The sequence below is a fragment of the Ammospiza nelsoni genome, chromosome 1, assembly GCF_027579445.1.
Source record: "Ammospiza nelsoni isolate bAmmNel1 chromosome 1, bAmmNel1.pri, whole genome shotgun sequence".
Taxonomy (NCBI): domain Eukaryota; kingdom Metazoa; phylum Chordata; class Aves; order Passeriformes; family Passerellidae; genus Ammospiza; species Ammospiza nelsoni.
In genome coordinates, this window is record NC_080633.1 from 118482189 (window position 1) to 118554277 (window position 72089).

The 72089-nt window shown below is 38.9% G+C and overlaps 1 long non-coding RNA gene across 1 annotated transcript; it reads left to right on the forward strand.

Annotated features, from left to right (window-relative positions):
* The first annotated feature begins 32789 nt into the window (after positions 1-32789).
* LOC132082513 (uncharacterized) lies at positions 32790-35387 on the forward strand. The gene is made up of 3 exons (XR_009419815.1): positions 32790-32818; positions 33241-33405; positions 33708-35387. It is a non-coding gene; the product is annotated as an uncharacterized LOC132082513 (long non-coding RNA).
* The last annotated feature ends 36702 nt before the right edge of the window (positions 35388-72089 follow it).

Here is a 72089-nt window from a genome sequence, read left to right on the forward strand (position 1 = left end):
TGGTAAAAGAAGTTCTAGGAATGAATGTCCTTCATTTCAATTTGAAAAACAATTTGCTAGTTGTGAGAGTTCAGCCCAGGCAACCTCTTTTTCTGCACTTCCTGTGGAAAGAGACACATGCAACAATTTTCTGCTTACATCCTTTGAGCATCAGTCACAAATTTGCTTCCATTGCCAGTCTGCCACTCAGATCACCTAGGCTTTGATAGACACTGAGAAGTACTAAGTGTAAAAAAGGAATAGGAGAAATCCTGGTAGGCTACAATGAACTCAGCTCTTCAGCTACATTGCCAGACAAGCACAGCTTACTGATGTCTGTTTTCCTAATGTAAACCTCATGATGTTCAACAAGGTCAATTGCAAGGTCCTGCACCTAGGCTGGGGCAATCCTCAACACCAGCGCAGATTAGGGGTTGAAATGACTGAGTTCTGCTGAAAAATTTGGGTACCTGGTGAATTAAAAACTGGACATTAGCTGGAAAGTAGCACCTGCAGAAAGTCAACCTAGGCTGCATCAAAAGAAGCATGGCCAGCAGTTAGAGGGGTTCTGCCCTTCTACTCCACTCTGGGGACATCTCACCTGGAGTACTGCATCCAGACCTGGGGGAAACCAGTGTAAGACATGGAGCTGCTGGGGCAGGTCCACAGGAGACCCACTAGAAGGGTCAGAGGGATAGAGCACCTCTCCTGTGAAGAGAGTCTGAGAGAGCTAGGACTGTTCAGCCTGGAGAAAAAAAGGCTCTGAAAAGAAATTAATGTGGCCTTTCAATATACAAAGGGTCCTATAAAAACAAGGAGAGAGATTTTACCAAGGCCTATAATGACAGGACAGAGAGCAATGGTTTTAAAGTGAGATTGGACATCAGGGTGCATTTTTTACGGTGCTCCAGTGTTGAGGCACTGGAACAGGTTGCCCAGAGAAGCTGTGGATGCACATGGCAGGAGGCTGGACCAGATGATCTTTAGAGGTCCTTTCCAATCCAAGACCTTCTGTTATTCTTTGGCAAAGAATATTTTTCCTTTTCCTGTGCTGCCATTCAGTCTGCAAGCAAAGATGAAAATAATATCACCTTGGCAGAGATGATGACAAAGACATGTTTTTAGAGCTGTTCTCAGGTTGGTTCCCTTTTTTTCCTTTACCTCTAGAGCAGCACAGTGGAAGGAAAGAGTATAAACAAGGAAGACAATCTGGGCAGGTACCAGAATAAGCGTCTACTTAATGGTTGCAATCATTGTCGTGAGCCCAGGCCATAAAAGATTGAAGCTTCCTAAAAGCTTTGCTCCCAAACTTCAGCCCATGCTGAAGGGCTGTTGTTTCAGCTTTTGTGTTGTTCAGCTGGTGTCACACATTTTCATGCCTGTCACATAAGACAGCAGCTTCAGAGAGGTCACGAGCATAGGACAGTTCAGAGGATTAGTACCTCCATGTTAATATTCAAGACCACCAAGACTTACACTTTAAGAATCTGATTTTGAGCCAACACACTTAAAAACTAACATATTCATAGTTGAAATAGAGAAATTAAAATATTTAATACCTCTAGAAAGACTGCAGGTCTTCAGTTTAGAAAAAGCAACATTTTGCATATTGATTCCATCTAACAAACTGTCATTCCAGCAAGTCATACTGGAATCAGCAAGGGAGGAATAAGAGAGTTACAGATTCTTTGGTATGCTTTATTTCTTTGTTTATACACCTGCTAGCATGTTGGTGAATCACCAGTGCTGCCACACTGCAGATAATAAATAACATTAGCAGAAGAACTCATATTTGAATTCACTTGTGTGCTTATCACAAACCCATTTAAAGATGTTTCCAACTCTCCCAACTCTGAATACACTAAAAATTATTTCAAACAGAAAGTCTTCTTAAAAGAATGCAAAAAGAATCCAGTTTCAAATACTGGAAGCATAGTGGATTAAGCACAGAACAAGCACAGACCCCAGTACACTGACTCAATAAGGTACATTCAAAGAGTAGCAAAATTATGCCTTTTCAAGTCACTCAGGCTTTGGAGGACAAAATTTTAGTTTTTTTCTTATTGCATGTCACAATTTTTTGCATTAGGGCAGTATCAAGTGAGAGAAGCCTGTATTTATGATGTTTTTATGTGACAGAGCATATCTGTTAACTAAATCTAATTTACATTTGTAACATAGCTGTTCAGGTGTTATCTGGGACACAAGAGGCATTTTCAGCGCTTAAAGAAAGCAAGTTTTACCTTACTGACAGAAAATTCAACAAGTGTTGTAACTGAAGTGCAGGAAAACTTTCTGACAGATCAAAGTGACTGAGCATGCTAGTCAAGAAAAATGAAGTCTTTTGCCATACATGTATACATCACCATGACTTTGTCTCTGATGTTTCATAATTAGATGACTGTTTCTAGTAAAATAAATAGCAAAGTATGTGGAGCCAAGACAGAAGAAGAGCCTAGTAAAGATACCAAGAACTTGTAACTTTTTATTCTGCTTAAATAATCCATGTGTAATTGGGACATTTTCTGACTTATTTGTTTTTTGTTGTTATTCATCAGCTCATGTGGGCCATTATTTTTTTCTCAGTGGATCAATCCTGTACAGACTAAAAGCATTATGTAGTTTCTAGTCAGCTGACACTGGTTCACTGCAGTCATTCTAACCAGGGTTCTCTTTTGGTTTTCCTGTTCAATCAGGCAACAGCCATGTGCAGCCCCCTGAACTGCCTTCTGCAAGAAAAGATGTTCACTTACTAGTTCTAATTTTGCTTCATACAGAAATTCAAGCCAGTGAAAACTCACAGTGATGATATATAAAACAAGAGGAAAATCAGGGCTAAAATCCTTCCAGCTCATGTTCCTCAGTGTACTTCCCCAGCTATTTCCCAGACATATGAGCAATTATAGCTGTTTGTATTCCCCTGGTTTATATGTCACCACAAAAGCTACAGACTAATAAACCGAGTAACCTCGTCAGGAGAAAATCTCCTTTCTCCCTTCTGTGGAAGGGCAGAGGGCAGGAAATGTGCTGCCAGAGGGGCTGAGGAAGGTCCCTGGGCATCCCAGGGGGACGCTACAGCACCAAGTCATCTGAGCAAGGACTCAGTGGAAGAGAGAAAGGGAGTGGGGCAGCAGGGAGAGAACCCAAGCACACAGAACATCTCCTCTGCTGGCAAGTTAAGGGGCATTACAGCAACCAGAGAAATGGAGGCAGCTCTCTGGCTGCTATTCTTCTCCTTAGGGAGACAAGCCTGCTCAGGAAGCAAACATCCTGGAAGCATAGCTGCAGGTGTGTGCCAGGAAAAGGAGGGGAGCCTTATCATGGAAAAGGAGCTTTGCAAGAGTGTGCACAATCACAGCAATCTCATTGCACACAAAGGAGCTTTAGTCACCTCTCAACTGTAGGCCCATCATAAATTTGGATCCCTAACCTTCAAGCCAGGCAGCCCACAAAACACAGTGAGAGGAGGAAGGTTGAGCTGGACAAGGTGGCCTTTGCACAGGCACAATTTAATTATTTTGAAGTAAGTATGTAACTCAAAATTAACTCAAAATTACATCTCTTCTCTCAGTGACTTATGAACTTGGTTCTTTGCATTTTCTCCTGAAAAAGGACTTGGAGGAAGAAGCTAATTCAGACCCATTGCTTGTGTAACAGAAGCTGGAGTGATATGATTCAAGGGGGCTGCACTTGCAGCACTGTGTGTTTTAACAGTCAAACCAATAAATTTAGATGAGTTTTAATACCTACCACTGATATGCTTGTTGGTACTCTACAGAGAGATGTAATAGCACAACTACTCAGAAGCTAACAACATCATCCAGTTAGGTAACCATTTCAAACTTCCACCCTGTGGGGTTTTCTGGGGGGGAAGGGAAGAAAATTAATATTCTTTTTACATGGAACTTAAAACAAAGTGTAATTTAAGAAGATTAACTGACAATTTAATGGATTGATCCAAAGAATGTTTTAATTTGCAAATAATCTCCTAAATGTCATGAAATCTCCAAAGCAACATGCAAACTATTCTGAGTCCAAAAATAATGAGTTATTGATTCTTTTGTTATGAAATCACTCTGTAGGTTGGCAGTATACCTTTAGGCCACAATCTATTACATGAGCAAATTACAGTACCTGATGCTGACAATGAAAAAATGACAGCAAAATTTTTCTCATTCAAATATAGGCTAGAAAAACATGTCAAAACTAAATGTTTTCCCTCCACCAAATAAATAAATAAATAAATAAATAAATAAAATAAGCACTATTCTTTCACATAATGTATTTCTGAACAGATAGAATCAGATAGAATCTTATCAAATGTGTTACCCAAAATTCCCAGAATTTATTCCCTACTGAATCTCTACTGTCTACATCTGTAGACTAGAAATCTGTGTTTATCTATGCACAGAGATGTGGTTTTAAGGAGTTAAACAAATGTCTAAACCCATTTCAGAAGCAAAAACTGTCAAAACCAAGTAGCACATAAGTGAATTGAGCACCTGAATGGACAGGTGACAACATCACTGAGGACTGAAAGCACTCATTTATTTCTAGGAATAAAATGAGTTCATCCCCCCAAAATGGTAAGAAAAACTTGAATATATGAGATCCATCCAGTTCAGACATCAACAGAACATCAAAATCCCTCAGCTCATGGTCTTTAGCTTTTCATAGACCACCTTTATATCAACAATTAATATAGGTTAAGTACAAAGCAAAGCAAAATGAAAACTTGAACCCAGAGCATTCTACAAAGCCTAAAATTTAAATTGGAGTCACACAATACAAACATTCTGACACTTTCTGCTAGGAACTCAGAAGCAGACACAAGTTGAAGAAAAGCACACAGCATCAGTCTCCAAAAGGACCTAAGTTTGAGTCCAAGCCTGAGGTCAAAGAAAAAAATGAAATACCATGTACCTGTATTTTGATCTTTACCGGCCTACTGTTTTAATGCCTGTTTCACCAGCCAAAATTATAACCATGTGAGCCTGTGACAGCTGTTCCTGTTCCTTTAGGCAAAGCACACTCTGGAGATAGAAACAATGATATCCAGTAACTCAGCCCTCAGCCCAGCCTGTCCCACAGCCCAGTTTCTCCCTCTTTTGTCCAGTTTACCACAGAGGGTAGTTGCTCTTTTTTCACATCTGAGTTTCTCATGAGATGGTGCTACTCAGCCTCCCCCAGTGTTCCACCACAGCTCCCATCAAATACTTGCACTTCTCAAGAAATGTTGGTTTTGCAAGGATGCAGGATGAGAACAGAGGAAGAACAAGGATACTATCACACAAAAAAAGGGTCTGGATGGAGATCTAGAGACTTTGCCTGTGGGGGGAGAGGTTGCTTGATTTTTTTTTTATTCCCCAGAGGCTGAATTTCTGCTTCAGTCTCTGCTATATGGTGGCTCTAGCCCTCGGCAGCTGCAAGGCTGTAAAGGACTGAAACTTGTCCATCAGGTGCTCCTACTGATGTCAAGCATGAGTTAGGCACAACCATGTTTGTCCCTGGATTCACAGATAATGTTTTCCATTTGAAAAATTGAATTTGAGGATTTTGAAGAATTCTATCTTTTGAATACAGCTAAGAGAATATAAAAATGCTAGATCAAAAAATTGTAGAGGTGGCAAAGGGGAACAGAATATATTCCCTGAATATAGATTAAAAAATGTTCCAGGTTTCCTTTTGATTAATTGCTTTATTTTCTTGTGTTTTTTAAGAGTTTTACTTCCATTGTGGAATTATCTTATAAACTGTCTTTCTTCACTAAACAACTAAAGGTTAGTTACTACAAATATAATGTGAAATCTATTTTATTCATCCATTGTTTATACTTCTTGCAAAATAGTATAAAGTCTTAATACATAAAGACAAATCTTTAAAACTGCTTCAGGCTCCAAATTAAAAATTATTCCCTTTTGTGTTGATTACCAAGAGATATTAAGAGAATCCCCTCTGATCACAAAATATTTCCATATTGCCTGTCACTTTAAGGTGAAAAATTTGCAAGGACATTCTCACCATCTGTCATCAACTCGCTTTAGGTGACACAGAGGACTGGTTTAAAATGGCCAATAGGCCTCATGCATAACAAAGCCCTTGCACTTTCGCATTGTTTGTATTTTGACCTGGGCAGATAATTCTTCAGAAAGGGGGCTGTGTTTTGCTACTTCTTTTTTCCTCACACAGTGACCATTTCAGTGCTGTCTTTTAAAGAGAAATCATCCATCCATCTAGAAAGTAAATTTAGAGAGCTGTCTCTCTCGTACTCTTCAGCCTAAACAACTACATTGCAGACTGAAGGCATTTTATTAACACCACGTTTCATGAAAGCTAGTGAAAAACTTGCCTTTCTAAACTAAGGGGCTTTTTTGAGTGACATAATCACTTCATTTAAACTGTAAATCTAGGTGGTTGTGAATGTTTAATACACTCTCAAGGTTTGTTGCTAACAGTCTCTGATTAAATTGATAATTTAAGAGCAGACAGCAATCTAGAAAGGAAAAAAATAGCATCTTTCTGCAGCTTGACAAAACCATGTTAGCCTGTTTGTATAGTCACTCATTTAACAAGGACCATTTCTCATAGCAGAAGTCAAAGAAAAACTGTTCTTTCCACTGTGTCAAGCACCACTTAAGACTTGCAAATACCATTTCCTCATACAATAGAGGCCTCTCCAGCCTATCAAGCTTGTAGCTGACACACTTAGAGCCCTGGTTAAAGGAATGAAGAAAAAAAGTTGGAAAAGTAAACTTTTGGAAAATATTTTTATTCTGTCAGTTTTCTATCTCAATGACTGGAAAATAAAAGACTAATAGAACATTCATCCCAGGGCTTTTTGTGCGTCAAAGTCCAACAGCAAAGAAAATTTTTAGGAACAGCCATTGTTAGAAACAAGTGAATGGATGAAGGGAAGAATGATTATAGGATGGGGACATCCCTTCCATCAGAGGAACCAGGTACTAACAGGATCCTCTAGGTTTTATGTCATCTTCAACACATACAATATTTGCATCTATAGAAGCAAGTCTATATTCAAGGCACAGGCAAGCCTTCAAATGATGCATTCTCTCTTTAGACTTATTTCTGTTGTTATTGGGGAACATTTGTTATTCTTCAGTCCACCCTTGTATTTTAGTAATAAACCAGACCTTTTAATTACAAATGAAGTCAACTCCTTCCTCTATGAAGCAGGCTCCACTGATACTAAAGGGAATTACACTGAATTCTGAAGCATAAATAAACCCCTTGAGGTCCACTCCTTCTCTCCCTGCATCACACAAGATATATCAGAAACACAGAGTTACTTAAGCATGGGAGGGATTCCTCCTAGCTCCCCTCTTAGTTCTGTATTTCACTCAGCATGGCTATCCATAAACAAACAGCTATTTATTATTCTGTTACTGTGTTAGATTCTGAAGGAATTACCTTTTAATCAACTTTCTATGCAGAAAATGGGATCTGTAAAACCGTGGGCTAGACAGACTGAGTCTAGTCTAAAATCCTGGTGATGTGTGAACTCCAGGGTTTCTGCTTTCTCCTGGGTTTAGGATCTAGGAATAGGCAAAAAATTTCTTCTGACATAGATTCCCTCCTCTGTCAGAGAAAATTCTTGAGATGTATAAAAACAAGTCTCCCTGAAAACTAGGTTCCATAAATTCCAGGAGAATTTCCATAAAGCTTTCAGCTCTGTAGAGATACGGTGTCACTACAGATGCTGAAAACTCTCACTGGCTTCCCCCTGCAGTATGAAATTAGCACTTTTACTTGTTGAAAGTACAGCCATGCTTTTTATAAGTATTTGACTTTCAAAACAACATGGCATGCACAAGAGAACAAATAAAAAGTTGCCTACATTCAAATTAAATTTTATCTCAACAACTTTGCTGTGTTGTAGATGGCCTCTTTCAAGAACAGATGTGCATCACACATGTGGCTCAGAAGTTCCTAGACATCTTTTCCTGCATGATATTAATGATCTGAAAGTCATCTTTGTATATTTTTGAGCTCTAAATAAAACCTTATGTGTTCCAGTCAAGCTAGAACTAAATTATTCAAGCTCTTAGGATACTACAGCTTTATAGTAAATATTTGGAGGCAGTTTCTGGTGATAAACTTAAAAAGTAAAAGATTCTACTTCCTGGTGCGCTTCTGTGAAAACAAATAACAGAAGGAATTCAGGAACAGTTGCAGAGCTACCCAGTAACCTCTGTGACAAACACTGGGGACTGCAGGGTTCGTGGAAATGTGGCTATTTGTGATAGAGGGTTTGCAGCAGTCCACCTCAGCCACAAAAGCTCAGTGATGCTAATTCTGAGAGAAGTGCAGATATTCTGTCAAAACATGGCTTGCAGAAGCTGCACTGGCTTCTGATTCTGTGCACATCCCTTGGTACTCCCTAAGGATTGGATGAAGTTGTACTCCATGACTTTGCCTGGTGTTCTCTTAGCCTCCCCTCAAGGTGTTCGGCATTCTTGGGACATCCTGCTCAGGCTAACTCCCTGCAGAAGGCCTCCCATCTCCCTGTGGACCTCCAGAGTAAAGACCCAAATGTCCAGGAAGAGGCAAAGAGGGAGAGGAAAAGAGGGAGAGGAGAGAGAAGAGGGAGGAGAGGAGAGGAGAGGAGAGGAGAGGAGAGGAGAGGAGAGGAGAGGAGAGGAGAGGAGAGGAGAGGAGAGGAGAGGAGAGGAGAGGAGAGGAGAGGAGAGGAGAGGAGAGGAGAGGAGAGGAGAGGAGAGGAGAGGAGAGGAGAGGAGAGGAGAGGAGAGGAGAGGAGAGGAGAGGAGAGGAGAGGAGAGGAGAGGAGAGGAGAGGAGAGGAGAGGAGAGGAGAGGAGAGGAGAGGAGAGGAGAGGAGAGGAGAGGAGAGGAGAGGAGAGGAGAGAGAAGAGAAGAGAAGAGAAGAGAAGAGAGAGAAGAGAAGAGAAGAGAAGAGAAGAGAAGAGAAGAGAAGAGAAGAGAAGAGAAGAGAAGAGAAGAGAAGAGAAGAGAAGAGAAAAGAGAAGAGAAGAGAAGAGAAGAGAAGAGAAGAGAAGACAGAAGAGAAGAGAAGAGAAGAGAAGAGAAGAGAAGAGAAGAGAAGAGAAGAGAAGAGAAGAGAAGAGAAGAGAAGAGAAGAGAAGAGAAGAGAAGAGAAGAGAAGAGAAGAGAAGAGAAGAGAAGAGAAGAGACGAGACCCATTCTGTTTTGAGGAAAGGCATGTAGAGTTCAGAAAACAGATACGTACAGAAAAGAGTATCTGAAAGCTACACATATCATACAGAGCTTGATCTCCAAACAAGAAATTTATGGAAAAACTGCAAGGCATAATTTAGTAGGTGTGTCAGTATCCCCACAGCAGGCAGAAATCTGCTGTTTGATTTAATAATTTCTTTCTTCCAAGGGCAGTACTTATCCAAAGAAGTTTTTCCTTTACATTTTATAAATGAACATTAAAAAGTATTTCTGAAAGCACAGTGAGAATCTGACAAGCACCCTTGAAGCTCAAAGTAGAGAGAGCACTTCAAAAGTAAACTTTTACTTGGAGTTGGAATAAAAATTTATAGAAGTAATTTAAAATATATTAAATATGTTTCCTCTTACAATCATCTCTCTTGTTCACAGATTTAATATTTTTATGACCATGTCTTGAGGAAGTATTTTTATTTATGATATCTAGACATACCATTTAAATTCCTTCCAAAATGCATTAAATAAAAATGTGAACACTATGGAGAAGCTAAGAAATGCGTGTTTCCATGCTTCCTTAAACACATGAAAATGCCAGATTTTAGAAGCTAATCTTCCAATAAAAATATGTTGTATTTAACTGTGATGCAATCTAAAAAAAACCTAGATAACAATGTTCCAATATATCAAGATTCAATTCAGTAGGTGTAAAAAGTATCTTTCTAGTGTTACAAGTGCTGGAATGGCATATCACATTAACACTTCTGACATCTGAAGCTATTATTTCCATGCTTTAAAAAAAATAATAGGATTTATTTTGGTTGCTATCTGCATTAAGTATAGGGCTTGCTTTCACTCTGCCTCACACATGTAAACACAAACAGTCCTATCACAAAACAATTGGCAGTTTTCATTGTCTTGTTAATCTTGCAGCCACATTTGTCTGTAACTTAACAGACCCTGCCATTTGGAATTCATTATAATTTGCATTGCTAATTAAAGTTGTTTCTGATGGATTATTTCTGTATTAAAGATTATTTCTGTATGAAAGACTTTTTTTTCTAAAGCTTCTTAGTGAAATATTTCTTAATCAACATTAGAACTGTCTGGTAAAGAAGAACATACCTTTACTTCATGGGCAAGCTCATACAGTAGCATCTATATAAAATCTGTAAAGATATTAAAAATGCAAACTAACTCTGTAGAGTACTTTTTATTAAAATTACAAATAAAGGCCTCTGACTAATACAAATTTTAGAACTGCTACTCCTTTCTGGAAAAAATAACAGAAAGGGCTTTCATAAGCATAAAATAAAATCTATAGCCTATAGTACTACTAAGAAATGGTGGGAGGTAGGAAATGGTGAGGAAAAAGTACAGTATAAGAGAGATTGAAGAAATATGTAATGTTTTTAATGATTCAAACTCATATAGTTGTTGGAACCTATGAGAAATCACTGTAAAAGTGGTTGCTTTATTTACTAGCCACTTGCTGCCACTATTTGATTGCATCACAGCCTTTCTCAGCAATCCTAGGAATTTTGTGGCTAAAAAGGTTTGAGTGTTTATGACAAGCCATTCTTTCTTAAGTACTCAGCAAGGACTAACAATTTTCTTTTGTGGTTTAAGCAAAGATAGACCTCCCATTTAACCTTTGAATCTGAGCTAAAACCTCTTGTGACATTATGCATGACTTCATGACCAGCAGTCAGAAGTGAAAATGCAGTTCTTGGCCCTGCCTCCACAGAAGTAAAAGGAAGCTTTACCCTGGGAATAGGGCTGGGCTCTCATTGCCAAATCAGCATTTTGACCAGGGGCTGAATCCCACTTTCTGAATCCACTCAAATCAAAGAGAGACGTGCAGCATTTGGTCCTCACTCTGCTCAACATGTGGGGGACCACAGCTGCAGAGACACAGAGAGAGGGTTGGATATACAGCTGGACTCCCAAGGGCTCCATTCTGGGAAAATATATACTTGTACAAATATTGTGCTCACCAAAGAACACAGTACACTTTGGTATGGTTACCCAGGTACTTTTTTTTAATTCCCTGAGAAAGAATGAAAGCAACAAAACCAGCAGGATTTTGGAACCCTCCCTCCATGCACTGAATGATAAACTCCACTTGTGGTGCATTTGTTGAACATACGAAAATACTTACAATCTGTTATTCACACTTTCAGTCAATTAAGCTATTTAAATTATTTGTTTTAATTTCAGTCCCAAGTCTTCCAAATTCTGTCATCTCATGTTTGATCCAAATAGAGACACTTACTTTATTTGTCAAATATCTTTCTTGTTCTCTAAACAGGACAAATGGTACCTTGTTCACATTTATTTGTAGCAAGAGGTGAAATGGAGGATTCTTCCAAGTAAAAAGTAAATAAGTAGATTCTAGTATTTCAGTATGTCATTGAATAAAACCTTAGCAATTTTCTTTCTTTGAAGTGGACTTTTTTTGCTAAATTAATATTTTATATTTATTTCCACCTTAGAATATCAACTGAGCTATAACTTCCTGAAACTCTCAATGAAATAAGGTACTATTTTTAAGTTTTATCTCATACTGAATTATTAAAAGAAATTGTGGGGTTTTTTTAATTATTTATTATTATCTTTTTAAGCTTTTCCTGAAATTAAATAGCAACAATTTTTTTCTGCTTTGTCATATGGAATGGTGGCAAACCTTCTAAAAGGCATTTTAATAGATGGAAGACATTGTAACCATAATTTCAGGTACTAATGTTAGAATAAGCTCATTTCTAAATGCTGAATTTCTAAGTAATTTTTAAGCACCAACATTATCTGTGCCAGAGAGAAACATTGCCTTGTCACTCCTGTGGAGTCTCCCCTGCCTGTATCCTACAGAAAGGATGACTTGTGTATTGAAGGTTAATATCATGCAAAAACATTCCTAAGATAATAGCACACTGCTGGATTCTGATATACTGGTTTTTAGGACCTGCCTGTTATGGTTCATCACATTTATGCACTCTGCCTGCACTTGCTTAGCCTTATCCAATCCCACCTGAGTATTGTGGTTGGTACAATGACAATTCTACATACATCATTTCAAAAATGAAACAGTAATAGAACTCAGGCTCATGTAAAATCAAACTTGGTCGTACCACAGAGAAGCATTCCATTAATATTTTGAACATTAAGTAAAGAAATTAAAATGCCAAGCAAACATCGCAGGCTGTCTCCCTAGGACTATCAACACTTTGTAAACATGGATTTTCTTATAGAATGGGAAGGGAGCAATTACCAGGGCATGGCTGAAGGAGTAGATACATGCATCAGGAAGGACAGATGGAACTAGATCTTGCCTCAAGGCTGAGAGAGCATTCAGAGAAAGGGGAGCATAAGGAGAGCTCCCCAGGAGAAGATCATCATGGTGCTTTATTGGACTGATCAGATTTCATCTCCTTCCAGAGCTGCTACCATGCACCCAAATCCTGAAAAGGAGCCCTGGAAATGAAAGAAGGTCCAGAGCCTGGAGAAGCTTAATGTTGAATCTGATAAAACAATTAGGTCTTTTCTTCATCACTTTAAACCTTACAAAGTGTGTTGCAATGGGATTTTCGTAGTTATTTCTATTCCTTACTAATCTGCTTCTGTGGGAACTCACATGGTTAAATTTTCACAATACTTACTACTCTTGGTAAAAATCCAGCCCAACATCCAAAGATCCAGAATAACCAAGGTTCTCAGATATGGCTACATCAGTTATTCAAGGGCCTCAGTACAGGTTCCAGGCACAATCCACAGTTTTCTGTAGTGTTTGGTTGTTATTGCTCTCCCACTTACAGGGGACCACTGCAAGTTTGGTTGCAATTGCCACATTATTTGGAGACTTGAGTGCCTGGATTCTAAAATATCCTGTGAAATCCTATGTAAAGGACAGAAGCATGCAACAAAAATCTCCTTTCTTGGGACATAATATTCATTGTGAAGAGTGAAAAGCAAAGCAACTCTCACTTCTTGCATCAACTGAGTCTTTCCTCATGCATCCAAATTAAAAATCTCATTCTACAGGTGTTTGCATGCCTCAGAAAGCAACAAAAATTTTGAAGTAAATTATTGTTGGGAAGTGAAAAAGAGCACAGCAGTCCATCTGATGTAGTATCTAACGTCTTCTGTCTAGTGGACAAAGGAAAAACTGTAAGAGAAAAGGGAACCATATTTTGGAGAGCTGCAGAGTGAAGTCTGTAACTCTTTGCCTTTCCTTCCAAGGCAAGAACCAACCTGTGTTATACTTGCACTGAGGCTTTCAACACAGAAGCCACATGAAGGAGGAAAATCCCTGCCATGAGACTGTACCAACCTCTCTTCCTCCTGCACTGGACTCCTCACACCAGACTGTCCAGCAATTGTCTGTGGACAGCGTTTCTCTTTCAGCAAACCCCTGCCCCTCTCAGCCCTGCTGTTCCTCTCAGCCCTGCTGTTCCCCTCTCAGCCCTGCTGGGCCCCTCTCAGCCCTGCTGGGCCCCTCTCAGCCCTGCTGTTCCCCTCTCAGCCCTGCTGTTCCCCTCTCAGCCCTGCTGTTCCCCTCTCAGCCCTGCTGTTCCCCTCTCAGCCCTGCTGGGCCCCTCTCAGCCCTGCTGGGCCCCTCTCAGCCCTGCTGGGCCCCTCTCAGCCCTGCTGTTCCCCTCTCAGCCCTGCTGGGCCCCTCTCAGCCCTGCTGGGCCCCTCTCAGCCCTGCTGTTCCCCTCTCAGCCCTGCTGTTCCCCTCTCAGCCCTGCTGTTCCCCTCTCAGCCCTGCTGTTCCCCTCTCAGCCCTGCTGGGCCCCTCTCAGCCCTGCTGGGCCCCTCTCAGCCCTGCTGTTCCCCTCTCAGCCCTGCTGTTCCCCTCTCAGCCCTGCTGTTCCCCTCTCAGCCCTGCTGTTCCCCTCTCAGCCCTGCTGTTCCCCTCTCAGCCCTGCTGTTCCTCTCAGCCCTGCTGTTCCCCTCTCAGCCCTGCTGTTCCCCTCTCAGCCCTGCTGTTCCCCTCTCAGCCCTGCTGGGCCCCGTGCCACCAGACTGCTGCATCCTGGTTGTCACAGAAGTTGCTCTCCTGGGCTGTGACAGGCAGAGAAGCTGGCAGGCACCTGCCTGACAGGTGCTTTTCAGGACCAGAGGGTTGAGAGCTGGTGACTCCATGCCCTGCCCTAAAGGCAGGAGAATAACTGCTGGAGCTTGCCCAGAAGGTCTGTGGGGTTCCCTCTCCTTGTGTTTGCCCTGTAGAAGAAAGTTTCCCAATGAAAGGAAGGTGAATAAGGCATCTTTATCTCTCTCTTATGCAGCTACTAAAGATTATTACTTTACATTTTCAAGATCCAAACACAATGGTAGCAGACTGTAGTCTGAATTAGATAAAACATTCACCTCTTAATCAAAACAGGAATATGTGCCTTGACTTCACTAGAAAGCCTAACAATGTGAACAAAAGAACGCCAAGGCAGAGATTGAGTTATTCTTCATACAAAGCAAAACAGTTGCATCTAGTTGCATAAGAGACAATTAAATACAGCCCTCTCACGTCATGACAGCTAACTGTCTGGTCCAGAAAAGCTTTAAGTTACTGTTATTTTCAGTAACATCCCACAATTCCGTGTCCCGGGATTTTATTACTTGAATAGAGGAAAGACTCAGGCACTCTAATGTAATTCTCTTGTTATTTTATTACTTTCACATGTAAAATTGGGGGATGTAACAGGAGTATGGCCATTATGTAGAGTAGGGTTATTCATTCCTACATGTTTTTACTCCTTAAAACTGGGTAAGTCCTTTCCAAAAATTGGTTCCTAAGCAAAAAATGCCTTGAGCAGCTTTAATTTCAGAAAAGAGCAATAAATCACTTTAATACAAGAGCCAATATTTGATTACTCTGCATTACCCAGTAGCCACTTTACTATTATAATCCTTTACACTCTTATCAATGAATATATCACTCCTAACTCTAACCCCTCAATCACCTTCTCCCTCATCCATGCTCCTACTATTTGGCAACAAGCCTCCTACAATCATTTAATATTAAATTATATAGTGCATATGTGATGGTGATAGTCATGTGATAAATTGCATTTATCATGCATCTTTTAATGCAGCTGCATTAATCAAGTCTCTCTTTCACCTTGCCTGCTAATCCATCTCTGTCCAGGACTGCTCAGTCCCATCCAAATCTTTAAGGAGCTTTGAACATGCACCAATAGAAATGGTGCCCTTTTCCCAAACATGGAGTTTCATCACAGAAATCACACTGTCCCAAAGTTTGGCACAAATAACTTTGAGTCTGTGAAAGATTTGAGAATGAACCATGAGACTCCTTGGGGCAAAAAAAAAATAGAGACTTACATTTTCTGTTGTTACAAGGCTCTCCATTTCTAGCCTGAGGTTATTATCCTTGATCCTGGGCCTTAAAATGGAAGCATTTGATGTTTGTAAAATAGGTGTTTCTAAGGGTCTTTAATATGTGTCAGCTGCTGTTTTAGTCCGTCCTAGACATCTAAAGCTGGGCTTCTAACAGACAATTAAAAAATATGAACTTTACAAGCCACAGGACTGCAAAAAAAGGTAACCGAAAAGTATTTTAGAACTCTTCAGAAAATTTAGAATTATGATATCTATGAATTATTTGTCCTGTATGCTGTGCTGTCTCTCCAATGGTACAGGGCAGCAGATGCATTTTTTAGCATCCATTGGAGATAAGCTGTCAGATCCCTACTGATCTACCTATGCTGACTTTATTCCATACCACTAAAATCTCTTTTTTTTCCTTAAATCCAATTCTTGAACATTTACTTAGAACTCAAACTCATTTTTAAAACATTTTATAGCCTTTTAAAAAAGAATTACTGAGGTTGCAAGTGTTTCATGCATCTACACCAGAATCACACAACTGGTTTGGGATGAATTGTATAGGACAGCAAAGAGAAAGAGCTGAGCAAGAACCAGAAAAAAGTGTTGAAAACTTTGCTCTGAAATAATAAAATGTTTCAGCTTGCCAAATTAAAAAAATTTGCGTTAGAAAACTCTGCTCATATATGTATGTTTAAATCACAAAATTGCTGTATTAAAAAAACACGTTTATGACACAAATATCATTGATGAACACCAAATCATTTTCCATATTTTTGGGACACTTAGACACTTAGAATGTGATTACTCACAGCAGATGGGAGTGCTTATGCCATTAGAACTAAACATATGGGCAAGTGTTTAGTTGGATCAGGATTTATACATTTTGTGGATGTGTAAAGTTAAACTATTGGTCTAGGCATTCATACAGCCATAGCTGAAAAGCTTTTCTTGAAATCTTGTCTGTAATAGAATCAACAGAATACTGCACTCTTGTGTGCACCTGGGTTTTTTTGCCCCAAACTTATTGCTGATGGGGCAGAAAATGTGATAGGCACTCTGAACGCTCACTGATTTGTTCCCACTTGCTTTTCTCTCCTCTTCCTCCTCCTTCTCCCTAATTTCTCTTCCTCTCCTTTTCTGCTCTCCCCCTCTGGCTTTTTCCTGAGAGTGCCCAGTGAGGTGTTTATCATTGCATGGTGGGCTTGAAAAGCAGACACTGGTCAGCTACTAGAGCACCTTTGCATCATCCTCATTCTTTCTCTCACCATTATAAATTAAAGACAAGATGTTATTAACCCTTTTGGGTGTAGGCTCATAGGGAAGAAGGGATTAAGGGAGCTGTAACCAGCCATTGGTACTCCCTCACAGCCACACCCAGAGCAATTGCATCTGTCCTGTGCCCTCCTCTTTGTCCTCCTGACACTTTCTCTTGACGTCATTGGAACTCAGTGTTTGGAAAAACTTCCTCTTTCCAAGTTTTGGGATTTTTTCAATGTAGTCAGGACAATTTTCCTAATTTTTGATAAAGGACAAGGAATTCAAGAGATACCTTAGTTGCATAAAATGGGGCAGGAGTTTAGAAAGTTTGCTGTTATTTCTCTCCTGTGGCTTTACAGTCTTCACTCTATGATATTTCAATTTTTCCTTTCACTGAGGCAAAAAATCCTTGAAGTTTTACAGACATCCTTTTTAATCCCTGACTACTTCCACATTTTACCATATTTTCCTCCTTGCTCTACCAAACAATGACTATGGATTCTGCACTGAAAAAATGCTCACTCCAAGGCAATGTCAGTCAACCACAGCAAGCAAACCCTCAGGTCAAAGAAACTTTTCCTTAGGGGATCCCCATGTCTCAGGAAGACACTTGGGAGATCATGGAGAAAGGGTTAACTTGAACACCACTCCTTCCAAGCTCTGAAATCCATGCTAAACCCATCTGCAACTAACTTAGAGCAATGCAGCTAATGCCTGTGGTTATTAATTCTCCAGCAACTCAAAGTTCTGCAATGTGGTTCATCAAGGACTCACAGTGAAAGGAGGTAGAAAATGAAAAAAAAAATTTAAAATTTAAAATAAAAACCCCCAGAAAACATTGCTAAATCAGAGGTCCTCTTTTCTAAAGCACAACAGAACTTGCTGTTGTCCTGATACATTATGACCACTTACAGCCTTAATCATGCAAAATCTCTTTAAAAAGAATTAACAGATTTAACTAACCAAAAAAAAAGCTTCAAAGCTTTACCAACAGCAGGAGACCTTTTTTTTAATTGGGACCATGTATCTGAGCAAAACTAAAAATATTCAATAAAAGCAGATTTTGAAGCTGCATAAATATCAAAATGATTGAACTATGTTTAATATTCATATTTTCATTGTTTTGAGGCTGAAATACCCAGTCAAACTTTATACTTCTTTCATTGTTGCTATATATTTTGACTGAAGAGGTGCCTAGGCTCCCACAAAACCAGATCCTTCCTGTTTCAACAGCAAAAATATCTCTGTCCCAAAAATCTTGCAGTGTAAGCCAGGAGACAACAAGTAGATAAAGGCAGAGAAATGAGAGAGCATATGGAAACAGTCAGCATGACAAGTGGTAGTCTCAGTTTTGGCTCTGCTTTCACCATATGCAAACCCTTTTCATCTACCAGCCTATCTCTGTAGCAATAATAGGAGGTATTATGAACAGGTTAGCATCCCTTACCTGCTTGAATTTATCCTACTGGGATGAGAAAGATAATGCCAGTAAATTCCTCATGCCATTGTCTTTGTCAAAAAAAAAAAAAAAAAAAAAAGTCGATAATTCCCAAGATAGAAGCTATGACCAGAGGTAAAAAAAAAAAATGGAGATCAGTTTTTAAGAGAAATAGAAGACTGATTCTTGCAGTTACAAGTGTGAACTTCATTGACAGAACATTCCAGGTAAATATATTTTAAATAGTCTCTAATGCAAAGGGTAAACTAACACATAAATGAAAGCAATTGCATTGCACTTAAATAAATATATTTTACTTCATCCTTTAAGTCAACTGGATTTCAAGGTATCTTTGGGAGCTTGGATTTAGGAACCACCAATGTTTTAGAGCTATAGGCTTACCTAGTTACACTAGAGCAAAGCAAATGAATGAAAATGCACATGGATAAATTCTCATGAGAATCCAATAAAAATACAGGATTTTTCAAGCAACACAACCTCAACCCCCATGATATTAAACATTCTTTTTTCTATGTGAAATGTACTACAAGAAAATAAACCATTAGAAAACTAAAGACTCGTTCTCTGTAACAATCACAATGAAACCCATTTAATGAGATTTCACAGCACGAAAAAGTTGCCCCATTCCAGTTCAGTCAAAACATGCCAGCCAATCATGAAAAGCTATTAGAGAAGGTGAAGCCAGTGTCTTTTTATCCCACTACATCTCTGAAAGCTGGCATGCCTTTCTCTTCCATTTTAGGAAAAAGAAAGAAAAATTAGAGGTACCTAACTCTGCATAAAAATGATTTGAAAATTATATCTTCCTTAAAAAGAATGAAAACCTTAGAAATTTCTGAGAAGGTGAAAGAAAAATAGAAATTAGGTAAATACTCTTGTGATTATGTTATTGTTAGCAGCACTGTTAATCATAGTTTTATTAATATATTAACAATGTGGCTTTCAGTTTCCAAAGTGAGAGCATTCTAACTTCCCCTTCAGGCAACTATTGAGGAAAAATAATTAAATGTAAATAAATTACTAATGTAAAAGTGTTTTGTCTTGCACTTAAGTAAGGATGCTGTGAACATTTCTGTCTTATTCCTAATGAAGGGTTCCTATCTCCTTTAAGAGTAAGTTTTACCTAACCTAAGCACAAGTAGCACCACTGAATATAGCTGGGACTGAAGTGGGTGGCACTATACGTGTGTTTGAAATTAAAAATACCATTAGCTTTTTCAATCAGGCTGGCTGTGTTGTGACTATCTATACCAGTATCCTTATTTTGTGCTGTTACTAACCACCTGCATTCTTTCAGTAATGGTGGAGTAAAATACACAATCCCCAGCTCAGCTAAGTGCAATTGCTTTTGTTCTCTATAGTTCTAGAAAAAGCGTGAGACCCTGTGACATGAGAAATCAAAGGCACCACTTTAGAGGCAGGTTTAACATCTGGATCTGGGTACCAAGGGAAGTGGGAGGAGGTAGCAGTCAGCTGTCTGCAGGCATGACCTCCCAAGCCCTGCCTTTCACCTGTGGTATCTACTTCCACATGTGGCCCTATCAGGACAGGGGGTGAGTCAGTCGAACACAAAAGGACAGAACCAAGGACAAACACAAAAGGACAGAACCAAGGACAAACACAAAAGGACAGAACCAAGGACAAACTATCACTTTGCTCCTGCTCACCCCCTGCAGCCACACAGGACTGGCACATCATGGCCAGAGAAGTGAGGGCAACCTCTCAAGGGACACCTCCAAGGACTGTCACAGTCCTGCCACTGGCCTCTGTGGCACAGTTTAGTTTTCCCCCTCACTTTTAAATGCTACTCTGACCTTTGGAGAAGAGTGAATGAATCTTTGTGGCTGTTAGAGGGGTTTGGAAATCTAAATTATCCACACTTGAAAAAAATCCTTTGTTTCAAGCACAGGTTGTTTCTGGTTATGCTTCTGAGATGCCTGTGTGAGAGCAGTTTATTGCACAACACAGATAAATGACATTTTCAGACTGGTTCCAGGCAAGGAACATATTCCTTGTGTTCAGCTCTGCACTGTGAGCAGTGCCTCCTGTCTTAACCTTGCTTCATCTTTACCACCACATAAAAATATAACACATCAGCTGTGCAGCTGTAACCAGGCATCCTAAGTGACAGCCCAGCAGGAAGAACAGCCTTTATTTGTCACCTAAAGTTAATGGAGTAAATTCAGAGACCCCCTCCTTCCTGCCTTTCTCCTACAAAGAAGACTCAAGGCCCTGATTAATATGCAGCCCTATTAACTCTAGTGGCTCTAAGGAGGTGGTGACTGAATGGGAAAATTAATGACCTCCTGTCCAGGACTTGCCCCTTATTTCAGAGGTAGAATAAAAACTGCATTCAGAAGGGAATCAGAATTATTAAATCTTTAATTGTAAACTGCTGCAGTAAACACTTGCCAGAAATGGCAGATTTGATAAAATTCTTTTTCACTCCTCTTGCTTAATTCATCTTTATTTGGTAATGTCTCAGCCAAGTTGATGGTACTTTTACTCTCATTGCTCAAACCTCAAGCATAGAAAATATACATTTCCTTTACCCATGCTCTAGAGAACTGGGGGCTTCTTTGGTAATGTCACATCAACCAGGAAATAGAAGAGACCCTAGCTGAATAATACCTAAGGCTGAATAATATCCTAAAAAGCAGTCCAAAAGAGAAGCCTCCAAAGAAAAAAGAAACAAAAGAACAGTACCCATCTCATCTTCTAAACCACATACTGCAGGCCATACAAACACAACAACCACATCCAATCCACTTGTTACAAAGGAAGGAGCCATGAAAAAGAACCTTGACTCCTGGGTTTTTTCAGGAACCCTCCTATTGTCCTGCAACAATGTAGGTACCTGCGCATGTAAACAGAGAGCTCCAAAAAAAAAAAAAAAGGAAACATTGCCATTTTAACCAGTATTGTGAGTGGTGGCTAGGTGGCTAGGATGGCAAGCACATGCTACTGTGACTACTTCACAGGATTCTTAAAACAACATATAGTTAGCATCTTTAGCTTTATTCTTAATGCTTTTCTCTAGCTCTCAGGCAAAGCGTAGAGGCCAAATAAACCTCCCATCTGCAGCAGCCACAGATTCAGAATTTTCTTTATTGATTAATGACAAACATAAACTTACCTAATTTTCTTCTAGTCTGTCCCTGTCTGAGAGCTGCAAACTCAATGAGTGAAAGAAATTTGTATGGAATATTTAATTACTAAGTGGCTGTTCTTCTTTAAACTGCAGTATTAAACCCTTAGCTATGCTCAACATTTTGATTGTCTGACAGCCTGAAACACTGATTACCCATTCCCATATAGAAGGATGTCAGAAATAACCTCACAAAAATTCAAGCAAGATTTACATCCCCTTACTCATTTCTCTCCTGGTATTATGATGCAAAGCAAAATCAGATTTTTCCTCCATTAAAGTTAAATCTCTCCTCTTTTCCCACACTTAGTTCTGTACATCTTGTTTGTTTCACTTTTACACATTTCACAATTCTTCATTAAACTGTATTTTTCACTTTTGCTCTGTAGTCCACAGGTTACATTTATTTACCATCTTTCACTTTTCAAGTCTCACATCCTGCATTTTCGTGGAAGTAGTGTCTATAGGCTATTCATTCACTTCTTTGCTTGACAAAACACATTGCTTTCCTACTTTCATAACAATACAGTTCACATAGCTCTTTTGGGTATAATAAACATCTAAAGTAGAACATCCCCAGTTTTGTAAGGATTCTTCCCACAATAATTGATTAATTTGCAATAATTAGCACTTATGAAAGGTAGAATAGACATTTCTTCTATAAACTTCTCTGGGAATAAATCACTGTCACTTACAACATAGCCTCAATAACCTTTACATGCAACTAAACAAACTCTAGCTACCAGCAAGTAATTGACTTGCAAGAGAAAACTAATATACACCTGCAGTAAAAACAGCAGCACAAGCTCTCCTCAACTTACCTCAACTCCACCTCACACCAGGCTTCAGCTGTGTGGGATATTGACAAATCATTTCCACTTCCACATTACAGCTGTGTTTGGAAAATGCTTTGCATTTACTGTTAATTCACTTTTCAATGTCACAGCAAACACAAAGCAGCATTATTGGGATGTATAATCATGAATTATCTTTGGTTTAGGCCAGCCTACTTTAGTTTTTTTCTTGGAACCTCAATTTATTTTTCTTTAGCCTAAAATAATGCAATGAAGAAAGAAGTAATAATTCAGAGATTCTCAATGGTGCTAAGCTTTAAAACTATCAAATACAAAATGCATAGTAAAATAATTGTTTTGATTCAAAAAGGGATTTTGGGACTAACTTCAGATAAGACTTCCATGGTCACTCTTCATCTAAGTGTATGGGCTCTGGGGCAATACTAAAGCAACTTAAATAAGATGATGTATGTAGCTCTACTGATATTGATTGCCATGGTGCATTTTAAGGAACTGCAACATAAGTTGCTAAATCCTCGAATTTTCTTCCAGCCCTTTTAAAAAGCAGGGAAATGTAAAAGTTCAACACAAGAAGATAGATACCTTGTTCTTCTTACAGCCATGTAACATCCCATTTCCATAATGAACATTTACTTTTCTCTCTCCTGCCTTAGCTAACAAGATATGCTGGTGAGATGAGTTCTCTCCATCAGTTTCACAGTGGCAAAACTCCTTGAGTTGTGGTGTAAGAAAAACCTGCTTTGGCAAGTCTTGATGCTACACATAAAGGGAAAGATCTGAGAGAGAGACGAAAGCAAAGAGCTGCATTCATTTCTCATCCACGTTTTGTTATATAGTTTAAACATTTAAATGCAAACAAATCCAAACTGCTCTTTGTTTGCCAGGAGAAGAGCTTGTGAACACTGTGGACTCTCCAGAGCAGAAATGCCTTTTCTGGGGCTGCTGGGGACCACAAAGATCTGAATGATCTGAATGATCAGCTGATCTGAATGATCAGCTGTTTCTGGCTCTTAACTGGATAATTTACAGGGAACACAAAAATTATTCAAATACTCTGACACCTAAGAGAGAGTCAAAATTAGTTCTGCTTTTAAAATTAACTTCTTCTTAAAGTCAAAATTTTCCTTAGCCTTCCTCCTGTTCAGGAAAATTTTATTCAGGTTCAGAAAGAGAGCTCTCAGTGAAAACCTATTCCCTGTTCTTTTACTGTGATACAGTTAAGCAACCATCTGCCTATCCTCTATTACTCATTTAATTTATACAGCACAGTACATTTACTTATATCTTTTCTGTCTGAACAGTTTTCATTTTAATGTCATTATAACCTTATTTTTGCCAGTCATGAATTCAGTCTCAGCTGGAAAGAATGTGCTTTCCTCTCCTGTTGCCTGTTATTTTCCTCATTTCACTCTTCTGTCAATGTTATTTTACTAACACACAGAACAGGATATATGATTAGAATTAAATAGCAACATTTTAACATTTGTTTCGCTATTACATAAATGTTAGGTACATCCTAGAATTCAGCTGGCAATATACATCACCTGCAGAGCCACACATTTTCTAAATATTTAAAGGAGAAAGTATTACTTGCCTTTTAAAACATTTTTTTACCTGTGTGATTTACACTCTATATAATTATTGTTTTTTGGTTTGTATTTTTTTAAATCTGGTGGCTTTTCCTTTCCTTTTAATACAAATATCTCCATGTCACTCTACTTAGCAGCTGTATTCAGTCATAAAAGGGCCACTTGGTATCAGAAAACTCATACATATTTGCCTAATAATGCCTTTTAAGTAATCTGCCCCTTTGTTAATGGCTTTTTTTTTTAACCAGCCATACACTAGGAATCAAAATTAGCATCTAAATGAGGATGTTTTAAACGCATGCCTAGGGGTTGCAGTTTTCACCTTATTTTTTTTAATAGTTTGCCATGTTAAATTATGTAAAATAGAAATGGTTTTTTAGTTTTTAATGAGCTAATGTAGACCTATCAACCCTCTCTCCCTCCTCCCCCCACTTTTCTGCTTAAAGAGTCCGCAAACTGTTTTGCAGGTATGAAAAATGGCCATGAAAGAGAAAACCCAGTGTCAGCAGGCAAAACAGATCTCTTCCTCACCAGCAGCAGCAGCAGCACTGCATGAAGGAACATTTGTTTGAAGTCCTTACTGAAATGGCCCCGTTCCCTATTAATCGCTTGCAATACATAAAAAGAAGCAACTATTTTTTTATTTAATTTCAGGAGAAGAAATTTCATTACAGCTCCTTTTAAATTGGCTTTTCATTTAATTATGGAGCAAGATTAAAGAGAACTAACAATGTGTGCTGTGGCATGGCCAAATGATGATTGGAAGGGGGAAGGAGACATGCTCACCATCTGTGAGTGTAATGTTGGCACGGAGTAAACAGCAAAGTGGGAGGAATTACAGGGCAATAATCTGGATTTACCAGGTGAGATAACTCATGGGAAGAGGGGAGAGGGTTAGTGTCTGGCCTGGAGGGGATGCATCTCCCCCAGGGAGGCCTACAGGTGTCACCAGCCACCTCAGAGGGTGGATTGATTCTGAAGGGCAAAGAGGTTCAAATGCAGTGTATGAGAAGCAGGAGAGTATCTGAAAAGGATATGGACCTGTTAGCCAGACAACCCAGAAATAGGAGAGCTGGAATCCAACATTAAACAAAACTCTAAAATTCACAGAAATTGCTGGTATTGGGGGTACATATTTAAACTTTTGTGTAGCACTGCTGCATTCAACTATTCTTGTCTTCCCCTTGTCTACTCAAAAGCCTTCAGTGGCGTCACATGTGTAACAAAAACAAATTCCTCAAAACTGAGTCAGCAACAAAATGTCTCTCTGGTGGTGTTTTTGTTCTTGTAATTGTTGTTGTTGTTTTTATCCATATCAAGATGATTTGACAGAAGAATCACTTCCCCTGGTATCATGTCTCCTAATGCAGCCCAGAAAACCATTATCCAATTTTGCTTCAATGGACACATGGGAGCATGTCTGGCTCACATTCAGCTTGGTATTCGCCATGAGCTTCAAGACCTCTCCTGCAAAATTCTTTTGTGGATGGGGGACCCCTAGCATGTGCTGGTGCTCAGGATGGTTGTTCCCCAGATGCAGGACTTTCCCCTTTAATTCCATGCTATTTCTGTCATTGCACTTCTCCAGCTCGTTGAGGTCCTTCCGGATGGTTGCATGAGCCTCTTGTATATCAGCCACTCTTCTCGCTTTTGTGCTATCAGTGAACTTGCTTACGGCTCACTCTGTCCCTTCACCCAGACCATAAATGAAGGCACTGATTGCAATGCCTAAAATTCATCATTTTATCTCTGATTATAAAACCACAGAATGATTCAGGCTGGAAAGAACCTGAATGATCATCTAGTTCCAACCTCCCTGCCACAGGCATGGATTCATTCCACTCAACCAGGTTGCTCAAATACCATCCAACCTGGCCCAGGGATGGGGTATCCACAACTTCTCTGGGCAACCTGTTGGGGTGTTTTACCACCCTAATTTTGTATTGATATCCAACCTAAACCTACCCTCCTTCACCTTAAAGCCATTTCCCATTATCCTATCACTACAAGAGACTACAAGTCTCTCTCCAGCTCTCTTGTAGTTCCCTGCATGTCCTGAAAGGCCACAACAACATCACCCTGGAGCCTTTTCTCCTCTAGAGTGAAAAATCGTAACTCTTTCACCCTTTCCTCATAGGAGAGGTGTTCCACCTAATCATGAAGATTTTATGGGAGACAATGTCAAAAGCCTCACTGAAGACAGACAACACCCACTTCTCTCTCCTCAGCTATCAATCCAGATATTCCATGGTAAAATTTTGTCAGCTTTGTCAAATGTGACTTTGCCTTGATGAGTCAACGTTGACTGCTCCTGACTGATGACTTCCATGTCCTTCATGTGACTGAAAATGGTTTCCAGGATTTTGAAGAGGCTAACAGGCCTGTTGTTGCCTGGGTTCTCCTTCTTGCCCTTGTCCTGTTTTCCTGAAGATAAGTGAGACGTTTGCCTTTCTCAAGATCCTCAAGCACTTTTCTATGAATTCACACAACAATCGAGAGTGATCTAGCAATGACATTAGCCAGCTCCCTCCGTGTTCCTGTATATCTTCCACTAGGATCCATGGAGTTACATGGTTTGCTGAAGTATTTGCCATCCTGATTCTCTTCCACGAAGGGTACAATATTTGTAATTACCTATTAATAGCACAAACATTTTACCACACAAAAAAATAGATGAAAAGGTGTATCTGTTCCCTATGTTCCCTTGGAATTCCATGAGCTTTTCTTATATACACTGATTCCTAAATTACTATTCCCAACCTGCCATAAGACTTGTGGTCATATGATTACCTGCAACAAGCTGCTGGTTTACTTTTCTCTACTTTTTGTAGTCCCTTTGAACAATCACATGGACTTCGGTGTTATTTTCATCAATTTTTTGCTTCTTTGTTCTGTGTTTGGCAGCTCTGATTTGATCCTAAATGTTTTCAAACCCAGGGAAAGTGATCTAGCTCTGACATCAACAAAGACCCTGCTATCCCTGAAAAGGACTTGGGACCCATCCAAGAGCTACAGCCATGTTTTCAATCAAAATGAAAGCAAACCTTGAGATTCATTTAATGACCTTCGAATAGAAAGTAGAGATCTTAGGGAAGCATCTGGTGATGTAGGAACATAAGTATTTCCATTTATAAATCAGTCAAGGACTAGGAGAGCAGAAAGAGAGTAAAGGATCAAGACTTCTCTAAGTCCTTGGCTCAACAGAGCCAAGGGGCCACTAGTTTATAGTCATTTCATTTGTAGAAATGGCATTTACATTATAAATAGAATATAAAAATATAACTAAACCAACCCTTTTGAGTTGTGATTGAATCAGACATATTCAGGAGACATCATATGGATCCATATTTTCCTCTCTGTCCTTGATTTTTCTGCACTTGTCAAAATGTACATGTTATATGAAGGGTATAATGGTGTAAGATGCAAATATTTGTGATATCCCTTTATGTACTGTTAACACAGGTAGAAGGGTTTCTGTCTTCCTTCATTAAGAAAACCAGTGGAAGAGCAATCTCTGATGTGGAAATTAGGGCCTGTCTGTCTCCAAGAGAACAGAAGTGGAACAACAGAGTTCTATAATTTTTCTTTCATCCAGGGTTAAATTTTGCTGAGATATTTAGGGAAGAAGGGGTGAGAAAAGCTTTAACTGTTCAATTTTACTTTTATAATTAACGTCAAAAATACCTAACCTTTGAGGTGGGACATTCTTCTTAATGTGGCAGAAAAACAAATAAGTCACTATATCAGAAGATGGCAACAAAATATAATTAGGTCATTAGTAAAACCAGCTGTATAAATGAAAATATTTTGATATGTGGTGAGATTTTAATATGCAGGATATCTCCAGAAGCTCTTGAGAGAGGAGCACAAGGACGGCAGGTCCTCACTGCTATTTAAAATTCATTTTTACTTAGATTTGAAGAGAGTAAATGGGCTTCCAGGTGTTATTCAGTGCATCTGAATTATGGAGGAGTTGGATGTTGTGTGTAATATGTGTCTGAAACAAAACTGGTGGACAGGCTATCGGGCAGGCAGTAACCACTAGGAACACTGGCTGTGCAAGGAGTTTATTGGGGAATCTCCCAGTCCCCATGGTAAATCCTCCTGTTAGCTGACTGTTCTCAACAGCTACAAAAATAGCTAGATACTTTTTTTGCAGTGTTCACTAGGTCTACATGGCTCTATTTTATTTTTATTGACCTTTCCTATTTTATCGTCTTATGAGTAGAATAAATCAAGTAGGGTATCGCAGGACTAACCAAGAGGAACTGAAGTTTAACTCAGGAATAATCCCATTTAATTAGAGACATAATCACCTTAAGTATATGCCCTTCATTATTATAGTATCAAACAAGGCAGAATATTCCCTCAGAATTTACAACTTGTGTTGATAATCCTTTAAACTGATTAAAATTTTAAATAATTGCTAATAGCTAAGTCCGAAATTTTAAACTTTTCATTTAGATTCTTACCATATGTCTATTTTTAATTTCCTTTGGGTTTTCCTCTGAATTTTTTTCTTATTATCTGTCACATTTTAGAAATTGTGCCTACTTATTCCTTATGCTAAGCTTTTACTTCATTTTAAGTATTTCTAATATCTATTTTATGGTTAGTTTTTAATCATTCCATTCTCTTTTTTCAAATCTCTGTTCTCTACATTTTTCTAGAAGCAAATCCACTTTTCTTCTCTGTTCATTCCCTCAATTATATTTCTTTTGATTATTTTCTTTTCCATTTTTTTCATTTTGTATCTGATATCTCATTCCATGTTTTATATGCATATGACAAAGTAAATGTAGATTCATGGGAACTATTTTACTTATATCCATCCTCATACACCAGCCACATGCTATCTCCATTACATGAAAAGTGTAAAGATGCAAACCATAATAACCTCTGTATTTTCAAAGTTACTCACTTCACTAGTAATTCAGCTTTAGGGATGTGTAAAACATTAACTAGATGTGCAGTGTGGCACAGTAACAAAGCCTTTGTTATTTGCCCAGCACAGATAATTGTACTTTTGAAGGACTGCTTTTTGACTGCTGGTGTTACTCTACATTTTTCAAGGGGGGAAAAAACCCCTTTCTGAAGCTGCTCTTTTTTTGCTTAAATATGTCATAGCATCCACATTTTTATATTGAAAATGGAAAAAAACCCCCACAAATACTGCAACACTTTTTAAAAACATGATCTAGAGAAAAGTTTGCTTTGATCCATTTAAAACTCTACAGAATGAAAAAAACTGCCATTCTGAAAACACACCTTCATATCTCTTTTTTATACCTTAAATCTATTTTCAAACAGTCTGTTAAGTATAATTTCAGATACAAACTTGCAGCTTTTTGGCACTAAGTCATGTCCTCATATTTGAGCTGCTGACCCTAGAGCTGCCATATTTCTGCCTAGCATTTAGAAAAACTATGCAACTAAGCATTTAGAAAAACTATGCAACTTAGAAAAACTATGCAACTACTATCCAGATCCAAATGTACATAGGGAAAGACAAGTACATCTAGGAAAACCCAGAGAGATGGTAACGCTGGTGATAACTCACCATACTGTATCCCCTCAGCCCACTCCAACTGAGGAGTAAAACATGTCAGTTTAAGCCACTTCCATCAAGGTTTAGATATGAGGGAAGCAGATGGAACTTCAGGATATCAGCAGACTTGTTTATTGCCAGGCCCAGCTCCACCAGTCCATTAAGCATACACTGAGCTTCAGGCACAAGCACACGAGGGTTCCATGGATCACAGTGGGTCTGTGTGTCCAGCTAAGTTAAGCATATACTGAAATAGGATAGAAATATTGCTCTGTTTAAAGCTGCAGTGCGTGCAAACTTCCTAGTGGAGCTGAAGCCTCTGGCTCAGTACCTGTTTCACTTAAGTATTTAAAAATATTTATGTAGTCTCATTGATATCAGTCATTCCATTCATACAATCTACTGCTAAGAAAGTGTGGAAATGGTTTGCTCAGCTGGCACTAGCCCCTAATCCAACCCACAGTGCATCACCAGTAAGCACTGTCATCTCAGTTTACCTGCTCAGAGCTAAGTGCTCACAGAAGTACTTTAAAATTCATGTCTATGAGTAAATAAAATTTTAAAAAAATTAAAAGAAAAACACATTGAGGAGTCTTCCAAACACAAGGAAATCTGTCTGATGCCAGAACCTCTTTGGTCAGTGGTTCTGTGTCCATCTGTTCAAGGCAATGTATAGATCTTTTCATTAGCACAACTAACACTGTGAACACATCTGATCCACAACACACCAGCTCTGTGGATGTGCTGGCTGCGGTCAGAAAGTAATATCTGATCGTCCATAAAGGTGAACATGAAATCAGTGCCTATCCACAGTTCTTAATCCAAAAAACGGACTCGTCTTTTTCGTTTCCAGGATAACATCAGAGAAGATGCAAGAGTTTAAATAAAAAAACTTTTTTTTTGGTCCAAAGGCTGGTGAACTATAAGCACTAATAGTCTATCTGAACTCTTTATGCTCTTATTCAATTCCTAACTTAGTGCATAATGTCAGATACTGCGCTACTTAATACTGAGATTTTTGTCATGGTGAGTGGTCCTGGAAGTACATGCCTGAGGCTATTTCTTCTAAAATAAGAGAAATAAAAAACTAAGTTAGGCACAATGTCAGTAAGATATACATATTCCGGATTTCACCTATATGTGCTCATGTTATTTCAACATTATATCTTAAATTCTGCCATCTGCCTATAGTCCTCTAAAGCATTCTAAGTCAACCATTTAATGTATTAATGATTCTTTAATAGGTAGAAGGTGGCATCATTTTTTTTTCAAGTAAAACTTGAAGCATAGTGGGAAAAAACATGGTAAGTCCAAGATTATATCCCAATTTTGCTTCTTAGCACAGGCCATTAGTCAGTCTTCTGGTTTAGCCATTAGATTTCTGCCCTTCAAAGACTTTCCTTCAACATTAATTAGAGGCAGAACACGTGACCTTCTTTATTCTTTTGCGCTTTTTTTTGCACTAACACCTCATTTCCAGCCTTTCCTGCTCACCCCCACCGTGTCTTATTGTTTGGGGAATAATTTATATTGATTAATACAAGTTTTCTTCATGCAATATACAGTACAAGGAAATCAAACTTACATTGAAGCTCCACAATATAGTGTTAATAACCCTACTGGCTGGAAGTTAGCCAACTATCTAATCATTACTGCATGAGCATAGGCACCTCACAGCATGTCATATCATTGAGGTAATAAACAATAGATTTGTTAATCTAGTATGAAAGCATTATCAGTTCTCTTTGCTTTGCAACCACTTCAAAATCTTCTCCAAGCTTTTCTACTGAAACCTCACATTGCAGATACATTTAGTCAGTTGTGATTTACAAAACAAGAAAGTCTGAAAATACTGGTGCAGGAATTAATGCTATTTTGCAGTATATTGTGTACCATTTCATTATTTTTTTCACTGGTCTTCCTCTGTTATTCTTTCAAGTGGAAAAGCAAAGAGTTATGGTTTGGAGTTTTTTCTTCCCATTTGATTCCAAAATGTCTCTCCTATTTATGTAGGAAATGCTATTTAATATTTTTTTTGTAAATTGGAGTTTCCAGTTGGTCATCAATCACACTAAATAACAATTACTTGTATTTAACTATAAAAATATCTGTTAACAATAAAACAACTTCTCTTGCCAGCATAGTAAATGACATGATAAAACTACTTTAATATTCATTTTTGTTTTCAGTCATGATAAGCTAAGAACAGTCCATTTGTATCTAGGAGAAAAATTCAGAGCAATCTGAAAAATATATATAATTTAAAACATATAATGATTTGAGTCTTTCTGATAGTAAAATTAGATGAAAGCATATTTTATAGAATTTGCAAACCAGTCATCAGTGGCATTTTTCTACCTCTGTGGGAGAGAAGGAATAATTAACACTTTTGTTGCAGAAAGCAATGTTCATTATACCGCTGCTTTATATTACTAATGGTAGATTTGGAAAAAAAAACCCAGGGAGGTGACTGAGATCTGTTCTTCTGATAAAGTTCCCTTTGCTGCTCTGCTCACTCTATTTGAATTTATTCCCAAAAGTGTTTTTCATTATGTTCCATTGCAGTCAGTCAAAGTTGACGTTTTGATAAAACGGTGCACATATCTGTGACTGTTCATGAAGTTCAGGATAGGGTAGATTTTTACCCTGGAGGGAGGCCTCTTCCCTGAGAATCTTGGACTTTAAAGTGAGGGAGACAGACTGGGAGCATTGAAACCTGAACTCCATGGAAGCAGAAGTAGCAATGCTTTGGACAGCAAAGCTTTTTGCAGTGATGCCCCCCCCTTGGCCACTGCAGCTCTTTGCCAGGCCACCTGGGCTGCAGGGAACGTTCATCCTGCTCTGAGTGGCATCTTCTGCTCCGTGGCGTGTACCTTCAAGCAGTCCTGATGTGTGTCCCCTGTCCTTGGCATCCCACACAATGTGGATCCACAGGAGTGGGATTTTGTCTTTATCTCTCCTTACTTGGAATTCTGTCTCTACAAAATAGACTCTACAAAACACTTCTGCATTTTAATTCCTACTCTTCCATTTTAATTTTTGAAACCAGAAAATTTTATTATTTTCTTTAATGCCAAATGCCCTACCTGCCCTTAAATTCCTGCCTCTTTCCAGATTTTCAGGTCTTCTCATTTAATGGGTTGTTTTCTGCAGCTATGGAACTCACAGATTTCCTAAGTTTATGTCAATGTGCTTTTTCCCACTTGTGTTCCTTATTTCAGCCACACATTTTGCCTTATTATTTCTTTCTCTTCAAAATTCCAAACTTAGGTCCTACTACAGAGGGTGTGCGTGTGCTGTTTCCCACCCTTCTATTGCGCAAAGACATTAAATGAGAATAAACCCTCGTATTAGCCTATCTTTTGCATGAGCAACTCTACCACGTGCAAGTGTTTTAGAGACAATTCAGGCTGATAATTTTAAGGCTGTAGTATCCAATGAGAGGTTCGTGAGGAATCCAGACCACCTGGCTCCTGTGGGTTTTGGGTGGATCCTGAACTAAGTCACATGGAAGGTAAACAAATAAGGAAAGAACATTTAGTGTTAATATTAGGATAAAGATCTCAATCAGAAATCTTATCACAGTGCAAGGCTCTGACCAAAGCTTTGAATTGCCTGGTTTCCAAAATGTTTTTCAGAATTGGAGCTACTTCAGCTTTCCTAGGAAATTTCTCAGTCAACTTGGAAAGCAAGTCTGTACTGTCTCTATTGTACTCCCTTAGCTTGGTAAGCCATAAATCCATGGTGAAGTTTTTGAGGAATGATGTCTCTGCAGTCTCACTTTGTATTTAATGCCTTGGTATGCTACCTTAGTTAACCAGGAATTATCTCCATGTTCCAAGAGTAGTCTTTCCAGAGGAATGATTTAGGAAGCAAGTGACAATATGTGAAGAGTAGGAGGATGTAGTCCTTTTATTAAGGGTTTCTGTCTGACAGGTGCTTTCCAAAGTGGAAAAAGTGAAGAATTTTAGTCCACATTTATGTAACAGGACATGACTGCATAGAAAGATGTAAGATCAATATCTCAGAGGCAGATGAACCTTGGATTTCCTCATGCAACACGGCTTTGTGTTTTCTCTCCTTTATCCTTGCACCTTGAAGGTAAGATTCTTATTTTGCCAAGGATGAGGTATCCCTTGATTTGTTGCTTATATGTTTAACCATAGATGAACTACTACCAAAAAAATAAGATCCTTCATGCAGATAGAATCACTTAATACTGGAGGTGCTAATTCTATGTTAGGTTAAAAAGCAGGGGTGCTGGTTCTGTAATTCCTCCTTTTTCATATGGATCTGTGGAGAGTGTGGTGTTCCGAGACAACATTTAATTCTCTTTGCTTATCTAGCACAAATACCTCTAACAATGAAATGCAGAGTCAGATTCTTTTTCTTGTTCTGCTCAGGTTTCATCTTGAACCTGGGAAACCTTCTGTGATGGAAAGCAGAATCCAAACTCTCAAACTGCTCTGAGAAAATTTGAGTTTGATTGACAAGACTTTTCCAATGGATTTTCTATTTGTGGGGATGTTTTTAATAACACCTGAGAAGTTTGCTCCGTCTATGACAAAATGTTTTTGAATCTCCTAGAGGCAAAGGAATAGACAAGAAGGCAGGATCATGGCAGCAATTACCTTGCAACCCTACCTCTGTCAGAGATGCACTCAGCCAATGGAGCTGCAGAGGCAAAATCAGGACAGGTTTTTTTAAGAGTCTCAGCAAGAAAGAGAAGTCAGGTTGACTTTCAAAGACTTGGAGAAGTCTGCAAGGCTTGCAAGTAGAAAAGTCATGTCTAAACTTGAACGTGATGACAAGACTGAATGAATAAAAACTGAACCATCATCCTCCTTTTGGGCTGTTTTTAGAATCTTCTTTCAAAGTAAAGCAACCATTCTTCAGAGCAATCTAAAATAAAATGGCAGCGTTCCACAGACTGTCCCACCAGCATGAGTCTTACTGAGAATCCCCCCAATAGGCCATTTTAAAAGGAATTATAAAACACAATGAGTAACAAAAAGGCCTGCTTCAAACAGATTCCAATCACGATGAGGTGCTGATTTGTTACTGTAATTTAATTCCTCCAAGTAATTAGTTCAGCAAAGACAGGAGGGACAGAGTGTCAATCCTGGGGGCAGGCAGAGGTCTTTCTGGCAAAATACCAGCCATTCAAGCATTTTTGGCAGGAATCACTATGTTTCTTTAGAAGATGCACAGGATATGTAAAATTAACGTCTAATCTAAAAGAAAAAAAAAAAACTAGAAGAATATAAACCAGTCACCAATTAACTAGTTTTAGAGCTACAATCTATAGTTCTTTTATTTTGCCCTCAGCATCTTTCAGACTGGTATTTAGAAGATCCTGAGGAGCCACTGAGCTTCACTGCATTTGTTAACCTGCCCATAGCTGTACTAACTGATAGCACACCTAACTGAAAGCCCACCAAAGCATACCTCCCACTTGCCAAGCTCTGTTGCAACAAACTATTGGAGTTGTGTTTGTTCAGTTATTTCTAAATAAATTTTAAAACCCTATGAAACAAGCAAACAAACAAACAAAAAAACCCACCAAAAACCAGAAACAAAATCAAACAAACAAGCAAACAAAAAAACCCTTAAAAAGAAATAAAAACCCCAACAAAATAAAAAAATAAAAATTGAAAAAACACAAATAGCCCACTAGTTTCATTGGCAGTGCTGGATAAATCTTACAGAAGGTACACATGTTGCTGGGATGATGCTCTCTCTGCTATAGAATTTGATTTGCTATAATGTTATATTTATAGAGTACTGGCTGCCTATTGGAGCCTGGAGTGATCCCCAGTATAATTTCTCTGAAGTCACCAAATTTACTTCAGAATTTGAAACAGAACCTAGCAAAACTTTGCTATTCCTGTCTTTGACATTCAAGCCAGTGTTTTCATGTAGAGTGCTTTTCAACCCAAATAACTGGTTGCGTGAATGACTTTATAGAAAAGCTCTCTTTACAACTCAAAAAATACACAGGCTCTGCAATTTCCAGATTCCATTAATAAACAGGCATAATGCCATTTTCTTTCAAGGTTGTTTCCAAAACAACTGCAAAAATAGCAAATGACAAATCTTTCAGGCCAATCTAGCATTTTTGGTGACTAATCTGCTACTGTGATAGACACCTCCATTTTTCAGGGGAAACGTGGAAAATGAAACTGAGAAATCAGATTGCACAATGAAATTTTCTTTCCCTTGCCTCAGAATAGTAAAACTCTCTAACAGCAGTGGTATGGAAGAAGTGTGGATCATGGGGAACTCTGGCACTAGTCAGCCAGGATTTGTTGATGTCATTGTTCTAAGTGCTGCTCCTCTTAATAGCTGGGAACAGTATTTTTTTCTTAGATCTCATTATTATTTCATGCCATCTTTGTATCTGTACACTATTAATTTTTTTGTATTTGTTCCTTCGTTACAGTCTTTGTGTGTTTACTATGAGCTTTTATAGAGAGAATAGTTACTATGAAGTCAAGATTTCTTGTCTCAGATGAATTCTGGTAAAAAATATTTTAATTCAGTGGTAATCTGCTCTTCTGTCTGTCAGTCAGGTGAAGTAGAAAGACATAAATAAATGGTTTGTTTTCCATTTCAACAAATTTATGGCAAAAGGGATATTTTTTTTCCTGCACCTGGCTATAGTCAAAGGTTTCAAAGCATGTCCCTGTATGGACACTAAATGGCAATTGTGCCAGTTTGTATACTGGATGTTGGACTACTAAATAAAAAAAGTCCATGCTTTCTACAGAGCCAAAACCACATTCTTCTCCCATGAAATGAGCTGCAAGAAATATACAAATAATAGATAAATAAATAAATAAATAAATAAATAAATAAAAGGCAAATAATTTATTCAGGTGCCTCATTAAAGGTAGTTGCCTATCTTTGAACTTTCATGTGTGATTATCTGGCCATTAAAGCGTGATAGACTGGGTTTTTTAGGAGCCTTTGATGAAGCACTTGGAGACATCTATGCAGACTGTTTCCATCAAATCAGCTTTGCGTGCAAACCCAGTGACTCCTTTGAGAAACTGGAACAGATTAGAGAGAGATAACTCTGTTCTTTAAAAGTTGATGCTGCTTCTTTTCTGGTATTTCTCCTGTAAATAAAGTTTTTGTTTTACCTTGGCTGCCTCCCCCGTTCCCAGTGAACAAAGAAGCACAGAATTCATTTTGCTTCTCTATGTGTCTTTGTTTCCTTTGAGCTTTCTTTTACTATATCCATCATCTATTGGCCCTACAGACTATCTCACAAGTCCTGCCTCTGATGTGTTTGAAGAGAATTCACTTTTAGTTATTATGCCTTTAACAACCTCCTCTTCAGAACCCTTCTTTGGCTTGCCTTATTGTGTTTAACACCTACTTGCCAAAGCTTTTCTCTTTTTTCTTTTTTTTTAATTTTCTTCGCTTGAACAGAACTTCAATTTGGAAGTCAAAATTCTTACATTTAATAATGTCCTTCATCTCATTGTTAATATCCTACTGCCTAAAATCCATCAGCCTGGGAGGAAGGAATTGTCTTACTGAAGATTGTTTTGATAGTTAGCATATATTTGCTGAATCCGTAGCAGTATTTTTAAACACTCTTTTTTTCTATTCACAAGTATTTTGACAGTGTTTTGCCATTTGAATCCCTCTTGAATTTCTTTTTATTATGCTTCACCATTTCTACCATAATCCTTCATTTTGAAAATACGCTGTACCAAAGTTCATGTCTCTGCCTTCTGACTCTCTTTGGTCTTCTTCAAGCTTGAGAGTAAGTCCAGAACAGGAACTGGACAGTGCATTGGGTTTGCTTGGCAATGTTTTGGTAGCAAGGAAAGATAGAAAGGTGTTAATTCTGTCATAAGCTACCAGAAGCTTCCCCCACATCCAATGGAGCCAATGCCAACTGGCTTCTAGATGGACCAAGGCCAAGCCCATTGGTAATGGTGGTAGCATATCTGGGATATATTTAAAAAGGCTGGAAAAAGGTCAAAAAACAACTCTGTCTTCAACCAGAGAGAGAAGAGAATATGTGAAAGAACTCTGCAGACCCTGAGGTCAGTAAAGAAGGAGGAGCAGGAGATGCTCTGTGCATGGGAGCAGGGATTCCCCTGCAGTCCATGATGAAGACCACAGTGAGAGAAGCTGTCCCCCTGCAGCTTATGGAGGTCCACAGTGGAGCTGAGATTCACCTGCAGCCCATGATTCACCTGCACAGCTGCCTGAAGGAGGTGAGACCCCAGGGCAAGGCGGTGCTGGGGCAGGCTCCATGAGGGACCCCATGGTGACAGAGAAGGAGTGTGAGGAATCCTTCCAAGGAGGAGGAGGGTGTGGCAGATGCAACTGGTGAAGACTTGATCCCAGGCCCATTCCCTGCCTCCCTGGGCCAGTGGAGATGAGGTAGGTAATATGGGGAGTGAAGTTAAGCCTGGAAAGAAGGGAGGCGTGGGGAGAAGTTTTTGAAGCTTCAGTTGGGGTTTTTTTGTAATACTACACTGCTTTCATTGGTAATAAATTTTCCCAAATTCATGTCTGCTTTGCCCATGATATGATCTCTCCCTGTCATTATCTTGACCCTAGAGTTTTGTTGTATTTTCTCTCCCCATCTCAGACGAGGAGGGGAATGATAGAGTGGCTCTAGTGGGCACCTGGCATCCAGCCAGAGTCAACCCACCACAGACAGAATAGTCTGAGTGCTGTACTTTTCCTCTGTATGTCCAGCATAGATGTCCTGCATTAGATGACAGGAGTTGCTTGACTTATCTATCTGACTCTTAGCCATCCTTTATGCACAGGACCAAGGCTCCACCAGCACAATTGTTCTTCCTACATTTCTGTACCCTTGCATTGCACAGTGTTTCTCTTTATATTCCTTCTACCATGATTTTTCTATGCATATTATGCCAAATCCTCAAGGTAAATTATTCAAAGTAGTACAAATCTATGATATTCAACATATACAAGTAGCATTTTTCCCCAAGGAAAATTACATCCATCTTATATGGATGTCAAGTTTCTTTTTTTATTTTCTTTTATACAGAACGTTGTTTTGTTTGACACTCCTTTTGGCTCAGAAGACAACATTAGAGAAATTTTCATTTGTCTTTGGAAAAAAGATATTGGGGGAAATGCTAAGAAGCTATTTGTTTTCAGGACATGGACTTGAGTAGGGGATAGCCATCATCCTTTTAAAGAAATAGAGAACATTTCTGTTGAAGGTTAGTGGTACTGAGAAATTCAAAGAAAAGAATAAAAATGTCATTACTTGGTGTTGCAAAGAAGTTGTTGTTCAGATGTTATTATTATTATTATTATTATTATTATTATTATTATTATTATTATTATTATTATTATTATTATTATTATTATTATTATTTAGAATATACATATAACTAACTGGAGCTTTGGGTTCTAAATTAAAGTCAGACATAGAGAAGAAAAAAATAAAAGAGTTCCTAAATGTTTGTTGCAGGCAACATCAGAGCAAACTCCCAATGAGTGATGTTTCCATTGAAGTGTGTGTGTTTTGATCAGGGATCTCAGCATAACTTGACTCCAACCGTAGCTGTAGGCTTCTACACTGCAAAGAAAAGGATTTATGGATAGATAATGCATGCAAAGGAATCTTTTCTGGAAACAAAAGAGCAGCTCTATATATAGTCTGTGTAAACCAACAAGTACAGAATACTAGAGACTACAAAAAGGAAATAGGACACTGCATCTATATTTGTCTCTTGTCATACAGTGCCAGTGGAATTCTAATGTCTGTATCCAACATGACCCAGGTGAAATCCAGATTTAATTGCACCCAAATAAATCCCAACTAAACGCAGGTATCAGGGAGGAAGCTGTTCTTTGAGGAAAGTAGAAAGAACCACAGAAGAGTGAGATATAACTGAAGTTTTGGCAAAACAGGGGAGACTGAGGGATGTGGGGGCACATAAAGGACAGAGTCAGAAAGAAAGTGAGAGCAATGCTGCTGAGAAAGACTTCAGAGGCCTTATATGTGATATAAATAAATCCCTCTTCTCATAAATTTTGTTTCTATTTTAATTGTGGGCTGCAAAAAAAAAAAAATTGGAAAAGGCTGAAAAGTTTACCAAAGCAATGCTTCACTAGCAGCATTTCAGACATCTCTCTCCTTTGCTGCATCAGCAGCACCACCTCATCTGTTTTCCTCACCAGTTAACGATTGAAATATGTCACATTCATGTGGAAAGGCTTTCATCACAAACCTGAATTTTTTAAGAAGACTTTTCCCTAACAGTGTGATTTAAAGTGTTATGTATTTTCTAATGGACCACTACATTCACCCATTTCAAAGTTACACCATCTACATTGCTTTCTATTTGAGCATTCTAACTGCTCGAGATCTTCACTGATGTGACTGAAGTATTTTACTGTTTGCCATGGACTGAAAGTAAAGAGAAAAAATATCAAGAGGTCCTTGAAAGTTGAGGAAAGAAGAGAAATTTAAATGAGGCCAAAATGGGAAGCAGAGAAACATTTTCAGTTTAGTAGAAGACTAGCACTTTTCTAAAGAAAACAAGTGTTTAGAACAACAGTTCTCTATGCCCAAACTAAATACCAAATACTCCTGACTTTTGGTAAATAAATCAATGCTGATATTCTGCCCTGACAGACCTGAAACACAGAGTAAGTAATTAACCTTCAGCTTGTCAGATCTGATACTTAGTCATCATCATCAGAGTCAGTAAAGGTATAAGCCCTGAAGGAAAATATCATTCTGCTCCCGTCACTCTTATTTGTGGACCAAGTCACACAATGAAAGTTTTTCTAAACTCATTTCAGATGAGGAATGGTGCTTTTACAGTTGGTTTAATGGAATAATGAGCAAGTTGAAAGGTCTTGGTGTAATATTTGAGTTTCAGATTTAATTTTAGTCGGATCATTCTTCCACCTTCCAATTGGCTGAGAGCTTTCCAAGTTTTCCTGACTGTCATTTGGAATGAGAAGTCCTGTCAGGTTGTAATGAGTCCAGAAAAGGACATTCAGGTCGTGCTACTGTGTACTTGATCCATGCCTTTTGAAGTAGCAGTTTATTCTTTTTGAGACACTTTTTTCCAAGTTGGAAATTTAAAATAGTTTATTTCAGGAACAGAGGCTGCCTGCTTGCCAGATTCTGCCTGATCCAATGGCACTGTTTAGGTTCACAGGCTTCTGTCAGCTAGATGAGTGGGATGACTACCCCTTCTTAAATCTCCATCCCTTATATGTATTTGCTTGAGTTCTATTTAATCTTGCAGCAGAACCCCTCAGGAAGGATAGGATTCATGCCAGTGGTTTACATGGCTAATTGATTCTTGTAGACAAAACCAGTGCTAAAGCAAGTAAGTACTGCAGATGCCTTCCTCCTTAAGGTGGGAGCCAAAGAGGCTCTGATTACTCTTTGAGCTGTTATCAATTAGTTCCATGAGATATTGCCAGAAAGTGTTTGCTTATGTTGGGAAACAGTGAAAACACCACACATTCAGATTTCATTAAAACATATAGGCCCAGATTTAATTTGTGCTCTCAGGTCAGATGTGGCAAGCTCACTGGAGTTTTGTGACGCTGAAGAAACAAGTTGGGGCTCAGTAATTAATGCAATATGGGGGGTATTTTTTAAGAGATTTTAGATAATAAGCAACATTTTCTTTATTATTTCTCCTTCCAAAAATAACAAGCCACGTATAGCCTGATGCTGAATAGGACTGGGGGCGGGGGGGCAGGGGAGGACAGACATTTTTTTATCTTGCTCCCTATAATAGATTTTTCCTTTTGCTCAATTCTCTCTGTGAATAACAAGAGTGGCAGCCATTTTCTCTCAGCTCAACATCAAAACCCCTTTCATCTGCTGTCTAAATGCAAACAAAGCAAACCTTCCACCAGGCCTTTCTTTCCAGATAAATTAAAACTCTCATGTCCTGGGGCCTAAATCAAGCCTACAGGCCTTCCCTAGATAAATCCTTTCTCAACCTGAAATCTTCTTGCTACACGTGCTCCTTGTAAGATAATTTTGCAGTAGCTAATCAATAATGCAACAGTAAATTGCATTTAAATAAACATTAGCGGCCCTCTTAATGAATAAAACCTCATTTGCAATTTGTCAAAGTCACAAATGCTGGACTCTTTTGATATTCATTAGAATATTGGAAATTGGAGCTTTGACAGGTTTTATGTATGTTGCAATTATGATTTTTGTGAATAAAAGAAGTGCTTTATTTTCACAAGAATTCTTGAATAAAAACAGTGATATATGCTATGGATGTGATAGATCTCAATTGCCGCTTTATTGAAAAAGCAGAAAAATAAAAAAGGCCCTGTTACAGTCAAAAATTTTAAACGGTTGAAATGTACTATACATATATTTTGTAAGAATGTATTATGAAATTCCTTCTTTTATATGAAGAATTATAATTAATTTGCTGTGATCCTAAGCTTTGGATAAATAGAATTCTTGGTAATTAATTTTTATGCAGCAATACAGTATTACAGTTGTATGTGTCGCTAATTTTGTGGTGAAATTGCAAAATAAAAGTGTGTTTACACATCATATATTGTAAATTAACTTAATAAGGTTTTTTTGATTTTATCCCCATTTTTCAATGGAAGCACTTCACATAAATGTCCCCATGTGAAACATCTGCACCATGCACATTACTGCATGAATTCGCTGCTTTATAAACAAAGTCATACACCTGGGATGAAGGAAAAATTCTAATTTTGAGAACCATTAGGTTGTGGAATAGTATCCCAAGGGAAGAAGGAGAAGCCATAACCACAAGCTATTTAAAAACAAATTGGAAAACCTGAGCAGTGCAGGGTAAAGAACAGAACACCCCTGGAAGAGAGACACAACACAAATTATGTGCAAGTTGTTTTCCACCTCTTCATTCTGCAACTGCACAGAAGGATGAGGCCAAGCAAACCACACTGGTTTGCTGCAGGAGTTCCTATGGAAAAATTCACACGCACACACACACACAAACGCACATACCCCCCCCACACACACACACACGTACATACTCAGATTTGTGTCCTCTGCACTGACATGAGAAATCCTTCCAAAGCTTCCTTTGTGGGAAGAAGGGAAGAAACGGCAAAGGAAGATAACACATTTCTCTTGCACTGAAGGAGTTTGAAATCATGCAGTGTGAGCTGCATTTGTGAACAAATCCCACAAAAGTCTTCCTTTCCCTTACAAAATAAATGCAAGCTTTTTGAAAACATCTGTGTAATAGTTTGGGTTGAAAGACTAGGCCCTCTGCATGAGTGTGTCTGAAGAGTTGTACACATTTTCAAATTAAATAACTAAATATTAAAAAGAAATATGTTGTAGAAAAGCTTGTACCATGAGCAATATCCATTTTTATGCATAACAACATGCATAAATGAAGATTAAATCTACCTAGCTTTGAAAATCATGAAATGCATGAAGACCAGAAAGCGAGATTTATCTTGTACCAAACAAGTTCGTGGCTGTGATCTCCAGAACATATTTATCCCAAGGAACTTTAGGAGGGCAGAGGAGACTAGATTATAGCTGTCACTCATAACATTTCTTGACTGGCTCACAAGAGGCTGATAAAGACATGGGCTACGCAAACATAACCCAGACTTCAGCACAGCCCATGCCTCCCCTCACACCAGCCTCACCCAACCATTTACAACAGCCTGTGACTCCAACAGAGTGTGTCCCCAGGAAAAGGTTGCATAAGATTGATTTATGGTTTCCACCTTTAATTCAAGGCTGCTCCCAAGTAAGTTCCACACAGGCAGGACAGTCTTCTAGCAAAATAAAGTCTTTACAGTCTTCCAGTAAAATAAACAGCCCCTTTGTCCCTTTCACTCTCCTGATCTGTGCTCAGCGCCATTCCTAACCTTGGCCTCCAGGAGGTGAGAAGCTGGAGGAGCTCTGCCCACCTTTCCTCTCCAAATGCTCCAGCACAAGTGAGGAGTTGCTTTACAAACGCAGTACTTCAGGGCAAGAGGTCAATCCTGCTAGCAACAGAGGAGGCTTGAGAGCACAAGAACTAAACTGGACAAAGACCTGCACCTCCACTATGCATCAGATCAGGTGTTTCCAAGCTGAGCTGCTTTGGGAGACAGTCAGCAGTTGCTCCTGTGTCCTGTGCACACCCAGGAGGACCAATTTTCTCCACAGGCTGTACAGATTTGAAGCAGCCCACATGCCACTAATGGTACATCACAGTCTGTGTCTGCTCTCAAGCTCATTACCTCAGCAAGGGAGGCTCAGGGGTGGCCACAAGACAACAAAACACTGCAGGGGTCAGGCATCTGCTCCTGTGGAAGGAAGCAATCTGAACGGCTGAAGGCTGCTCTGCTCCCCACTGTCCTTCAGCTGGCACCAAGACAGCTGACAGCCAATAGAGCAGGTATGCAAACCTCTGCATGCCCAGGTGAAGATGGGGAGAGTCTTCCCAGCTAAGCATGTTCTCGTGTTCCCTGGGTCAGTCACCTGACATGCGATACTGAACAGATCCCCTGGACTCAAACCCCGGCATCCTTCGGGTGCCTCTTTATTACTGCTCCAATCTGGTGAGAAAGAGTCCTACAGCACTACCTTGGCACTGCAAACTGCTTGTTAAGGATTTTATTAGGAAATGACAGAAGTTAAATGAATGTTTTTTCCACACTATGTACTACCACATTAGGTAGAGGGAATGTCGGTTATTTTTGTATGGATCCTCAACCATACGTAAAATATTTTAAGGGGGAGTGGACAGGGAGAGGGAGGGAATGCAACATACCATAGGAAGTCAATATTATTTATCTTCCTTTAAATAACCACATGTAAAAAACTGCAGACAAAAGTGTAATATATATGTTATTTATGACAGTCTCCTCCATGCATTTTTGCCTCTGACTTTGAGGGTCACTAGGAAGAAGGACAAGAACTGTTCATACTCGAGTTGGAGGAAATCATTCCATCTGCTCTCTGTGGAGGGAGGGATTAAGTTGCTGCACTTTCTGATGCAGAAGTCCCTTTGGGTTCCCCCACCACAGCGAAGTTTGGGTTCCCCCAAAGGATTGTTTATTTAGGATAGAGCACTCTGGATGCCAGACTTCAGTAGGTCTGAGCTCCATTACTCTCTGTGATTTTACTCTAAGTATTGCGAATACTTTTGTAATTTATGAATTACAAATTTGATGTATTTTAAGATTTTGGCAAAATTATATTCCTATTTTCATTTTCTAGCCACCTCCTGAGCCTATTACTTGCCTCCTACTAAGAGAAAGAGAAAAAAAGATTAAATTGTAACAGGTGTCTTGATAAGAGCATTAGACAAACAGTTCTACAGCTGACACAAAACTCCATGCAGATATTTCAGTACAGTTGTTAACTGTTTATTTATGCTTATATACACCCATTCTTGTAAATATTGGCTCTTGAATCAGAATGAAATAGAACTATTTTCTTATTAGTGACACTAGGCTCAAATTATAATCGTTACTAGTACTATCTTTAAAAATACAGTTTTAAACCTATAGATTTTGCATTTCCATTACAATACTTTAATCTATGACCTTTGTCCTTTTATTACGATACTATTGAAATTAGGTTGTTGGAAGGATGATGTGGCTACTAATTTATTCATTGCTTTTTCTTTTCCTTTTTTTAACCTAAGGGTAGTAGAAAGGTCTGAAAATTATTTTAAATCAGATATTTTTTTTATCTGTGATAACGCTTTCCCCCTGAATACAGGGTTTTGTTGAGTCTGGCAAAGGCTGTTACTTTGTCCTCAGATTAATACCCAGACACAAAAAATGAGAGGCTGGTTAGAGCCAGTAATCAAAGGTATGACTTAACATAGGCATAACATGTTCCTAAGAACTGTTTTAAAGCAAATATAGTTAAAATTTAGATGTATATACATATACATACATACACACACACACACACACATATATATATATTTATATTTATATGTATATATAAGAAATGCTGTTTAGTTAGTACAAATACTTCCATTCCTACAAGGCCTCCAGCAGTTTCTCAGTACAAGAAGAAACACAAATGAATGACATTTTCACTTTCTATTTCATATCAGCACGCTAAGCTAAATTACCTAGTCCCATTTCTCATTTCAGACAGAAGTAAATCTGGTATAATTCCAGCACAGCCAATGACACTGCCTACATCACTGGGGTAAATCTATGAAATCATGCCTCTGCTACTTACATTTGCAATGTGTGGGGACAGGGACAAAACAGCACCTGCCTGTCTCCTTGTGTACACACAAGAGCCACGGTCCCTCCCCAGCATTTCCTAACACACAGTTTTTCTCCACCTTTAGAATTTTGCATATCAAATACTATTCTTGTGACAGATAGTGCCAGTGCCACGAAACAGACATAGTCATCCCAATCACCTGTTTCCGTGTTAAAATCTGAATGGATAAATTTCCAGTGCACCAAGACTAAGCCCCATGTGTGTAACTCACACAACTAACAACATGCCTTCTTTAAAGGCACTTGAGAGAATTTTACTTTGTCCATTTTAGCTTTATTTAACAACAGTCATACACCATTCACATTAGCTCAGATTACGCATTTAATTTCCTTAAGTGCTACTCTTAAAACATCGCCACTCTTAATGTTGACGTCTAAACGGTACCATTTACGCTTTGCTGTGAACACCTCATTAAAGCAAATGGAGCAGGTAAGGAGGCAAAGCATCTGCCTTTGTTGAGGCAAATGGAGAATTGTGTGCCTTTGTTTGACTGGGTACAGCTGAGCATGATTTTCAGCCCGTGTAAACTGATGTAGCTCCATAGATTTCATCAGAACTCCTGTGATTCATATCCGACACAGATAAGGCAGGGTTTCCTGCGAGCCTCGGATAACATAGTATTCCCTGTGTCTGTAAGGTCACTTAAGAGATGCCTCCAGAGAACTGATTGTTTGTACATTGGGTATGGAGGTATTCTTAAAACAGACTACTCATTTGTCACCATTCCAGTGGGGAAAAAAAATCCTTTTTTTTCCTTTCCTCACTTGAATATCAAATTTTTTGGATATTTATTACAGTGAGAAAACAGTACTTTTTCCAATTACAAACAAAAAGAAAAACAAAGAGGGAGGAAGAGAGATAGTTTTCCTGACAGGCCAAAATTTGTCTCTTTGAATACATTCAAGTGCAGAATATTTTGGAGCGCTGCAAATGTAAAAAAGCAAGAAAATTACTCGAGTTATTTTTACTGTGTTATTGCCTTCTGTGAACATGGGTAGATATACCACAATTACAGATTTTTGCATGTATTTTTAACTGTTGTGGGAGACCAAAAAAAAAAAAACCAAAAACCCAAAAAAACAAAACAAAACAAAAAACAAACAAACAAACAAACAAAAACCCAAACAAAACCAAGGCCAGGATTTGCTAAAGTAAATAGATCAAGAGATATTGCTAAACCAGCCAAAACTTGGCTTCCTCCGCTGTGGCATCTGCAGCAGAATCAATGGATTACATAGAAGATTTTGTCCCTTTCTACTACAACCAACTGTGACAGTGACAGATTAGACAGACTATTTTATCTTAAACATGATTTAGCCATAGAGCTGTTGACAGGAGCTTGCATCACTTCCTAAGCTCTACATGAGTTTCCCACCACACCATAAATTGCCTTCCTGAGCTCCCACACCACCATGTGACCCCTTTACCAACAGAGAATAAAGTGGAACACCATTAATGTTTGAAAAATCCTTTGAAAAATTGGGATAAAAACTACCATACAAATGCAAAATATTTATTATTATTATTATTATTATTATTTCCTTGATGTCAATGTGAGCCATAATAGTGTTTTTTTCCAATTTGTTACTAAAAGAGAAAGAAAAATTAGCTGCTGCTCTGTTTTCAAAGCCAGCAGAGGCCATTGAGGAATTTGCAGCATTCTGTTTCAGATATTTCTTAATCCCTTTTGTCCCAAAACTACACAATCAGGGTTAAATAAGGTCAATACCATGCTTCTACTTGTTCTGAGTCTTGGAAACAAGGAGCTAATGCAGGCTGCAACAGCCATTGCTTTTACTGACAGCATATGTTTGTTGTGAGATGAACAGTTCAAGCCAACTGACTACACAGGAACACTAATAACAAAGTATGGGCTATATTAACTTCAAAAAGCTTACATTAATGCAATGTGAAATTGTACATTTTGTGAGCCTTTCAAGTCCATCTTTTCCAAGTAATTTGTGCACAAAAAGTCTTAGAAACTTTTCTGACACAAATAAATAAACAAACACCTACTCCAATTTGTTCCTCTAATTTATTACCTAAATGGATTATCTTCAGGATTTTTTCCCTCCAAGTCAAGAGCAGAGAAGGCTTAAATAAGTGAAACTAAATTCTATTAACACTGTTTTGCAACTTTATTGATAGCACCAGTGCTACCCAAGCTACCTCCTGCCACTGGGCAGCACAAACGTGGAGAGTTCCCATCTCCTTGCCTGGAGCCCAGTGGTCAGTGAGGCTGAGTTTCCACAGCAACACCCAGTTATGTTTCCCAGGCAACCAGGATCCTCAAAACTGGGCGGCAATTGGTGAGCAGAGTAGTTTGGGGACAGCATAATCCATTTTCCCACTTCACCAAAGTAGGAGCTGTGCTGGTGCCTGGCCCAGGTGGGATGAAAGGGAAGAAGGAGCTGCAGCCTGACTACAGGATGCAGCTGCTTCTCCTGGCTCACATCTACATCCAGCTTCTTCAGCCTCCCCCCTCTGGCCAGCAGAATGTCCAAAAAAGTAACATTGTACATTTTTATTTACAGTTATTTTCTTCTGTTGCTAATTTCAGAGCTACCACTCCTACATTCCTGTCTATTTTCAGTACTGCCTCACACATATTTTGTGCCAGCTTCTGGTGACCCTATGCTTTATTAAATGCTGCATTAACAGGAGACGACCAAACCTTTGTTTCATTCAGTTCTCAGTTTGAACAACATGCCACTGCAGGCAACGAAAGGATTGTTCAAGTCGCAAAATTCAGATTCTAATTAATTTTATCACAAAAAACTGTGATTTAGGAGGAGGGGCACAATAAGCTCATCCCTGATATTTAGACAGATATGGACACAGAGTCTTTTATTAATTCTTTAATCCAGTCCCTTTTGTTATTGGTGTTGACCCTGATAGTTTTATCAATACCTGGCTTGCTGTCATATGAGGGTGTTAGGAAAGGGGGACAAAGCAGGGCAAACATTTTCTAGGCAGAAATTCACTTCTCTGTGTATTATGACCCCTATTTTCAGATTTGGGAAAATGATCATCTAAATGTTGTCACTTTCTAGGCTTTCTTGAGCTGACTTGCAAGGCTTTGAAGAACTTGAAGAAGTTTTATTACTTCAAAGAGCATATAGACAGCTGGTCTTGTCCCTCCAGATGACAAGAATTCAAATAGGCCAAGAATAACCTATCTGGGGATGAAAGCTGATATTTCCAACAGTTTTCAACAGTGTTTTTACATGGCATGGAGAAACAACTCCAAAGAAGACATACAGCAAAAATATATGAGATGAACCTGTGTCTTCAGGTGTTCATCAGTGCAATCAGGCAAGATTCAAAATACTGCAGAATGTTGTGGGACTCTTGACATGGTCACAAAACAAAACAAAAAAAGAAATCTCCAAACTAGTATTAGGCAAATTAACCTTAGCTTTTTCAGACATGAAAAACTATCCTGGTTTTCCAAGTTATCTGGGCCTCAATATCCCACTGTACCTTGCAAGGCAAACATAGGCAGTACTTCCTCTTCCCTCAGAGGCTGTCAGAGGAGGTGCAGTCCCACCACATCCATTTCTCTTTGCCAGTTGAAGCTAAGGAAAGAAAAGAACTGAGGTCATGTCAGTGAAGATGTGCTCTTCTTTTTATTCTACAGTCACAAAAAACAGAAAAATAGAGGTTTTAATGCTATGCTTACATGTGCTAGGTGCTTCATGCTGCCAGAAATTAGTGACTCTTGTGGTGTGACTGCTCACTACCATGTAGACCTGGAAAGACAGCAGCCTGAGTCATGCATAGTTTTAATCTTCTCCTTCTATAAATGTCATTAGGAAGGTCAAAATTAGACATATCCTGTTATTGGGAACTCTGAGACCTATATCCTCTGTGCTCTTTTTAATGATATAATATAACAGCTAAGAAAATATAAACATCATCTCTTTGGTCTGTATTTTAAAAGACTAATTTTAGTGCCTTTTTAGAATTGAACAAGTGCTGTTAATCTGTGTTCAGTCTCTCCCACTGCTGCAGAAAGAATTTTGTCTAATGCTTACCATACTAGACTCAAAATGTAAGAGGAAAAAAAAATCCTCTTCTATCAGAACATTGTTCTAGTCTACACTAAATTTAATTATCTTAAGCAAACTTACAAACGATGAAGAAAAAACTCAGTTAAAATTTGTGAAATGAGTGTCTGAAAATTAACTATCAAGACAGGTCATGTATGTATTAAATAACTTTACAGCTCATCTTTTAAACAATCATAGATTTATACAAATATGACCAAAAAAGACTGATTATTGCCACTATTCTGACTCTCACTCTGTCCTACCCCTCCCTTGTACTTCAAGAGTCCCTGCCACTGAAACTCTTGAGCAACTGAAAAGCTCTTGCAAGTGTGGCATACTCCTTCCTCCCTTCCTCCCCTCTTCTCTTCCTCCCTTCTTTCATGGTGTGTGTGCATTGGCCAAAGTGTTGAAGCAGGCTCTAGGATTTCACATGTGAAATCTGAAAGGTTTTGCAATTTTGGCATTGCAAGGTTCCAACATTGGGAGTGCAAGGGTCTTCATGGTGTGTCTGGAGGTTTGGGGAGCATGAAGTGGGTCTGTATATTTGGGGTCAAAGTCTGTCTTAACATGACACACCTAACATCTGTCTCAACATGATAAGTTACCATGCTGGCTTCTCCAGCACTTTATGACTACCAAAAAAATCAAGACTTCTTTTTTTTTTTACTTGAAAAAAGAACAAAACAAGATGAAACAAAAGAAAAAAAAAAACAACAAAACCAAAAACAAAATAACAACAATGAAACAGGAAATGGGGGAAAAAAGAAAGAAAATCCAACATTTGTGACAAGAACAAGGTTGTTTCTCTGAAACAGCTGGCTGATTCTATGTCCTTTCAAAGATTCAGACATCTGGGTCAGAGGAAATATTTGTCAGAATAACATTGGTCTGTTCACATATAAAATGCTCATTTTGGTTGTAATCACTCTCCTGAATATCTAGCAAACCCTATTTAAACTGACCTGTTAGCATGGACAGAGGCTACCTGTGCTCACTGAAGGGGCTGAGCTTTGTGAATGGCCTTCCTCAACTCCACACCATTCAGCATGTATTCCTGTTATAAGTATGAAACTCAAAATAGGCAGCACTGTAGAGTGGGGGAGTGCTGTTGTTCCTACATTGTTTTATCACCAAACAGCCAGCAAATGCTGGTAAATTCCCAGAGCAAAACTAGTGCACAAACAGAATTCACAAGAAGGCCTGAAGTCTAGAGGGTGAAGCTGCAGGAGACAAATGTATTACAGTGTCTAGGAAGCACAGAAAGATATTACACTGTGATCCCTTCTGAACCTTGTCCACTGGCTTTACATAGGTCCTCTGCACGGCTCAATGCTGACATTATATGCTCTAGAAGTCTAAGATAACTGAAAATCTCCCATGAACTAGTAGTGCCTCTGCCCAGGAGTGAGTCTGGAATCACAGCAGAGTTTACAGAGAGGAAAGTGAAAAAAACTATTTGTTGCTTGGCAGATGCTGGTTGAGAAGTCTGGCCATTCTTTGGACAACAGCAGAACTGTGAGTTAAGCTCATATATTAAGAATATTTAATCACAAATCTCTACCATATCATATAACCTACTTTAAAAATTGAGGGGTTTTTGAGAATGAAGGGCTTAAAAAGGCAGTGCCTACGAGCCCAGCACACGTAATACTGTGAAATACTCCTAGACAGCAGTGATCTTCTGTGTGATGTTGGCAAGGCAAACAAAGCAAACAAAAAGAAATCAAAGTCTTGTGAGAAGGGCTAAAGAATTATTTATCTCATTTACTACTGCTGCTCCATCAAACGTTTGAGAAACAAGTTCTGCATTGCTGCAATGACTCTTGAACCTTCCTGTTTATCCTTTCCTCCCTTCCCTCAAAGTGCTTTGACCAGCTCTAAACCAAACAGGCAGTCACCTTCACTCCTATCTCAGCAAGGTCAAAGTCATTGAACGTGCCTTAAAGATAGAAGGAAAGTCAGCCAAAGGAGCTAAAAGCAGCATCCTTTGCAGCAATGAGGAGTTTGCCCTCTACTATTGGGACTGTCTGAAGCAGCTTCACAAATGTGTATGTGAATCAGACTTTTGTCATCAAGATTGCAGTTTTTATTGTGGCTCAGTAAAACATCTGTGTTACTTTTCAAAGGGACAGCACAGGTGCTTTGCAACATAATCTTGGCTCAAATTTAAAAGACAGATTCATGTAACACTAAGAATAGAGAGAAAATATATCATCTTAGGTCTAATCTAGCTGTGCTTAATGGTCTCCCTTATTGTCCTTGCCAAAAGTGCCCGTTACTCTGATGCTTTTATACTGCTGAGCTAAAGTTTGCACTTGTAGTACTTAACTCAATGATTTTGTTTCACTTTTCTTAAAGCTCATCTTGCTTTCTTTCTCTGACCTTTGTTGCAGGTCAGGTGCCATGCAGCAGTTCCAGATCAACCCTGTGCTTCTGAGATAGCTTGGCTTCTTCCACGTTGCCTTCCCCTAGTCTGCCAGCAGTTGGTCTGACTTCCTCATACTCTTCCTCACTGTTCTTGACATTGGACCAAGCTGCTGCATTCAAAGGAAAAAGAGCTACACTCTGCTGTCCTGTTCAGTTCAAAGTTACCATGGTGGCCCTGAGTCTCACATTTCCAGTCCTTTTGTTCTTTTCCAGCATTGTGCCTAAGGCCTGGTGATGAGTGCTTGCAGATCTAGTGATTTACATCTTAGCACACTGTCAGGTCAAATCACCAGCAATGTCCTTTACACGGGAGTTTGCAGTTCAAGGGCTGCCTTTGGATCAGGCTTTGCATGAGTCATATGAAAAATTCATATGCAAGTGTTTGGTACTGTAGTGACAAGGTGCTATTGCAGCCTGCATTTAGTGACCTTTCTTGTGGGTGTGATGGACTTGCTGCCAGAGACAGAACCACTCTGTGAAATACCACAAACATGGCATCGTCTCTGAGCTGAACTTACCTAGCAGAGCAGCCCTAATACAAGCCCTAATAAAGTTGTGGTGCCACCTTTCTTTGTGATCAATCCTGCATGACAACCCTGAGATCCTTCACTGGGATTCCAGCTTGTGCCTGACCAATCTTGTCCCCAGACCAGCCCCAGAATCAAGGCATGATTTAGACAGAAAAGGAGGTCTGAAGGACTCCCAATTGGATCTGACTGAAGCAGGTTTAATCAGGTTAGCTTGCTCATGGTCTTTTCTAGCTGAGTTTTAATGTTTACAAGGATAGCAATTCCACCTTCCTGGACATTCTGCTGAGACTCATAACTGCTTATTTCCACTGTAATGGTGAAAAGGACATGAAACCCACCCTCATATCTAACAGGACTTCACATGTTCCAGTGTCTGCTGCCTGCTGTGCCACACTGCACACCTTCTGAGAAAGGCTGGTTACATCTTGCCTACATTTTCCCATGTGCAGTTCTAGACAGTTCAATACCCCTCCCAAGTCTTTTCATCTTAAGGCTGAACAAACCCAATTCTCTCAGCATCTCCTCATACATGATGTTCTCCAGCCCACTCAGCCCCTTAGTGGCCTTCACTGCCCTCAGTCCAACATCTGAGCCCTCTCCATCTGCTCCTGACTGTTCAGAGCACCAAACATTCAAAAATCTTATAAGATCATTTCGTTGAACTCCCTTTCACAATTTCTGGGGGGTTAGAAGAATCTGTTTCTGATCTGCCACAGCACTCCAGTGTAGATTTTTTGCAGCAGTTAATCAGCATGTTTCTGACAGAAAGGGTGGGAAGCAACATAGGAAAATAAAGACCAAGACAAGTTTTAATTACAAATGTGAAATATTGTCTAAACATTTCAGAGAAAGCACAATTCAGACTCTTTTGTCATACAGTAGAGAAAGATAGGAAGAGGTAGTCTCATTATTTCTTTTGGTCCTTTTTACACAACTTCACATACTAACAGCAGTGATATAATTACTGCTTGGTAACTTTAAATTCCTATAATGGAATCTGATTGGTGGCAACACCTTGGAAATCATTACAGAATTCTGAAATTCATTAAAGAATTAAAAACAATCTTATTACTAAGAACAGAATAGGTTCAAACTCTGTAACTAGTATGTAATTCTTCTGAAAAGCATATTAATTACTGCCTAAGATGATTTTAATTTATTTTTTTTGTGCTAGACAGATACTTGAGTAATAGAATCTTGACTGAGCAACTGAATAATCAAAAATCCTTAATACCAGTGTGCGCTGGATCCATTCTGATCATCGAGCTGCCAAAAAATAAAAAATCATTGGCTTTTTTCAGCTATTTTTCTGATACTGTTTAGTGGATGCTTATGGGGAAGCAGCAGCCCTTTGCAGTTCCTGGGGATTAAATACAGTTATTTTAATATGACCTTTTTAGGTATTGAAAAAAATGTTTTCAGTAGTGTCACTCCAGTGGATTTAATGGAATAACTACAACAAGGAATCTTCCCCTGTGTTTTGAAAGGGGAAATTCTTTGGGGATTTGCTTCTTTCCTCTTTTCCCTTTGATTAGTAAATCAGCAAAGGGCTGTGTTTCGAATGGATACATGGTAGGCACTTATTCTGGAAGTACTACTTTATAATGCATTTTCCTGAGGGCAAAGAGAATTTGTGGAAAACGCAGAGAACTAAGTTAGGCAAGTAAGGTGGGCTGCCTCTCCTACACATACACAGCCCTGTGTAAACAGGAACAAAGGCGACACAGAAAGATATGTACCATTCTCATAAGTTCTAACTGGAATTGTATAAACATAAGCATAATCATATTTTCCATTCCCCTTGGCATCTCTTTGTGGTTTATTTGTTTTCTGATGTGCCCTACATCATCGCCTTTCGTGTTTTAGGGATGCGAATTGTCAGTAGTTTCCTTAGCTGCTGTCGTACTCCTAAGGAATATGGGGAAGTCCTTCATTGCAGGGAAGATCATTATGTAACAGATACAGGGGAGGGGTGGGGGGGATGTCTCTGCATCAACTGGTGGCATAATCCCCAAGGGAAAACAGACTTTAGTTGAACAATCAGAAAACTGGCTTGCTTTATGGTGTTTACACTGCTGCTTGCTAATGGATCACCATAAAGGAAGCAAAAGGACTCTTACACTATTGAGTATGCTATCATGGGAGTCTTCTGAGTGCGCCTTTTTTATTTGCTGCAGTCAGGTTAATGAGCTCACCAGCCCACTTGATGTCGAGGACTTTGTAACAAAGCAATCTCTCATTAAATGCTGCCTGGCACCACTCTCTTGAAGCAAAGGGACATTCAGATTATTGAATGCCTTTGTATTCCTCATTCCTACCAGGCTATGGCGTCCAGCAGTGGCATCAGTCCCGCACACTTACTGGCAGCCATCCAGTCCTGCGCCTGCCCTCTTCAAACTGCATGGGCATTTGCCAATCTAAGCAGCACTAGTAGGCAAACAAGCATGGCACACGACTGCTTTGGCTGGTAGCCAGATGTGCAGCTGTACCATCTCACTTTCCCACCACGGAATGGAGAAATGCATTCTCTCACCATTCTTTCCCATTCAGTTGATTTACATGGGGAAGTTTTGTTGCAGTACAAAGGAATGTCCATTTATCTGCGTTCTCTTTCTGCTTTAACACCTTTTTTTTTAGTCTCAGTAGTGCAGGTCATGAATTCATCAGTGGCTTTATTTAAATACCTCCTGGCTGACAGTTTCTTCAATGAAATGACCCCAGAGTGTTATCAGCTAGCTAGCAGGTGTGTCTTTTTATTCAGAATCTTGCAGGCAACGGTGCATCCTGGGTAAAGAGCAAGCTATGCATGATCCAGCTCTTCCCTACATTACTCAGGAGATTTAATGGTTCGCTGTCATGAAAGCACTTACAAAGATTATTTTTTTTCTAAGTTGGCTTTCTGCTGGGCTTTGTGCCCTGAGAAATTTTGACACAAACACATAAAATGATAAAGAAGGATTTCTTTATGAAAGGTTTCATCTCATTCAAAAATATTTTAAAAACCAGCCTTGGTCAGGCTATTGTTTTTAGTTGCAAGATATTAAACAGATATTTAATAAAAAGGTAGCTGCTCTGTCTAAAATTCCACTGGTAAACACCCTTGTAAAGCATCGTGTTTGCTGATATCCCTGCGTGTGTCTGTGCACAAATAAGTATACCCTGTTTCTATTCAGCCAGCCTCTAATGTTGAAGAAATCCTCAAAGTCAGGTTACTAGAGTGGCAAGAGAAAACCAGACAGGAAAAAAAAAAAAGCCTTAAAGAATAAAGTCAAGGAGGACATTACAGACAACAGAAGGAATCTCCTTGTCCTTCCAAATAGCATCATACTGTGTTTTAGGACACAGTTTCTCAAACCCTTTCTTTTACAGGGCTATTTCTTTGCCTTCCTTGCCATGAAAGGGGAGAGGGAAAACACGGAGCCCAGCAGTGTTTTCAAGGCTCTTGCATGAGTTCAGGGTAGTCTGGGGAATTGTTCCCTGAGGCACTTCTCCTCTCTTCCCCAGACAAATATCAGATTTTATCATACCAGCAAACACTCAACCAGTGTTCACCCACACTGTAAGTAATTTTTTCCTTCAACCACAAGTGGACTGAGAGGAGGCTCTACCCAGGTGATGTTTGTGCACTCAGAAATAAAAATGATAGGCTTACTTAACCTTTCTGGAGAAAGGATTCAGAAAATTCAGTAAAGTTCCTTGTTTATCTGTTAGTAAAAAGGCATGAAAGGAAAATAAAAACAATGGAAATTAATTTTATCCTGACAGAAAGTCAAATGGAGTTTTGTAGGAGCACAGTCTGACATCAGTTTTGCTCCTGCTTCCATTTAAATTAGCAAGCAAGATCTTATTGACTTAGAGAGCAGGACTGTGATTCACAAATTTGGCTAATCCACTCATATTTTCAATATGAGATTTTGAAAAGGTCACAGAATGCAGAGTCAAGACCATTGTCCCCAGAAGGGGGTTGGCTTGAGACCAGGCAAAGATAATAAAACCAGTTGTCCAGCTTTTCAGTATTCAATACATACCAGCTGCATTGACTAATAGGACAAGATGATGTTGGGCTTAGGAATGCAGGAAGGCCTTTCTTTGCAGCTCTCTCTATTCTGCCTTTATCAAGCAGACAATTTTTTAAGTAGGAAAGATGCTAACTTGATTAAAAAAAAAAAACCAAACAAAAATGCCAATTTTGTGTGCTTTATTTCAAAGTGGAAGAAATACATTTATAGAAATGTGCTATTTAAAATGTCTTATGGATATCATGATAAGGGCAAAATGTGAATCTTATTGAAATATAAATACATTGCTGAAAAAATCAGCAAGGCTTCAACATCCATTTATATGCAAAAATAAATAAAATTTTAAAACAAAATGCAGCTCTGTTTTAGAATACAGTCCTGGTGAATAATTTTAACTGTTGTTGGTTTTGGGGTTGTGATTCTCTACCATGACAATACTTCTCTAGTAGTTCTTCCGGAAGTCGTACAAATTTTTAACAAGTATCTGGGCAAAATTTAAATCCATCTTTCAATCACTAGTCTTCTGTGAAATGAATGATATGCAGCAAAATCTTCTAGTCTGTTTTATTTTCATTCCACTCAACCAGTGGGTCAAACAATTCTTTCCTCACTTTGCAGAGAAGGTAAGCTGGATTTATGTCATTGTTCCATTTGAAACATCAGTATTGACCATTCCAAAAGACCAAAATTACAGAATCACAAAATTTTTAGGGTTGAAAGGCATCTCTGGAGATTATTTAGACCATTCCCCTGACAAGGCAGGATCATATCAGGTAGGTTACCCAGGAACATATCCAGGTGGGATTTGAATGTCTCCAGAGAGGGAGACTTCATGGTCTGCCTGGGCAGCCTGTTCCAGTGTTCTGCCATTCTCCACTTAAGGAAGTTCGTCCTCATGCTGAGGTGAAACTTCTTGCGTTTCAGTTATCAAAAATATTTTAATAAACAGCTGCAGCTTGGTTGTGGATCACGTGCACCCAGATACTCAAAAGATATTTAAGAACACAACCCTCACTGATCTCCATCCCTGGAGCAAACTGTGAATTTTACATTCAGAATCATTTATAGATCAGTTTCCACAGAGAAAGAAAACACATTTTGAAGTCCCATACATCAATAATTGCACGTACATTTTGCAGTTCATTTGCACTTCCACTGCTAAGGGACATTTACATATATTGAGGCCAGCAAGAGTTATTATAGTTCTCTGCTTAATCTCTCGTACTACACAGGCCATAGCACCTCACTTTGCAATACCCTCCACACTGCAATTTGCACTGCACTAGGGAGAGAAAAGCTGCAGGTCCCTTCTTCCCCACCTTCAAAGAACTGTCAGGTTTCTATTTCTAGTGCCATTAACTTTTCTGAAAAACAAGTACTTTCATCTTTTTTGTTGCCAAGCAGTTTCAGCTCCCTGTTCACATCAACAAGGGTGGGGACAGTTGAGGTTCAGCCCTGTGTGGTGCTGAGCCGAGACTCGTGCTCAGGAGCGCTGAAGGTCTGAGAGAGGCTCATGGGCTCTGTGAGACGCCCCTTCCCTGCTTGTTTCCTACTGGGAATGCAACCCAGAGACAGCAAAAGTGTGGTAAGCAAAGCCATAATGGCTACCTATAAATTGAGCCTGAGGAAGACATGTTTTTCTTCAAGTGGTTATTATTTATGTTTACAAGTGTATTTTCCTTTACTTTTCCCAAAAGAAATGACATAACCCGCAAAATTTCATAAAACTTGTGAAGTGCACATTTTTATCCAGACGGTTTCAATACTTTGTTTTGTGTTTTGCAGCTTTTGAAAGCTCCTGTTCCTGAAAAAATACTATCAAGTAAGAGGTTATTTACAGACCAGGCGGATGATGTTTTCCTTTCATCAGCTATCGTAGAGGGTTAATTAAGAAATAGAGCTGCAAAATGGGAATCAAGGAAAAATAGGAAGTGTGCTTATTAACAGCGCTTTTGTTTGCATTTTTAATTGCTTCCTTCAAGTACTTTGTCTCGCCTATTACAGCCAACAAGAGCCCTGGTGTAAGTCTGACTCCAGTTCATGGTGTGTTTCGTTCGGGGGGGCAGTCAGGAGCCTGGCACATGGGGAATTCTGTAGGCAGGGGTGATACTGAGCTCAGCAAATGTGCCACATCAGCAACACGCCAGGCCTGCCCACCTCGGCAGCGCCGACCCTTCCTCCTCACTCCATCCCTCACTCCTACCTGGTCACGTTTTAACAGCTAGAGAGGTGATGAATGATGAATTAAGCATCCATTTCAGCACAATACTGAATGCAGACATGCATACCATTCAAAATTTTTGGTTATTCGATGTCAAGCTCCAAATATTAGGAGGAAGAATTTGCAGCGCAATATTAGCAGGGTAAAAAAAAAAAAAAATCAGCCTGTCTCGTCTGCTGACGAGGAGAAGATTGGCTGCTTAAATTCTCCAAAAGCAGCCTTCAATTTTTTATCTAGCTATTTATAGAAAAGTGCAGAAACAGCTGAGCTGAGTGAAGTGATGTCACTTTTGCTGGGAGGACGGCTCGCTCGGCAGCATGCCGAGGCGGCAGAGCGTGCTGGAGGCTGGGAGCGCAGCCCCACTGCGCCAGGAGCTGGAAACACGGGCATTTTTCAGCTCGGCTGATCAATACGGCATTGATGGCTCTCGGCTGACCTTCAACCCCTCCGGAATAGCAATGGGCAGGCGCTGCATCTTGCAGGCTGCGAGGGCTGCTGCGTGTTAGCTACCAATTTTACAATCGATCAAAAGTCATCTTTGTCAATAAAGCTGAGAGATTTCAAGCAACGGCAAGCAATTTTGGAAAGGTCAGGGCCGGGTTTTTATTTGTCCGACCTCTGCTTTCAGGCAGAAGCACGGTCCCTTATACCCATTAACAGTAGTAAGAAAATTTAAGATTTTTTTTTTCCCCCCTCTTCCATGTATTTTTAGTAAGCCTTTGGGCATTTTCCCTGTCCCTAAAAGAATACGGTTGCGTGGCAACGTCCCCGGTTGCCATGGCGACTCGGTGTGTAAGCAGCTGCCGCAATCAGCATTAACTCCAGGCTCGCAGGTTTGTCATTCCAATGCATAGGGAGGGGGAGACAAATAGGACAGCAGCGCAGCGCCGTGAAAGGGAAGTCACCTAGATAATGTCACTCACAAACATATGTTCCCCAATTATTCTTTCCACTGTTTTATTGCCGCAATTATAGCTAAACTAAGATTACAAAATTATATGGTTTTAATTTGCCTCCGTCGACTATGTTTCACTTCCATTAAAATGAAGTCTAAACCCATTTAAGTAGCAAACTGTTGGCTCTGCAAAGGATGGGGGATTTTGGTTTACCAGTGGGTATTTCGAGGACTAAGTAAAAAAAAAAATTTCTCTAGGAATCTTGATATCCAGGCAAAATGAGGCACAGCCCTGGGTGCTGGGGTGCCTGTCTCTTTTGTGCTGCTTTGAACCCCACAACACAGCCACCACCAGTGATGCTGGCAAGGACCAACATCCTACTCTTCCTCTCCCCTACATCTCTCCCTCCAAAAAATATTTGGAAGTTTTACATTTAACCATCTGAAAGTCTGGCACTGGGCTGAGCCCACCGGCTGCTGCAGCATCCTCCAACACATCCTTGTGCAGTTGCTCCATTTGAAGACCCCTGCAATGAACAGATGCAATGGGGTTGACTTCAAAATTAAGTAACGCAGCATTAACCCTGAATTTCCTTACATAGGCAGTCTTCAGACTATCCTTTCATGTTCCTCAAGCATATTTCATTATCTTTGTTTAAGAAGAAGTTCCATTTTTCTCTGTGGCTGCCTGGCTGCTCCCGATCTTATTAAAAAACAAAAGTAAAACACATTAGGAGGGGTATGGCATGTGATGAAATGCACCTCTACAGCTATTCTGCAAAAACCTACACTTTGTGGTAGTAAGGCACTTTGGTTTGGTTTTTTTAATGTATAAGTGGAAGCATTTAATCAGTGTTAAATACACACATTTGCACAGCTGTGCTGATTCAGTTGTGTAAGCAAGAATCTATTCACGATTTAAAATATTAGGCCACAGAGTGATGCTGGCTCCCTCAGAAACAATTCCACATTATGGGGAAAAGTGGTGTAAATGAGTAGATAAACTCGACATTCAGATCCATATGATTTATTTACCAACCTTTTCAAACAACCAGTTTTTGACCCTGTTAAATCCTTCCATTATATAAGGGCATTTATTACTGTGGATTTGCATAATTAAAATATACATGCCCAGTCACCAATGTTTATAACCTATACTTATTCAGATTCTTATTAAGACTTGCATCAGAAACACAGCTCTTTCAAGTATCATTTTAATTAAAAGATAGATATAGCATGCTATCTTTTATTCTAAAGGAATCTACTATCAATATGAAATTGTAGTTGCAAATACATTTTCATTTTTCACTCTGGCAGAAATAGCTGAACACATATCTATTGAGATTTGCAGGGTAAAAACCATGTTCCTTAGAAGAGACCTTGCATGGCAACATTTTGATATAAACTTCCTTCTATAATCAAGTTACAGTCTATAAACCCCTGAAAATAGGGGTTCATAATGAAAATACTGCTAGACCCTTCACTACAAAAATGCTAGCAGGTGCTGTTATAATATACAAATCCAGATAGCATACAGTGACCTATTTTCAAAACCAGGCCAGGCAAAATGACATCAAGAAATTGAATTCCTTGCCCTTACTTTAATAGTGTCTTGTCATGCAATCTTCAAATCAGGACAGGTGATCATTGCAAAACAATCCCTAACCCGAGGGACAACAGGAACATTCTCAGCACTAATACCCTGGGCCCATCACACTGCTTACAATAATTGGATGATTGCAGAGGGCAGGTATAGACCATTCAAATCAAAGATATCCTTGGACAAGGGGGTATTTTGCTCTTTTTAAAGTTAGAGGCCAAAACAAACATTAGAATTGAATTCTGTCCTATTTTGTTATGTCATCAAAAATAGCTGGTAACTGGAACAACAAACTGCGCTGCTAAAAATATGATGGTAGTTATGCAGGGATATTTAAAATAGATTAGCATATGGATTAACTCAAATTCAAAATTGACTTTAACCCTTCAATGGCTACAATCCTTTCTCCAAATAGGATAATTCTGCAGCATCAAAGGCAAGCTTGGATCCTGAGTGTCAAGAAAACTTTTGTCTGGTAAAAACAAGTGTGGCCGCTACTGCTTTCAGTTATAGTGGGGATTCAGTGGTATCTAAACAAATTTAGACAGATCAAATAGTTTATGAATTCTTTTACCATATTGTCATTTCGTTTTTTTTTTAAACAATGTCCATTTCAGAAGCCTTTATTTATTGCTGAATATCTACTCAGAAGCTACAGAATAAGGCCCAGGAAATTACTGCAAGGGAAATATATAAGAATGTTATTCTGTGTGCTGGTACTAAATCTAACAGAAGTGAACAAAATATTTTCAGAGCAGGGTAGAAAGACTCAAAATTGAAGAAATTTTATTATGTAAGAGAAAATAAGTTTTCTTAAAGTAAATATATTTTTGAGTAACAAACAACAACTATTTCCCTGCTGAAAACAGCTTATTTTTTATCAAAATAATCCAGTTCTCTAAAATAAATTACCTTTGCAGTAGGTACACAGAATTCATATTTTATTACATGTCATTTACAAAATCCGATATTTTGTTGAATTTATTGAGAAATCGAGATTTAAGTAGAGTCAGAAATCATATGAAATGGATAGCCCAGAATTTAAAATGTCAGATTTGCAAAATTCTTCCTCCAATCTCATTTTTTGCCAATTGTGAGATAGCTGTTTGTGATTTATATAATTGTAATAATTAAAATTAATAAATCCGTTTTCAAAGTTTTCTGTTCTAGCCAGACACAACCATTTTCACTACCTCATTCAAAACACTCTCCCCATGGTGGCTTTATTTTTAGTCACCACAGACTGAAACCAAAGTTTTGGCGTTTGCATTTGTTTGATTGTTTTTAAATATGGATTGCCCTAATTATTGGGGGCATTGTGGATTTTTTAATGCTGAACCTTTATATCTTGTTATATAGGAAAAGGATGTTGCTTGCTAAAGTGTAGAATGTTAGGTTGTTGAATGCTTTGACCAAAATACTTGTATAAAGCTGCTGCAGTGTTTAATAAGGCTTTTGGGGTTTGTTTTTAAGCAAAAAACCACAATCACTTATTTTCATGTTTTCCAATAAGATCTTTTTGAAATAGAAATATACTGAATTGCTAAAAATATTTGGGAAAAAATAAGCTGAGAACTACAAGCAGCATTGCTTGAAAAATCTGCTGTCCACAATGGCAAATAGCTCAGAGTGGTGGCCCTGACAAAATTTTCCAGAAATACCCAGTATTCCTTCTCAGGCCAGGTGCAGGGAAGTCCTGTGAAGGTCCTAAGTGAGAAGATAGGTTCCCTTCCAAGAGGTAGAAATTGGACTGTGACAGAGCCAAAAGAAAAAGGAGTGAAGAACACTCCCGTGTGTGCTCCTTCTTTCTGCTGAGTCCGGTCTGAGGTCAAATGGTCCCACAAAAAGCAACCAGAGGCGAGCAGGGAGCTGCGCTCAACTCTGCCCTCAGCTCCTGTCATCCTGCAGACTGCCAAAGAGGGAGAAAAGTTACTGCCACAGCTCCATGGTGGCTGCCTTTGCAAAAGGGGATGAAAAACCTTGCTTCTGCAGGAACATAACTAACACTCATTTCTTTGCTCCTGTACAGAAACATGCCAGGCAAAATTGTTTCTGGAACAAATATTTTCCTGAGGTGAAATGTGCATCAAAATCACCGGTAGTAGCGTTTCAAAATCTAACATGGATGGCAGAACCTAGCTACTGCTGACCTGTACAAAGACAGAAGAAGAAAAGACATAAGCATGACATCCAGCAGCATTAAACCTGTCTCTTAGGACATTCTCTGAACTGAGGTTACCTCTCACACTACTTAAAAGAGGAGAGAGAATTGCCTGAAGTGTTAGCATATAGATGCTGCATCAAGATGCTAACATGGGAGGGAGGTGGCAGGGGGCAGAGTGGAGAGCAGAATTTCTGGCAAAGAATTTTAATGGTTATCATTTGTTCCCTAGCTTCAACTTAAATGTATTTTATACCCTACCATGTATGCTTTTAAAAAAGGTTTCTGTTCTCTAATGAAACTTTTGGTCAATTTGGAAGGGGGAAATCTCATAGATGTTATGGATTTCATTCAAAGTCAGTCAATAAAGGCTCCGTTCTTCAATAGCATTTTGGAATAATCAGACAACCTTATATTGCTATTATCAGATGAACCTGCTCCAATACAAGAATTTTATTACTTGTACATAAGGTTTCAGGGAAAATATTTTGAGAGACACAGTGATTGTTTAAATAAATGTGAAACATAAAACATCTGAATGTTGCTTCATGTAAAAGTCACTGGTATAAAAGATCATAATTAAAGAAATATATCTTCCACTTACACTGCAAAAGAGCTGTAAAGTTTTGACATTCTGGGGCCAGCATTCACATTTTCTGCTTTCAAAAATCAAAGGACAGCCACGGGTGTTTGCTGTGCAGTTAGAAGCCCGTGAAGGTCTTTGCCCGGCGCACATGCAGATCTGTGCGTGTGCAGGCAGGCACGCACGCATGCATGCACGCGCCGCAACGCGCACACGCTGCAAAGATGCCTTTGTCTCCTGGGCCACTTCTGCTCTTCAGAGATCATAAGATGCCTAGCTAACAAGAAGGATATAAAGAACAATTACAATCTTTAAAACAACCGTTTTCCTTTTATATATTCATATATATTCCTTTATGTTTGAGGACAACTGATGAGCATTCGGGAAAAATTTTTTTTTTTTTAACAATTCAACTAAAAAGTAAAAAAAAAAAAATTGTTTATTAATTCTCTCTCTTTCTCCTCAGCAATAAAAAGTATGCAGCTGGCACTGAAATTTCTACCAAATCCTATGCTGTACTTAACGCAGCTGTTAGCAAAGTAAATCATAAACACACCACACAAAATTACAAAAAAAACTTACATTTAGTATCTTTTTTTCTTTTCCTTTCTATGCCTCCTTTTTATGTCTTTCTATGTCTCCTTTTTACTTGTTTGGATTTTTTTTTCCTAGTTTTAGAAAGCAGCTATGATAATATTCATTTTTCTGCTTTTATTGTGTTTTTAGAATCTATTCTCCATTATCAAAGATGTTACCGGGAAGACACTTTACAGAGATTATTAGATTTCGAGAGTAGTCCAACATTGTTCAGAGCTAATAAAACAACCGGACAACTGCAACAGCAACGATATTTGGGCTTCATGGGAAAATGGTTTTTTAGTCTGTGCCCTAAGCAACACCACTCATTCATTCATTTAGTAATAAAGATTACATTTCAACATTGCTGTGTACTAAAGAAAAAAATATTAAGAAAGGTTACAAAATCCTTTCAAGGGCAGAAACAAATCACTGTTCCAGTTCAAACTTATTTTTCAGTCCTACACAGTTAAAATGTTTACATGTGTTATCACAGCACCTTTGTAAATTGCTGCACAAATATTTCACACAGATATTAGTCTGCTAGAGAGAAATATTGTATGTATTTCTGTAAATGGGCAAGTGAGACATACAGATGCTGATGTTGAGAAAAGCCAACACCAGAGAAGGTTTTCAGGTACTGAACCTCCCTCAAAAACCTATCAGAAACACCTGTTCTGTACCCATTCTGCAGGTAGGTAGATTAAGGTGGGGCATGGTTGCTCTTGACTGGGGGTCAGTCAGTGAGCAACCTCTGGAAGAGGATGCACTGAATGCAGTGGATGCAGAGCTGGGAGTATGAGACTCCACCTGTGCACAAGGGAGAACAGAGACAGAGAGAGAGAGACATCCCCAGTGATGGGGTTTTCAGGAGACAACCATTCCTTCTGCATCCATCAAGTAACAGCTCACTCCAGGTCAGGCAGGTGAAATGGTACCTGCAATAGTGAGCCCACAGCTATGTCAAGCTGCTCAGAGCTTTCTGACAATTTGTTTTTGGGCTATGGTAATTGTTGCACCTTGGAATTTCATAAATAATATTTTGGAGAGCCCCTCATGACTGCAGGAGGCTTCCAGGCTCATGTGCAGCATCCTTAGTAAGCAGCCTAGACAAATTAAGGCAGATGAATAGCAGGGTGATACTGACCCAAATGTATCCCTATTTTTCTATTTTTTACAGCAGCAGCTTAATCAGATTGAAAGCTGCTTTTGTAGGCTTTCATAGTAAATGCCTTTTAACAAAAAGGGGAGGGGGATATTCACAGAGCAATGGCAAGAACAGAAACTGGAGGTTTGAAAGACCCACCAGGAGAGGGAATTCAGCCCACTTATATTAAATCAGCTGTTATTTTTTACTCTCCTCCTCCTCCTCCTCCTCCCCCCAAGAATCGTGTACCCAAAAAGAAAATTATGTGAATCCATTTTCAGCACTGATTTCTTTTAATCCCTCAGATCAAAACCATTCTACAGTTTCCAAATGCTTTTTCATTCTAAAGGTAAAACATTTCACAGGAAGATGTGAGGGGTAAGTCTTTCCAATCAGGGATTTTAAACTCAGTTGCTTGCAAAATATAATGAACTTCAAAAAAATCATAAAGGCCCTAAATCCCGAAGACAATGGGGGTTTTGTCATTAATACCTAAAGCAGCAGGATTGTGCACAGTGTAATCAATTGCCCAACAAGGCCCTGGGAACACAATCAAGAAAGGAGGCTACAGGAACATACAATATTTCACTTTTAATAAATGTTCTTTTGAGATAACAGCTGTATAGAGTAGCAATAGACAGAGAGAATATAATGCTAAAGCAGGGATTATATACATCTGTGTGCCTGTCTGTCTGTCTGTCTGTGGGTTATAAATTGAAGCCATCATTTTCATATAACTTGTCAATAATAGGCATGCTTTGGCACTGTCACAGTTTGCTTCAATTTAAATCCTCATTCCTTAAAAGCACAGTAAAGACTGTTCTGTCTTCAAGAGGGTGGAAAGTGGGGGAGAAAGAAGCAGCAGTGTGCCTTCGACAGACTAATCAGACTGGCTCCTAACAATACCTGTCTTGGCAAAGCTAAGGAATTACAGCAAGACACTTCAAGTATGCCTTCCCTGTCAGATACCATATTCTTCCAGTATTTATTTTGCTAACATGTTATTTACAGTAAATTTAGTAAAATAAAATTAGACCAATTTCACTGCTGCATGTTAATCAGGTTTTAGCCTTAAAATAGTGCTGAAATGGCTGTTCCTTAATAAGTAGAAAAACTTCCAAATGGTAAAATATCTGCAGCGCTCCCTCTCTTCCAAATTCAGTATACAACTATAATCTTTTTATAATTACAACAGTCAAAGGATTGTGTGCTCAGGCAAATCATACTGGAGGCAATGACAGAAAGAGAAGGAAATTATTTTGGTTTGATTCTTTCCCCTACCTCCACCTGTTTTTGCCAGATTATTCCTTTTCCTTCTCCTTTTCCTCTTCCTCCCTGCTAAAAATCCCTAAACCCTCTACTTCTCTTTTGCCACTCATTCCATCTTTAACTCAAAACCAAATTTGGATTGTACCCTAAACCTAGCCTCAGGGTGGATTCACACAAGATGCTAGGCACAATATGTTCATGTAACAATTAGGGACACTGTTTCTGCTTTTCATAATGCTCTTAGCGCACTGTCTTGGGCTCCCAATCACGACCTCTATCCCCTTGTCATTTTTAACCCAGCAGCCCACTCATAGTTCAGTCTCAGGAAATGAAATTATTGTCTCACTGTTCTTGATCACAACAAATTATAATTATTAATGCTAAGCTTTCATTTTATTCTCATAAAGTATCTTATCAGTGGGCTGCAGCTGCTTTCCTGAATGCAAAGAAAATACCAGTTATTAATTAGAGTACCATATATCACCCATATGTATGATCACGTGTGTATATATTAGTCTGCTTAGGTTACAGTAACATGCTGATTCTCTGAGGAGAACCTGTGGGGAGGAGGTAAATGTTCATAGGAAGGGAGAAAAGTGTGCATCTGATATGATTACAGTTCTGATTAACATAGAAACTATGCTAAGCTCCTTCTACTACTTTTATAAAAATAAGATCTTATGTTTTGGTTGCCTTTTCTCCCTACACCTTTGCCTGGCAAATAACTTGAATGAGGATTGATTGGTAAATAACTTTTTCAAAACAGAAGAGTTGCTGTTATGCTTTCCAGTATCCCACACATACACATTAGGTAGCTTTCTCCCCTGGAGTGCCAGAAAAAAACCATGCATTCCTTCTTGCTACAAATCTGTAAATCTGAAAAGAAGAGGCCACATGAATAGGAAAGCTCTTTATAGAACAAAAAGCATGGGGTGTTATTAAGTAGGACTTTAAGCCCTATTCTATTCATAGTAATTAAAGGATCAGATCAGGTTAATGTGAGGACCTAGGTCAATAAAGTACTGTAGGTTCACCCTTTTTAATCCTTCTCAATCCTACAGGCTGGGTTTCTGACTGCTCTGTTTGATGCACAGAACTGTTATAGGTGACAAAGGTGTGTGCAATGATTTCCCAAGAAAAGTTGAGGTTTGTATCAACCCCACTGTGCATTTTTTTGAGCACAAGTGGCAGGTGAATCTTGGGGTGAGGTAGATGGCAAACTTTAGTGCCATACCATTTTCACTGTGCCAGCTGGTAAAACACCTTGCCAAACTGAGAGGGTTCAGAGAATATTTCAGGTTTGCAGAGTAAATCCATAGTGCTTTAGAAATTTTTAAGATATTTTTATATAATCTTTTCCATACGTGCATGTCCTTTGAAATCCCTTCCCCTTTTGTCACCCCCATTAGTGGGTGCCTGTTGCAGGATGTGCCTGTGTCTGAGCTCTGGGGCCATGAAAATCCAGCACTTCAGAGCAGAGGTGTGCAACCCAGCACAAGGAATTCTCCTGCCTTGCCCAGTGCTCTGGAAGAGCATGCATGGTTTCACTGAGCAGGTAAAGCAAAGCAAGAAAGTAGAATTGGAAAACAGAGGATAGCTCTACTCTCCCTAGACAAAGCTCTTGAAGAAATCATCTGGCCTACAGCAGCCAGTCAGCACAAATATCTGCTTTGAAGTAGTTTGGAGGATTCTCAGCTCCACACAGCATGTGTCAGTCATGCAGGTCAGCTGCCCCATAAAGCATTGGTTGGGTTTTGCAACATACTAGAGATTAAGCTGATGGCTCTATCTGTAGGTTCAGTCCTGCATAACAAGAATGCCCCATACTCCTCTCTGAAAAACTCCAGCACCTCTGGAGTCTACAGTAAAATCTTCACTGAGTTCTGTCAGTGCAGGGCTTTGCCATCTCTCCCTGTTTTTCTGACCAATATTTTGATCCAAACTTCTCCTGTAGGACTGACCATTAGGGAAATATCACACTTCTTCCCCTCTCTTCTGGCCCTACAAAGCTCTCATTATTTAAGATAGGAAATCAGTGAGGAATTGTGTTTTGCAAATTACTCAGCCTAACAAAGGTGGATTCTGACATTACACTTAAGAATTATGGCTGAAACTGAGGGAAAGGAAGACAGTTCACAAGTGCAGGTCTTCTTTTGCCAAAGGACTGCTTGCCTTTTATTTATTTCTTAGTATATATTCAGATATTATTTTTCCTGAAACTTTACTGAAATCTCACCAAAGTCCACAGAACTTACTAGGAAAACCCATGTTCATTAAGTCTTTTAGATTTACCCCTAAAGTACACCTATTCTAAGATTCATATGTGCACATCCGCACATGGTATGCTACTCCCTATATATTCTTTACTTTATATATATGTATATATAAAAAATGTCTCAAAACATACAGAAACTATTTTCCCTGTTAATTTGTTAATTTCCCAAAGTTTCTGGTGTAATTTCAGTGTAACTATTGGTATAAATCCCATTCGCCTTTAATGGAATATCTCCATTTGGATGAAGGAAAGTTAGAACATTGAGAATTTAAATTATTTGCTCTACAGTCCCTAAAATAACAGGTAAATTGAAACCATGGAATTTTAAGAATTCCATTTTAATGCAAGATGCTGTATTCTTTGTTCAGATATAATAAATTAGAAGTGCAAGAGAAAGCTAAGCCTCTGGGGAGAAAAAAAACATGCCATAGTGCATATTTGCCCTCTGTATTTCCTTTTTCCCTCTCTCTGTGAGCAGTTTATTAAATCTTTATAAGAAAAACAACAAAAAAAGAAAGACAGAGAAAACCCCAAAAGACCAGAAAAACCAAACCCAACCAAATAACACTATGGTAGGCGAAAGAGTCTGGGGCAGAAAAGAAAGCAGGGAGACTCCATTATGAAAGCAGAGGTCATCCCAATACAATTATAAAAAATAAAATTAAAAAAAATAAATAAAAAGAGGAATCACCAAAAATGTTAGTATTTGAATGATGTGAACTCTGGTAAACGCCAGCATGCAATATGGCAAAAACGAATCAATCAGTTCAGCTTAGTTCAGCCTCTGCAACTGGCCATCTGGCGCGAAATCAACCAAATGTAGCCTTGCATATTCATCTTCATTTTCACAAATACTCAGGAGAATGTCATTCTAGGGCAAAATAAAATTAAATCACCATAATTTTTAAGACATCTTTTCCTCTCATGCTCTCTGGAGATTAGCGTGTTTATGTGAGACTACTCATTGCTATAGGGTTAGCAGGTAATTTCTAAGGGAGTACTCTCCCTCTGATATTTGAAATCACATTTCACTCACTCAGGATAATTCAGCATGGATTTTGTGGTAAACATTCCAAAGCAAAAATCACATGGGAAGTTACTGTGACTACATGGACAGATTTTTCCCCAGGGTCAATAAAGAGGTGTTCTGCATTTATCTTCCACAGCCATCCCAGGACACACCTGTGTGACCTACTGATGTGATGGGACTGTGCTAGGTAGATCTAAGGGCAAGTCTGGGCACTTAATCCTTAAAGCAGATCACAATAAGCAACAGAAGATGCCTGAAGAATGAGGACAGAACCAAGTATCAGCTGTGATTAAGACTGTCAATGATTTGGTACAGGTTTTGTCTATATGACTCACAGTGATGACCACAGGGTGGAGGAGAAATCAATGTGAAAAAGAACAGGAGAAAGGAAGTAGGAATGGGCAATGGACAGAGCCTCCACGTGTAGCCACCCCGTTAGGAGCTGTGCTACATAGAGTCCTTTATTCAGGGTAACCCAAACAACGGCCAGTCAGGATAGATTTTTTGGGGCTTTATCTTTTGAGTGCTTGAATTAAACTCTAATCATAGTCCATCTAGAAACCTTACCCTTAGGCTTATTTATTTATTTATTTATTTGATTGGGTTAGTTGCTCACAGAGTTGAGCTAGTTCTTTTGTTTAATGGTTGAGGATGGGAGTTTGATTTACGTTTAATGTTGGTTCTTGAATATTTCCTTTCTTGCAACACTTCAAGTATATTACATGTTAAGAACAAAACCCAAAATTGTCCAAAGTTTGGCTAAGAAATTACTTCATAAGCATATCTTCCAGTGCTGATATTTTCTTTTCTAAGTGCTATCTTATCCCCACAACCAAAAAATGAAGCCTAAAGGTGTTTCTGCTGATACCATCTCTTGTCCTAGAGCTGTCCCACTTCATTTGATAAGGAATAAACAAATGCCCAGCCTCATTTGAATAAATATGTTAAGCAAATGTAAAACAAGATGCATGAAAAGGCAGTAAATACATTACAACTCCAGGCTGCTCGGACATGCAAGCTCAACATGGAACTGTGTTTCCATTCAGACAGGGAACATGAAATAGCTAAGGCCAGTTAATCTGCTTCTATCTGTCTTAAGGATTTAAACTAAAGCCTGTCACAACAGTATCTGACAGAAATCCTTCCTCATCTATTTACTTATGCTACATGCAAAACTGTACACTCTTAAAAGGCCTCCTGTAAAATAAACATACAGTACACCAAATTACATATAGTTTTACTGACTGGATTTTTTGCTCTGGATAGTTCTTAAAATTACTCTGATTTTGTTCTGTTGTTTATAATTTGGTTTTGTCTCTTAACTAGAAAAGACCAGAATTGCATTTATTATTTTTTCTTTTGAAACCTTGTTATATTAATAAACTAAAATAGATGCCAGGCACCAAGCAACAACTTTATTCAATTTTCAAATCTGTCTGAACTTTGATAATCACAAAACAATAATGTGTTGAACAGAGTGTATTTCTGCAATAAAACCTTGAAACCAAACACAAATCAAACAAAAAACCACATCAAAACACACACACACACACATACACATACATACACCCCTAAAACACAAATTCTTGGCAAACATTAGACTTGAGAATCAATTCCAGTCCTCATTTTTATTCCAATATCACTGTGACCACAGAAATTGCTACATTTCTACTTACGATTGTCTATTTTAGTGTGTCACCTAAAAATAAGTATTTACAAGAAATATAGTAAGCTGA